This window comes from Podarcis filfolensis (genome assembly GCF_964270895.1).
Source record: "Podarcis filfolensis genome assembly, chromosome: 3".
NCBI classification, from domain to species: Eukaryota; Metazoa; Chordata; class Lepidosauria; order Squamata; family Lacertidae; genus Podarcis; species Podarcis filfolensis.
In genome coordinates, this window is record NC_139606.1 from 100146079 (window position 1) to 100216202 (window position 70124).

General features: G+C 43.4%; 1 long non-coding RNA gene across 1 annotated transcript; it reads left to right on the forward strand.

The window, feature by feature from the left end:
* The first annotated feature begins 27368 nt into the window (after positions 1 to 27368).
* Positions 27369 to 59683, forward strand: LOC310758883. Its single transcript, XR_014546049.1, has 3 exons — positions 27369 to 27448; positions 49337 to 49432; positions 59602 to 59683. It is a non-coding gene; the product is annotated as an uncharacterized lncRNA (long non-coding RNA).
* The last annotated feature ends 10441 nt before the right edge of the window (positions 59684 to 70124 follow it).

Consider the following 70124-nt stretch of genomic DNA (forward strand, 5'->3'; position numbering starts at 1 on the left):
CTTAACAGTGAGTCCGTAAGTGGCTGTGGAGGCCAATTCTGGATCCACACATCCTTCCACAGTGGGGACATAGGTTTCTGGTTGAGAGTTGATCTTGGGTTTGCCAAACATACCTTCCTCTTAGCACTTTTCTCCCTTTTGTTCTGAGTTTGAGCGTCTTCATAGTCCATGACACCTTTGGTAAAGGCTGTTCTTCAATTGGAGCACTTGCTCCAATTGTGTGTAAATCAGTGCACGCTGACCAACCAACGCACAGTCTTCACAAGTAAGGCTCTATTCTGATGGCATGTGTATCACGACAACTGGTAGATTCTTATCTGCTGCAACCTTCATCCGCCTTCGCAGCCACTGTAATATATCACTTGTTATCTTCCGCCTCTTCTGCTGCTGAGGACTTCTTGGATCATTCTTTGTCTAGTTCCTCCCTTTTGACCTTACTGCCTTGGGTGACCTTGCTGGGAGTATGAGACTCCTGACAGCTTCGCTCACAAGGGTCATAGGAATGTGCAAACCCACTCACCATGACAAGGTGATGATCCAGCGAGTGAGATGCAGTGAGTAGTTTTTGGATAACAACTGTGGGCCTTTGGTACAACATGTACAGGGTTGATTATGATGCAGCTTGTCAGTAAAACCTGAACAGCACTTTTTATTGGACTTGGGTAGAAAGGTATATTGCTATACCTTCAAAGGAACCTCCCATTTGAGAGTACTTCGGCCTGAAGCGAAATGAGCGCCGCACTCCATAGTAATCTTTGACTGGACTTAACCATCCAGGGGTCATTTACCTTTACCTTTACCTTTACCTTTTTTTTACCATGTGGCATGAATGGATCTGTGCATAGCAGACTTTTTTTTCAGATGGAAGCCGGACAAAACCTGTTGAATTTTGTAGCTTTTGAGGGCTCCCAACTGTGTGGGGAAATCCTACTCAGTGCATGAGTAGAGGTGCTTCTCACTTTCAGACAAACCCACATGGGTGAGTTCCAGAGCCTGCTACCACATTGATAGTCCTACGCCATGCACATTCATCCCAATCTATAAAATTCTGCTTCTTTCTTTGGGGAAGGTCTCAGTGGGACAGCATTTGCTCTACATGCAGAAGGTCTCAAGACTAATCCCTGGCATCTCCAGGTAGGACTATGGGAGACCACAATATTAAGCCCCGGAAAACAACTGCCAATCAGTATGGACAATACTGAGCTTGATGGACCAGTGGTCTGTTGCAGTATAAGACAGCTTCTTATATTCCACTTTTAAAATATTTCTCTTGATGTTGTGTCTCAAGGGACCAAGGTTGACTATTCAGTTCAAAGGGCTGGTCAACATACGTAGGACAAACTCAAGACTGTGTGATACTATTCATACTATGAAAATAGGCATAGGCTGCCTATATGCCTTACATTTAAAGCACATAACTTTCTCCAAAGAGTCCTGGGAAGTGTAGTTTGTTAAGCGTGCTGGGAATTATAGTTCTGGGAGGTGTAAACTACAATTCCCAGGATTCTTGGATGAGGGAGCCATGTGACTAACAGGTATGGTGTGCATGCTGCCATAATATGGGGAAACGGTGTTGGTATATCATTGGCGCTTTGCCAGGCTCGATGTTCCATTCAGTTCATGTATTGAACAAGCCTAAACTAAGTCAGTGTATGCATAAAGAAAAGGATAGCTGACCTATACAAAAAAAAAAGGAAGAGTATCTTGTCTTCTTTGATCATGAGCATATTTTTAAAGGAAATGTTGGTATCTCCAGGTTTCTGTCCAAGAAGCTTAGAACTGTGAGGTCAAATTGCCTGTGCTCTTTTGAATTACAGATGGTGTGAAAGTTACCAAGTTCCAGGTTCAATTTAATTTGAGAATTGCTTCAAATTGCCAAAAAAAAAATTGCTACAAGAGATCCTGTCGCCGATCTTCACACTCTGGTGTCAATCACAGCTGCGTTTCCTTTGGAATATACAGTCTGCCATTCACTGCTTTTCAAAATTAACTGGCAAAACACTGCTATTATGTCAAACCATTTACCAAAAAATATATACCCATAGGAAGTATCCATTTTACCAGAGTGAATACCATTCCTATATACTTGTCAATCCTTTGGCCAAACAGCCTTTACGCAGTCAGCAAGTTAAGATGTAAACAAAGAAGCCAATCAGGGCCTCTCCAGGTATTCCCTTTTCACAAACAATATACAATGCTTAATTTCCTCGCAGGAAATTATAGCCTCTGCTGAGATTTCAAAATCTGATTAGTTTCAGAGGCCTGGGGTTTTTAAAAACCTGTAATTCAAAATAAAGATATAAACATTACAACCACCACCCCCTGCCCCCAAGTCTAAAGAAACCTGCTTAGTGGATTCCCTCGAGGGGGAAAAGAACGGGACCCTCAAGATTCTTACTGATAAGGTATGAATAACATTCTCATAAAGCTCAAAGATTGCCCAGATAGACACATTTAAAATAATTACAGTGATTAAATAGAGTTGCAAGCGGCTATAGCTCCAGGCAACACCACCGAGGCCTAAAGAGAAAAACAACTTGGGCATATGTTTGTGATTTATGATCTTACGCATGCTTGTACAAGCAACACACCATTCATTGGCAAATAGCCACCTCTGACTTTGCGGTAGCGATGCTTTACGGTTATCAACTCGCTGTGTTGGCTTGACAAGCTGACTTTGCCCTAAAATGAAGGTTTACTCTTCAAAATACAGTTTTCACAATTAGTATTCCCCCCCATCCCAGGGAATATGAATGCAATGGCCTCGATTTTTTTTTCTTTGTATGATTCATTTGATGTCATTCATTCCTTCTCGCTCCTTATTTCTTACACATTATTGAATTATAGGATTATAATCAAATAACTAATTTTTAAAAGGATTTGTGGAGATCCAAGTTATTCCCAGCTACATTTTTGGAAGAAAGCAGTGAAATGAGAGCTAAAATGAAGGAGTTGTCGCCTACACATTTTTTTAGGAGTGGGGACAGGACAAAATGTCAAGCAGTGAAGAGAGAAGAAATATTCAAAATTTTATGAGGATTTGGCGAGACTCACCAGTAGCAGTAGTGGCAACAATTTTTCCTAAAGGGCCACAAATGTCATTACCTTTCTTCACATGGTAGTTGCTGCAACCCCTTGATTATTTTGGTTGCCCTTTTCTGAACCTTTTCCAGCTTGACCCAGGAAAAGAAATTTGCAAAAGTGTGAAATTGCATTCAAAGGTGTGTCTAATAGGAAAACTTTGCACCAACATGTTGATGAATTTTTGAAGGGACTTAAAAATATTACATATGTGAAAATGCAGAGAACTGAACTGAAGGCTGCAAAAGTTGGGGGCTGAGAGAAACCAAAATTGACAGATTTGCACATTCCTAATAGTATCCAAGACTGGTCAACTTATTTTGTTACCTGAGACAGAAAATCCCACAAGGTCTCCTCCTCCTTCCTGACAGTAAAAATACAGCCATAGTGTGAAAGTCCTTCCAGGATGGAATTATTATTATTATTATTACTATTACTATTATTACTATTATATTCATTTCTATACCGCTTTGTTTTTTTAAGAAAAAATCTCAAAGCAGTTTACAACCTACATTGAAACTTCAGATAAAACAATCTGAAATAAAACATTACAGAAGAAAATCAAATATAAAGTATATATTCAAAGTTACATAGTTAACAGGAAACTAAAATATTATCTTAATCATTTCAAACTAAGACACAACAAAGGAGGTCAAGAATACACATATATTGCTACAAAGTTAACAAAGAAATCTTAAACATTTCAGAATTAAACATTGCTAAAGGAAGTCCGCTTTAAAATACACTTTTAGAACAGCATAATCAGCAAGTTAATAAAATATTATCTTAAACATAGAATATACCTGCTCTGTTTCTGCCACTGCTGCCAATGTATGTGTGTATATTATCTTTCAGCTGACGGAGGGCAATTCTGAATAGAAAAATTGACAGAAAGGAAGGGTTAAGCACACCTCTGCTACCTATTCCTCACTCTAAGTTTTCAACTTCCTGCAGCTGCATTTCATTTTTTAAAAAAATCAGGATATTATCACATGCATGTGCCATATAATGTTGTCTTTTGGATTCCGTCCAATCCTATGAAATTTTATTCCAAATAAATCCCTCTTGGGCAGCAATCTTGGGCTGCAATCCTATACATGCTAATCTGGGAGTTAGTCCCATTGAACTCAATGTGGATTGCTTCCATCTAGGAATGCACTGTGCAATAGGACTTATTCCCAACTAAGCATTCCTAGAATTGTACCCACAGTATGATATGTTTTTATAGTGGTACATCATATATTTGATTAGGGTTGCCATACTTCAAAAAGTAAAAACCAGGACACCCTGGAGTTTTTTTAGGAGGACCCCAAGACTGGCAAGGAGAACCCCAAAGTTGTTGAACTTTTTTTTTAAATCAACAAAGCGCCACCTTTCAGAAATCCCCCCCCCCCCGGAAGTCAATTCTGCCTTATAAATTATCCACCTGAAATCTTTTAAACTTTTTTTATCCCTCCTGAGTCATTGGGAGATAAAGAGCAACGAATATAAACACAGCAATGAATTGGGAGGAGGTGTGTTTTATGAAATGATTTGGTGAGTAGTTCGTCCGCTGAAAAGATCAACGATTTGGGAGTTTTCTGTTGCTATGCTTTGCAGTGTAGCACCTTCACTCCTAATTCTAGCAAGCTGAAGCAAACCCAAACGAAAGGTATTTCCCTCCCCTCCTGTCTCCGTGAGAGCAGGTGTTTGGCTCTGAGGGACTTGCGTCTTGATTGTTCTGTGTTGTGGTGGTGTGGGGTGTTAGTGCGTCCCCTAAAGCAAAGCGCACAAACACAAATAGCACTTAGAATGCAGAACCTGTGAGACCCCCTGAAGTCAACTAAACTAGGTGTCCACCCTCTTGATCTGATTTATGACAACAGAGACAGAGTGGAGCAAGCTGAATTCAAGAATGGCTCAAAGGTGGAAAAGGCTTAGCGGAGCTTTTACCAGGCTTGCCTGAGGGGTGTTGTCTTTTTGATAGAACTGATTGGGTGGAAGAAGGAAGATCTTGACGGAGTGAACTGTCACGTAGGCAGGTGGAAGGCCCAGTGACCCTTGGCTCCAATTTTAAAGATCTGGGGGGCAAAGCGGGAGCAACATGAAATTCTCCCTCTCCTCCTAGGCTCCTCCGCTGGTGGAAATGCAGATTAATCTCGCAATAGGCAGAATTAAAGTCTGTGTTTTTTACCTGCTTTTTCAAACTCAAAAGTCTACACGATGGGTGGGCTATTAATATCTGTGAAATGTTTTAATCCATTCTTCAGGCAGGTCATATTTCTGTTACGGAATGTATGTAGGGGGCTGTTAATGCATGCTGCTGAGAAATCCACTTTGAGCCTGTGCAAGGGGAGCATTTAATTTACATTTAAAAAAACGCTTGTGCTTTATGACATCTCCATGAAGCTGTAGGGAGATGTTTTCTGAACATTGCCGGCGATACGCAACATTACTTCTCCTTTTCACCAACAAACTTTGGAGGTGCTGTGGAAATCCTGAATAAGTGTTTGGGTTTCTTTTCAGATACCTGAGTGCAAGCAAGCTTAAACTTAACCCTGATTGAATTGAGGTGTTGCGTTATGTTGGATGTGTAAGACATCTAATGCTGACATTATGCATCTATCCTGGTCCTGTATTAAAACAGCAAAAATTGGGGTTACTGTTATTGAGGAAATTGAAACTGTTATTGGAAATCTCTTACCAAATGACCCCCTAGTTCTTCTTTAGGTAAAGGTAAAGGGACCCCTGACCGTTAGGTCCAGTGGCGGACGACTCTGGGGTTGCGGCACTCATCTCGTTTTGCTGGCCGAGGGAGCCAGCGTACAGCTTCCGGGTCATGTGGCCAGCATGACTAAGCCACTTCTGGCGAGCCAGAGCAGCACACGGAAACGCCATTTACCTTCCCACCGGAGCAGTACCTATTTATCTACTTGCACTTTGTGCTTTCGAACACTGAGTAACAGGAGCTCACCCCGTCATGGGGATTCGAACCGCCGACCTTCTGATCAGCAAGCCCTAGGCTCTGTGGTTTAACCCACAGCACCACCTGCTTCTTTAAAGGTACCCCTGCCCGTTCGGGCCAGTCTTGCCAGACTCTAGGGTTGTGCACTCATCTCACTCTATAGGCCGGGAGCCAGCGCTGTCCGAAGACACTTCCGGGTCATGTGGCCAGCGTGACGAAGCTGCACTGGTGAGCCAGCACCAGTGCCGCACACGGAAACGCCGTTTACCTTCCCGCTATAAAGTGGTACCTATTTATCTACTTGCACTTAGGGGTGCTTTCGAACTGCTAGGTGGGCAGGAGCTGGGACTGAACGATGGGAGCTCACCCCGCCGCAGGGATTCGAACCGCTGACCTTACGATCAGCAAGTCCTAGGCACTGAGGTTTTACCCACAGCGCCACCCGTGTCCCTACCTGCTTCTTTAGGGGTATATAAAAAAAATAGTTCCAACAAGTGATAGGGATATGATTTTTTTATTTGTTTATTAAGTGCTGCTTGGATTACTATTGCCTATAAATCACTGAGCTTGAAAGACAGACTGGTTAAAGTTTGGAACACAGCTACTGTGGCATTTCCTTGCACTCTGGCACTCATTATTGTTTCTCATTGCACCAGAAGCAGTTTAGTCATGCTGGCCACATAACCTGGGAAAGCTGTCTGTGGAGAAACGCCAGCTTCCTTGGCCTGAAAGCGGAGATGAGCGACACAGCCCATAGTCAAATTCAACTGGACTTAACTGTCCAGGGGTCCTTTACCTTTTTACCTGTTGTTGTTTTTAATTACTTTTAAAAGTTAATGACTCCTTAACTTGTTTCTCTTGAGTTTCCTATTTCTCTGAGCATAATTTGGCTTGAAGCAACCACTTGGCACCCACAGAAAGGGAAATGTACCCTTTGACCTCAGGAATCCAAGGCTCAGATTCTCTGGTTTCATGAGGTGTGTGAACCTTCGCACAACTTTGATTGTCAGTGCCCTGGAGAAGGAAGCTCTGCTTTCAGGGAACTTGGCAGGTGCAACCATCTTGCAAAGTTGTTCCCAGTCACCTTTCCTCTCCCTTAAACCCAACTATTCAACCATCAAGCGAGCCTTTGGGGAGTAATTTCCAGACACACAAAAGGCTATGAGGAACTTGCCTTCTCCAAAAGGTCAACAGGCATCAAGTGCTTAACTCCAATTGGTGCTTTCTGAAACCCTTACTCAAAAGCTACGAAAATATCTGAAGACAATGAAACATAGCAATGGTTGGGAAAAACATTTCAATTGCACCGTACATTGCCAAGGGAGGGCAGGGAGTAGCTAATTTTCTTTTCTATTCAGGCCTAATCCTGCACAGATTACAGTGGCATGTGAGCAACTTCAATTCCAACTAATCAAATACCCTGAAGAGTTTCATTTCCAACATCTGATATGACAAAAGGCAAGAGGTTTCGGTCCAATGTCCTCTCCGACGGTATCCCATTTATTTCAGTCATCTTCCTTCTTCTGACAAGTCAAAGAGAAATCTAAGCTTTAGTCAATCAGTTCATTGGGTTGCATTTAATTTACTACAATTATACCCTGCCTTTAGCCCAAGGAGGTCACTTTGGAGGAGCACCACAGGTGGTCTCACATCCAAGCACAGACCAAGCTGAGACCTGCTTAGCAATGTAAGAGCATTTTTGCTGTTGGACCACGTTCTATGACCAGAGAAAAGGATTGTAGCAATGGAAGGAAGCAAAAGACCATGCAGTCAAAAGTTGGCAAAGGACTGCCAACTTTTTTTGCTAGGAAGATCTCAGTCATTCCAGCTACTGCATATGTATCCAGAGCTGCAAACAGGGCAAAAAATAAATAAATCTCCTAGTCTGGCCAGTTTCTTGGTTTGTTCTTTTGGTAGGCAGTTGCCAGAACAACAAATATTCTTTAAAAACTATATGATTTAGATAAGGAGTGGGGAACAACCTAGCGGGATCCTTGCCTCCCCCAGCCCCTATGAGTCAATTTTAACAGGTGGGCTAGCTTGCTTATCTTTCAGTCACCTGGTGATGACTTTCAATCATCAGGGGATGACTTCAAAGGTGCTCTCTCCTGAGCATCTTTGAAGATGTGCGTGTTAAGGAAGCTTTGTCTAAGGTGGAGATGCAATTCAGATGCTGAAGACACACCTCCTTTTGACACCTGTGTTTTTAGGACTCACCCTATTTCTGTGATTGCAAGTTGTTTTATACTTGAGTCTTGCACTTCTTCCCCAAAGTCCTGCCCTGAGTACATCTCTTGGCATCATGGGCAAGCAAGTTGATTTGGCTTCTCTGCAAACCGTTTTTTTAAAGAAAGAAACTACTCTATGATAAAAGGATGATAAGCACATTAAAATATGTATTTGCCTTTATACCAAGCCAGACCATTGGATTCATCTAGCTCAGTACTGTCCACACTGACAGTGGCTCTCCTGGGTTCCAGACATGACATTCTCAGCCCCACCTAACAATGCCAGTGATTGACATTGGGACCTTCTGCATGCAAAGCAGATGCTCTTGTTGCTGAGCCACAGCCTTTCCCCAAAATGAATAATAATAACCAAGAAATGACTAGGGCTGGGCAATAACTGGTTTTCAATATTGCAATATATCACCAGATAAACATTGCAATATATTGATATATCAAAATAGATGAATTAAGGAAGGACTTACGCAGAGGCGAACAGGACAATGTCCTGGCAACTGCTACCACTTAAGGGTCTAAGACTGATAATTAATCACCTCATGGTCACTTTGAGCAGCAGGCAAGCCAAAATGCATTCAAATGAGACTTTTGGTTTGAGACTTGGCTACCAAATGTGGCATTCAGGACAATCCAAAGTATGGTGATGAGTCATAGTGAATACAAATAATCTGGGACTGTCAGACTGCCAGCTGGCCTGCTAGGAGGCAGAAGCAGCAGCCTGGCGGCAGTAGAATCAACAACAGCAATGGCAGAAGCAGCAGCGGCAGTGGCGCAAAGCCTTGCCATGGCAGTGAGCAGCGGCAGCAGAAGCTGTGGCAGCCTGCGAGGCCTTGCTGTGGTGGCAGCAGGAGTGGTGGCCTCCCAGGCCTTGCGGCAGTGGCAAAAGCCGCAATGGCCTGCAAGGCCTTGATATGGTGGTTGCAGTAGTGGTGGCCTGCGAGCCCTTGCAGTGGCAGCAGGAGATGGTGACAGAAGCAGAGGTGGCCTGCAAGGCCTTGCTGAGGCAGGTTGCCACAGCTTCTGCCACCGCTTCCCACTATCGTCACTTCTTGCCACCATGGCAAGGCCTCGCAAGCCCCACCGCCATGAGGCCTCGCAGGCTGCCACTACTATTGCTGCCATCTTGTCGCCGCTGCAAGGCCTTGCAGGGTGCGGCTACTGCCATCACCTCCTGTCACTGCCGCGAGTCCCCACAGGCCTCTGCTGCGAGGACTCACAGACCACCACTGCTTCTGCTGCCAAATCCTGTTGCCATGGCAAGGCCTCACAGGCCAGTGCCGTTACTGCTGCCATTCCCCCCCCCCTTCCACTGCAGGAAGCGGTAGCAGTAACAGCATTGCAACGTTTAGCTGGTGATATAATGAGGTTTAGCTGCTGGTAACATTGCAGTGTTTAGCTGGGAGTTATCGTGATGTTGAAAACCAGATATCGCCTAGCCCTTACACACATTGTGATCCGCGATATATTGCCAGCTACTATGAAACAATTATCACGGTGTGAACTTCAAACCTGTTTTTTACAATGTATCAATATACAGTGTTACCTCTGGTTGCAAACAGGATCCATTCCAGAGGCCTGTTCACAACATGAAAAGAACGCAACCCGCAGCGGTGCGTCTGCGCATGCGTGGTTTGTGCTTCGCCACTTCTGCGCATGTGCGTGACTTAATTTTGTACGTCTGCGCATGCGCGAGCAGCGAAACCCGGAAGTAACCCATTCCGGTACTTCCGGGTCGCCATGGGACGCAACATGAAAAAACGTAACATGAAGCAAACGTAACATGAGGTATGACTGTACCGCCAATCCCTAGCAATGCCTAATAACAGAACGCAGAATGGGAGCAGTTTGGCTATATTCATGAAGGCAGCTGTTATTTGCTTACAATACACAGTTAACTCTCTCACACACCCTGCTCTCTTGCAGGAAACCAGTTTTCTATAAAACAAAACCAGGGAGTGGGAGAGAAGGCCATTGCTTGCAGCCCCGGAAAGCTTATGGCACAAGTAATGTGCTAAATGTAGCATTATTGGTCAGGTCATGCAGGCCAACACTGTACTCGTTTTCCCACAATCTCAGCTCATTAACATCTAGTTCCCCCATTGTGAGGGGTTTTTTTGGCTGAGTTCCACCAGAGAGAAAAAAGAAGAATGTTTATAATATGCAAACTTGACAGTATTTTTTTTTTTTAAAAAAAAAAGCTTTCCCAATAATAGGTCTTGGAAATTGGATGAAAATATGAAGAAGGTTTCATAAATTAAAAGTTGATCATCAGGCAGGGTGAGGGGCAGTTCTACAGTACCTGCTTTTAGGGTCTGTTTAAGTAAATGAACATACTGTATTTGGGTTAGCTCAGCTCAAAGAAGAACATCAAAACACATCTATGTTTTCCACCTTAATGTGGAAAGAAAGATAAATATGACTATATGTGAGAAATGTTAGACAACTCTCTAGTCCTCAGGATTATGGAACCAAACTTCTAAACACGGCAGGCATTTGTTGCAAAGAGGCAAAATCAAGAAGGATCAGTCCGTGAAAATATACTTATTTACTCTAATTCCCTTCCCACTTCACAGTTGTTATTAATCTGTAGCATCCATACATGTAGGTTACTAACTTTATTTCATAGATGGGAGAAAGAAACAGCGATTAGTTACAGAAAAAGAGAAGGGACCAGGATCAAGGCACTACTTGGAAACTTTGCCCTCTGGTCTCCACTATATTTTGGTGTGCTGTGGTTTGAGGAAGTGCCCTAGGTGGATTAAACTTTGCTAGGTTTAATCCCTAGCATCTCCAGATGGGGCTAACTCTGTCTGAAATTGTTAAGTTGTGGCTGACGATATCAGACGACACAGCGATTCTTCAAACAGCTCTTGTTTATTCAGAGGCCAGAACAGAACTGAACTGAAGGGTTCAGTCAGCCTGCTTATATAGAGCTCCAATACAACGTAACTGTAACAATTTCCTAAAACTATCCAATCACTGAACGTCACTTTCGATCCCTTATTTGCATAACTATCTACAGTATCCCCCTGCTGGCCCAGGGTGAGAACTTCAGTACATAACAGAAATCTTGTAGAGTTACTGCCAGTTAGTATGGAGCTTGATGGACCAATGCTCTGACTCAGAACAAGGTTGATTCCCATGTTTCTGTAGAGATGGATGAGGGTATTTAAATGGAAAGACTCAAAATGACTTACTCTGGATTACTGGTACAACAAGGTATGAGGCACAGCCTTGGCAGAAAAGCTGAGTGACTCTGCCTAGCAAGAAGACAGATTTATTTTTATTTTGCTGCAGTCTGGTGAATACGATTGCCAGGTCAGGAACATCCAGACCCTGAGATTTCAGAACCCAACCCTGAGACCTAGATGCAGTCACTGATGATGTCACAGGGGATGGCCCCCAGTGATGTCATTAAGCATGACACATTGAGCAATGGCCACAGTTGCTGAGAGCACATTGTTCAGATTTTAAAAACCCAATTAAATTAAAATAGAAACCTTTACCTACTGGGGGTGTTCCTTAGATGAAGTAAGAGGACCCTTCCTTATCATCTGCTTAGGAAGCCTGGTAAAGAAGGCGTTCTTACTCACCTGGAGATTCAAGCCTCTTCCCTGCCACCTGGGTTGGGGAAAAGCAAACCTGGAGACTTCAGGTCATGGAAAGACATTCCCAAATTCTCCAGCTATGGCTTCCTTCCAATAAAGATGACTAGAGACTCTGGTTTCTTTGTAATATGTCTTTGTAATATGTTGTTTTATGGACCAACATATGTGCAGGCTGAACATTAGATGGGAGAACTTACAGCATTAATGCTCCAACAGATATGGCTCCCTCAGGGTTTTTGTTATTTTATTTTGGGGGGCGGTAGCAAAGCCGTGGCACTGGATTCAGCATGGACAGCAAAACCAGGCCTCTCTCTTTCTAGCCTCAGTCCAAGGCAAGACTAGCTAGTCTTCTTCTTTCACACTTATCCCTAGCCAGAAAAGAAGTGGGAAACTGATTAACTGCTCTGCCAGAGCTGTCAGTTACTGCTGCAGCTTATTCCATTAGGCCGCTCTTGACCAAACCTCAGCCTTACAACCAAGAATCACAGGGCTGTTTTTTCACAACAGTGCTAGATAGTTGGCCATGCATATCTCTAGGGTGGGCACATCTGTATATTTCCTGCCAAGTGGTAAGGAACATTCTATCACTCCTGCTTCTCCATATTTCTGATCAGGTGGCAAGAATCCCCTTAGCATTTGCTAGGACAATATGGACAATCAGCTTACCAGATGCTTTTATGAACTGTTGTAAGATAGCCCTTCTTAAATTATTGAATCTGGCCCACCAAGAGAAGAGCCAAGTCCTGCAAGTTTAGTAGCACAGTCAGTCTTTGATCAATCCAGGAAAGAAGTTTGTTGAAGGGGCAGCAGGAACACTTCAGGATGACTCAAAGTGGGCTCAAGCGAAAATCCCATAAAGATGCGGCTGTGTGTTCTCGACCCAAACAGACACATGAGATTTCACATCAACCTGTTCCCATGGACCCAAAACGGCAGAACAACTGTTGCTCTGGATGTGAGTCATTGTATACTAAGGAAGGTAAAATTCAATCCCCCAGAGAAGGCCACTAACCTTTGGCAGACACTCTGAAATTCAAGTTGGTCCCTTTCTATAACAACTCACACTAAAACAAATTTAGGATAAAATGGATAAAAGGCGCAGAGACTGTGTAATTACTTTTAGCATTTCAATGTCTGCGGCTTCCTGATTAGGACTAGGGGAGAGGGGGGTGGGGACAAAGACCCATGCCAATGTATCTGCAATCATTGCCCTTAATTTAATATTAAACAACGGGCTTGTTAAGTAAAAGTCATTTTCATTATTCCTTGGTTGCTGAAGTCTAATTCGTTTAGGAGGAAAGACCAGGAAAGAGCACTTAAGTTGTAAAGCTGAAGAAAGCCGCTGTTTATGGTGAGTTTTCAATCTCCTTCCTTCAAAGCCCCATGCAATCTCACAACAATAGGGCCATTATGTCTAAAGCTGTCAGGATGTTCTTCTCAACCTCCCCGCCCTCACCCCTGCCCCGCAAATATAATTTGTCAACTGTTAGTTACTTCATACTGAAAATGCCAAAGCAGAAAAGAAAAAAAAAATCCCTTCAAATATAGAAAGCTAGCAGTTTTCAGATGCTAGAACTAGGCATAATGAATGCATGAGGATTGGGGGGGGCAGGGGTGGGGTGGGGAATGGGACTTAATGGTGGGCCTTACCTCTGACCTGACTTATTTGTGTCCCATTGGACAGACCCCAAACATCAGGCTAGGGGACCTTTGACCTTATGTTGTTAGACTGCAACTCCCATTAACTCTAGACAACATGAGCAGTTGTTTGGGGTTTAATTATTATCAATACTTTTTTCTGGGGGGGACGCAGGGGTACGCATACCCCTAAACATTTTGTGAATCTAATGGAAGGAGAAACATTTTTTTTTTAAAAAAAACCAGTTTCTTCTCTAGCACAGTGAATCATCAGTTCCGTTGCTACCCCCAAAGGTGGCCTATAAAATGTTGATTTTCTTGAGTCAAAATGAGACTACCCTAAACATTTTTTTAGGGGGGAAAAGCACTGATTATTATTATTTATTAAATTTGTATACCGCCCTTCATCTGTAGATCTCAGGGTGGTTCACAACATAATAATACAATATAAAAAACCTGCAAGTGCATAATTAAAATAAGAACAAAAACAAACCAATAAAGCAGCTGAACCACCGCTCCCTTTATATATCACAAAGATTCTAAATTTAAGTTTTCAATATATGGTTTTCAATATAGCCTTATTTTGAATGATGTAAAGCAGCCACTCAGATACTGAAGTACCCCAGGCAAGGTCCAGCCAAATACATGTTGTTGCCTGAAGTGTGGAGCAAGATGGCGCCTGCAGCTTTCAATGTACAGAAACTGCTTGACCTGGCAACTGAATCTTACTACAATTCAGGGAGGGAATGAGAACATGTCCTTCACTGTATCTGAGGGCCACAGGCTAGTTGTAGAAGTTCAGGACCGGTCACAGCGCATGCAGAGCTCTGTCCTTCAACTTATCTGGAGGGCCACAGGTTCCTCATATAGTATGCCCATTGGTTCTTCCATGCAAGCAGAGACTACCACTCCTTTGACCACTGAAAAGGGCTCATAGCTTTTGCAGATCCCTACATATTACTGGCCATCAAGCCAGCTGGTCCTATGTTGTTCTGAGGTTCAAAGTCGAAGGTGATGCTAAAGGCGCATTTAACATGTAGATTTTTTATTTTTAATGCAATTAGTGGTGGTTGGGGAAGCTGATCATTATTAGGATGGCAGTGAGAAAAACTGTCTGAGGACAAACGCCGGCTCCCTTGGCCAGTAAAGTGAGATGAGTGCCGCAACCCCAGAGTCGTCGCAACTGGAATGAACTGTCAGGGGTCCTTTACCTTTTTAGGGGGAGAGGGGAAATTCCACCTCCCACACCGACCCACCCTCTGCTGCCGCCACTCGCCAGGCCCTGAGGGAAATCCCTACTCTGCAGATGCAAGGGAGCAAAAGGTTATACAGTGGTACCTCTGGTTACGAACTTAATTCGTTCTGGAGGTCCGTTCTTAACCTGAAACCGTTCTTAACCTGAAGCACCACTTTAGCTAATGGGGCCTCCCATGGCCGGTGCGCCATCAGCACATGATTTCTGTCCTCATCCTGGGCAAAGTTCTTAACCTGAGGTACTACTTCCGGGTTAGCGGAGTCTGTAACCCAAAGTGTTTGTAACCCGAAGTGTTTGTAACCTGAGGTACCACTGTATTCCCAATCCATTTCTGCTCTGATTCCATTAATTAACACACACACACAAACACAAATGGTACAGTATCTGCAGTCCAAACAACAACCCTACTTGTTAACTTGGTAATCTGGTTGTCATGGGCTGTATCAAGCAAAGCCATACTCAAATCCGTTGGAATTAATGGTCTGAAGTTTGCCATGTCCATTATTTTCAGTGGGTTCCCCCTGAGTATGACTGAGGTCACATGCACACCATACATTTAAAGCATATTTAATGCACATAGCTTCCCCCCAAAGGGAACTGTAGTTTGCTATGGGTACTGGAAATAACAGTTCCCAGGATTAATTTGAGGGGAGCCATATGCTTTAAATGTATGGTGACCTCCAGGTATAGGGTGGTCTATTAACAACAACAACAACAACAATATGGTGTGGATTGGTTGTTCATAGAAAGCTTTGTTTCACAAAAGGCAGAATCAACCATTGGCAAATATCATGCACCCAAAGACACTAACGAAGTTTTAAAAAATATTTAAAATCCAGTTTGGAGCTTTAAAAATCCACACCTTTTGCCCACTTTGGGTCCAAGAATGTCCTTAACGACATGAGATTCCTGCATTGCTGGGGATTGGACTAGATCATAGCTGTCAACTTTTCCCTTTTCTTGCGAGGAATCCTATTCGGAATAAATGAATTTCCCTTTAAAAAAGGGAAGAGTTGACAGCTATGGACTAGATGACCCTTGGGGTCTCTTCCAACTCGAGTATTCTATGGAGTACATGGAGTATGAAGATGGAGTACAAGATCCATTGCCCCTCCTGTGGTTTCCATCATCATCAAACCTTTTATTGGCATCACATACAAACATCCAAAGCAAATTGTGGTTTCCAGCAACTAGCAGTCCTTGATTATGACTCATTAATTCTAAGTGAATGGCAACCATTGTAGTCTCTTGCCAACCTATTAACATAACAATGGGCATTTTGCTGACAATGCTTACAAGAAACAACTGTACTCAACAAACACATCCCTCCCTAGCAAGGAGGAGACGTGCAAAAGTGTCCCTTTCACAGACTCTGATGAGTTTGCAGCTGTATAAGCCAGTTCTAGCCACCCAGTAAGTATTCTTAAAATTAGCATTTAATCTGCTTTAAGGCTATGAAAGGTAATTAATGAGATAGACAGGGAGGCATGGCTTAAATCTTTGCCTGACTAAACCCACCAAGCTGAAGAGGACACAAGTCTTGCCTGAGTATCCCTCCATTTGGAAACGTGACTTCTCCATAGATTCTGTAGCAGCAAAGCCCCATTTTCCTCCACAGATTAATCTGGTGCGCTTGAACCAAACTGTTTAATGTTGTAGGAGACAGATTATTTGTACAGACCTGAGTGAGAGAGAGGAAAATAAGAATATAAATGATCATAATAATGAATGTGATACTTAACGGATAAGCTGTTTCAGGACACCAAATCCCTTGCTGATCTAATCGTACAGGTTGTTCTCTTTTTTGTTTTAAAAAAGGGGGTTTGAGCTTTTTAAAGTTCTCCTCCAAGGAGTTGAAGGGACTGGAAACATCAGATGGATCATCTTTAACTTTCCACGCACTGGACTCAGGTAAAGTAGCATTTCAAACAGGAGGTGAGTCCTGCTAGATCAGAGTAAGAATCTACCTTAATGCAGCACCCTGTTTTCTCAGAGGGGCCAGCAGATGCCTCCAGAAAGCCAGCAGGCAGGGCTTGAAGCAAACATGATTTCCATGCCATTGTCTATCCAACAACCACAACCCGCCACCATAACCTAAAAATAAGGATAAGCTCTGCTGTCAAATGCCTTCCGAGAGGTAACAATAGTTAATGGGATTCACTCTCAGAAGATGCAGTGATGGCCATCAACTTCAGATGGCTTTGAAACCAGATTAGACAAATTCATGGAGTTTAAGGCTATCAATGGCAATCTCCCTCCATATACCTCTTGGTGTGAGTCACAAGAGTGCTGTGGCACTAGGTCCTCCCAGAGGGGTTGGCCCATGTGAGAATCCTGGATCCTGTTCAGGGCTCTCCTTATGTTTTTAATGTATTAGTAGTTGTGGCTGGCACAGTGGAGAACATTTGATCCTCCACCTACGAGCTTTCCAGGGGTTTACTCAAGGAACAGATGGTTTGTGTAAACCACAGAGCCTAGGGCTTGCTGATCAGAAGGTCAGCGGTTCGGATCCCCGCGACAGGGTGAGCTCCCGTTGCTCAGTCCCTGCTCCTGCCAACCTAGCAGTTCGAAAGCACGTCAAAGTGCAAGTAGATAAATAGGTACCGCTCCAGTGGGAAGGTAAATGGCGTTTCCATGCACTGCTCTGGTTTGCCAGAAGCAGCTTAGTCATGCTGGCCACATGACCCAGAAGGTTCCCTTGGCCAATAAAGTGAGATGAGTGCCGCAACCCCAGAGTTGTCCGCGACTGGACCTAATGGTCAAGAGTCCCTCTACCTTTAAGCACATATAGCCTTCAATGTGTAAACTAACTGCTATGGGAAGCATTGAGCCTGAGGTCATATGAACATTTTATCTGCAGTGTTTGATTTGAGATGGTTCATTCACACTGCACATTCTCTCTTGATGATGATGATGATATTGATCATCATCATGTTGTTGTTGTTGTTCCTTCACCATAAGGTTTGAGGGCAGGTCACAACCATTTACATTTTAAAAGTGTAAAACAAATTACAATCCCACAAATAGGGTGTGTCCTAAAAGATCTCAGATACAGCCATCAAGTGAAGAACATGGAGGTGTGATCACTTTGTTGGAGAATGGTGTGGTTTTATTACATACGTTAATAAACAAGAGAACAACATCTCTCTTCCATTCCATTATATAAGACTGTGGAAATTGCCTCAGCGGGGAACACCCTCTAAACACCTTTTAAATGCCCTCCCTGCTACTCTTTCTCTCCAATCCAGGTCAAAAATTCTGTATTCAAAAATATCCACAACTAGAATTGATGCTCTGGGGCTGGCAGGAGGCTGGAGGATACATGGGAAAGAGGTGGCCACTGCGGCGATACCATGCACATCAGCTGTTAAGTAGGGAGGTTGAGGACCCTAAACAAAGCCCCTCTATGTCTCCAGTCTTTTCTCCGCATTCACTGAAGTCCTTTTTGGGCTCCACAGAGGGTCTCCTCACAAGCCATGGGGACTCTCCAGCTCTTTCTCTGAATTAAATTATTTTCATGTACACAGTCGTGTGCAAGTTGATCGTGCATGATTGGGGTGTGTGTGCCTGTATTCAGAAGTATTATTCTCTCCAGCTGTGGAAGCAGAGCAGAGCCATCATGGCTAGTGAGAACAGCAGCTACCCCTTGTTTTTAAGATGAGTGGCACATAAGTTAACTACTTTTCCTTGTCCTTAGACATTGAAAAGGTTGGGATGAACTAACAGGAAGATGTTTAAGCACCCCACAAGCAAATCAGGATGAGTGTCCATTGTCACATAACTACCCTGGAAACATATCAGAACGAAAGCTCAATATTAACCACTGCATAAGCTTTGTGCAATGCGACTCAGGGTAAATGCCAAATAAAAATAAGGTTTTTTAAAAGAAAGAAAGAAAGAAAGAAAGAAAGAAAAATACTTGTTCTCTCATTATTCCATTTATTAGCTTTGTTGCCTTCCCATCATTAGCTCAGCCCCAGCTAATCACCCTCTTTGTAAGGCCTTCATCTGGGGGAACAGTCCATTAATGATCAATGCAAAAGAAGGTGTTGGGAGTCAGCTATTTCCCCCCCCCCTTTCATCATTTTATTACTTCCTCTTTTATGTTGCTTTAAGTGCAAAACTCCTCCATAAAGCCAGGAAGAATGCCCCTAATAACTGTACCAGCAAACATTTAACATTAAGTTGACAGGAACAATCCATTTTTAATAACAGCCTGCCTTGGTAACCTTGTATTCTGACCCAAGGTGAAAGGTGAAGATTATATCTCCTTCACCTTCTTCTGAATGCAGCTGCTCCGCACACAGGGATTTAATTGATGGGAGAGACCCAAGCTTTGTAACCCAAGCCCAGCCCCTGCCTGCAGCTCTGAAAACGTGCAATTCAAGGCTCAGTTTCAACTGATAGCTGGTCCCACTCAGCGGATGGCCTGGACAGGAGAATAAAGTCTTTGTCGTTATCTGTCCTCCATCAGGGTATACCTCCCCCCTTCTCTAATGCCTCTCGCATTCAGGGCAGCCTATAATAATGGCCTCACCACAAGAAACATGATGAAGTGAAACGTAACTGAATTGGGAGGGGGGCACACAGAGGAGATTAATGCATGGATAAACAAAGCTGGAGGAGCTGAGCAAAGATACATCTTGTTTTAGCTGAATGGAATATTTGTTGTCATAGCATGTGTATGTGCAAAGGTAGGTAGGTAGGTAGGTAGGTAGGCACAGTTCCTAAACAAAGTAAGTTTTCCTCAGTGCTTCCCCCCCCCCCAACACAGACACCCAGTTTCAGGACTCAAGCAATTCACCATTTGCTCTTCTTCAGTTTTTACTCAGTTAGGATGTGAGATATTGGAGTTGTGCAGTACCAGGGCCATATTCCAGGTATCCCGCTTTGCTCCAAGTGTGGCCTTGCGACTAAATGGGGATGCTGATGGTCGAAGGTTGGGTTTGGTTTGCCATTTTTTAGTCCAGAGCAGAGGCTAATGTTCTTTCCAACTGGTCTGGCCCCTTTAGCCTTGCAGAATGATTTCCAGTCAGCCTGGAAACAATATTGGACTGCAAAGCTGCCGTGTTATGGATTTTCCATGTGTTACTTTATCCCTGTGGGATATGAATCCACCAGAGCAAAACTCAAGCAATGTATTGCAAAATGATCTCGGCTTTACCTCAGACAGCATGCTAATTGACAGAGCACTTCAGCCCTGTAAACCAGTGAACTATCTTTATGTGCTCTCTGTTCAAAAACATCACAGATGACGAGTTCAAATGTTCCTCCATCAGCAGTTCTGGAGGGGAGGTTCTAAAAAAAAATCCGTACTGTCAGTGTAAGTGTCACTGAGAATCTGAAGGCACAGAACTGATAATCAATGTTCTTATGTATTGCTCCTTTCCTCATGGTATATGGAAGATTTTTACTGAACCCACCTTACAGAAATTTCCAGGACAAGTCAGATGCATTTTATTATTCTTTTTACTCCTTTCAGACCAGAAAGCATCCACCTTTTCCAGGATGGCTAAATATTGTGCTGTTACAGGCAAAACTTGCCCAGTACTTATTTTTTATCAAATTGTGCTTTCTGTGCCTGGTGGTCTACAGTATGATGCAGATACTATAAAGTCCATTGTTATGGTTCTCTCATTTGGTTTTGTTTGCTATTATTTTATATATTTGTCAGTTTTTTTCTGAATACTGGCCATTGACCAGGATAAAGAAATTGATTGACTGACATACAGGTATTGCAATAGCTAAAGTATTATAACTATTTAATGAATAATGATTAACAAACAGAGACAGGCTCAACAGGTAAAAGCAGAAATCACCACCTGAAAATGTTATTTGCCCAACAGGGCAAAAGGCTACTGGAATAAAGCAGTCTTCACCAAACAGCAAATGATAGCAAGGGAAGGAGCTGGCCAAACTTCCTGAGGCAAACCATTCCATTACCTGGGTGATAATGTGAACACATTTTGTTCACACACACACACACCCTTAAAATATGGGTGTTTTTTAAAATATGATCTCCCTCCCAAAAATATGCATTGTTGTATCCTTTTATTGGGACGCGGGTGGCGCTGTGGGTTAAACCACAGAGCCTAAGACTTGCTGATCAGAAGGTCGGCAGTTTGAATCCCCGCGACGGGGTGAACTCCCGTTGCTTGGTCCCTGCTCCTGCCAACCTAGCAGTTCGAAGGCACATCAAAGTACAAGTAGATAAATAGGTACCACTCCAGCAGGAAGGTAAACGGCGTTTCTGTGTGCTGCTCTGATTCGCCAGAAACGGCTTAGTCATGCTGGCCACATGACCCGGAAGCTGTACGCCGGCTAACTTGGCCAATAAAGCGAGATGAGCGCTGCAACCCCAGAGTCGGTCACGACTGGACCTAATGGTCAGGGGTTCCTTTACCTTTACCTTTACCTTTACCTTTTATCCTTTTCTTAAAATGAAAAAACCTTATCACAGAATTTTTAGAAGAGCGTAATTTGATTGTAAAGTGTGGCATAGGGAAGTATGTGGGTTACAAATAAAGTTGGTTTGCTTTAAAACAAAGGCCAAACAAAATTCTCCACCATCCCTAAGTGTCATCCCCACATGCACACATCCGAGGGCTGGACAGCTATTTGTGGCATCTACAAATAGCTCAAGAAGAGTTATGGGGCTAAGACATTGCTGCAGGCAAAGCTGACTCCACAGAGAAAAGTGTTGGAGACAAAGAATAAAGGTGACCCAAAAAATATCCTCTCCTTTGCCCTTGCCATTTTTCTCATCGTCCCCATTTTGTTGTGGTTCCACACTTGTAATGGGAACTTCACCCACACAATGTGGTTTTTTAAAAAAACTGAAAGGTAAAGTTACCTTTTGATCCAGAAGTTTGATATGTGCTCAGTGGATATCAAACTGTTCATTTATCTTTTTTAAAAAAGGCCCCAGAAAATAAAACACAATGAAGATTGACTGCTTTATGAAGAAACCATGAAACGTTGGCATGAAACCACATCTCTATAAGAGGATTAACAGAATTCCTTTCTTTTAATCACTGACTAGATGCACTTACTACTTGCTCTCCTTGGCAGGCACTATTATTTTATCAGTATAAAAACCTCCTCAGGAAATCTGATGAAACCAACCCAGAAATGTATAAGCAATTCTCAAGATGCCAGAGCTTTCCTTCCACACCCCTGCCACAAAATGATGGAGCTGTCAAATGGAGCTGACTGCAGGAATATGTTGGATTACACAGCATAATTTCATGGAACTGGAACAAAAATACTCTGTGGCCAAGCTTAGACACTTACCTGTGCCTTGGACCCTGTTTTGATGGTCTTGAGAATGTGTCCTACACATCCTTTCCTGCACCCAGCACAGTGTAACATCTGACCCAACATGCAAGGCTCTTTTTTCTTGAGAAAGGATCGAGTCAATCAAAGCTGAGGTGGAGAACCTTTTTGCAACCTAAGGGCCACATTTCCTTCCCTCCTCCTGAGGGCCATGTGCAGTGGGGTTAGAGGCAACCAAGGACAGAGCTATGAATTTAAGTTTTATCTTTGTACTGTAGGCTAGTTTCTACAAACACATACCCACAGATGCTGGCTCCTAGGGGCCAAGACACTTTGAGCCCCCAATGGTTTTCTTAGGTGGCTGAGGATACCACATTTTTCAGAGGGCAGACGTGGAGCCGGGTGCAGTGCAGCTCAGTGGTTGGCTACTCCTGCTGCTGCCACAACCACTGGCTGTGGGTGGCTTCCCCCATCTTTCGCTTGTGTGGCAGAGTGGGAGGACAGGGGTCACTGGCCCCTCGGGCTCTGCTGCCACCACAATCAGCTCCGCCCCCTGGCTCCATCAACATTGCATGTGTGGCGTCAGGACGTCATGTTGGGCCCCCGCAATGTTTTTGAGAAGTTGGCATACACTCCTCCCTATCCTCCATCCAGGGAATCAAGAGGCATGATCAGAGTCCAAAAACGTGGACCAGTTAGATGAAAACACTCTAAGTATGACAAAAAGGCCAGTGAGGGGTGTGGCCTGGGGAGGCAGGGGGGTGGACTGGTCCAGGGGGCCAGATAGAAAGGCATGGAAGGCTGCATGTAGTCCAGGACCTGAGGCTCTCCACCTCAGCTGCACTTGCCCATTCATGAAGTTTTCACTTCCATTTAGCTTCCCCATAGACACATCAAATGAACAGGTACAGGTGGGGCTCCTGATAGGCTTCACAGCAACCTACGGTACATTCATTCACCACCACCATGTAGAACTCTGCATTTGGAGAGAGCTCTCATCCTCTGTAGTGTACATGCTATGACCCTCTTCAGGCTTTCAAAATGATTATTCAAAATGAGCATGACATGCTCCTTTGCCCTCTCCATGCCTTCCTTTAAATGTCTGAAAAGGTTTGAGATACGTGGTGGAATCGAGGCATCTACCACTCCTCCGCCATGCAAGGTGGATCTCCAAACCAGGTGAGTTTATGAACCAGGACTACTGCTCAGTCGTTCTGAGGTTCCTTCACGGTTCTAACATCCTCCAGATTCAGTCGTCAGCCAAAGCTCTATATGATCTTCTCTCTGTGTCTGTTTTAACATGTACTAAAAAAAAAGACCTCTGTAACCTATCAAAGTAACCTAGTTAAGCTCAAAGAGTTGCTTCTACATCATCAACACTACAGTCAGTGCTTTTTCCTGGGGGGACGCATACCCCTAAACATTTTGTGAATCTAAGTTTGGCCTCATTGAGGGACAGTATTTCAATATGAGTAGGAAAATGAGAGTAGCCCTAAACATTTTTTTAAAGAAAAAAAGCACTGACTACAGTTGTATCCTACCTTTCCTCTAATGAATACAAAATGGTCCAGTAGCACATTAGAGACCAGCTAAGTTTGTTCTGGGTATAAGCTTTCGTGTGCATGCACACTTCTTCAGATACACTGAAACAGAAGTGACCAGACCCTTAGATATAGTGGGAGGGTAGGGTGGGGTTTTTCCCCTCTAATGAGGGGAAAGGATCAAGGAGGCATAAATGGTTCATGCCATATCATCTCATCCTCACCACAATCCTACAATATAGTTTTCAGAGGAGAAATGGGCAGTGAGCTTCATGGTTGAGTGGGGATTTGAACCCTGGTCTCCCAGGTCCTAGTCCCACACTCCTAACAATTGCACCAAGCTGACTCTGGGTAGTCATGATGAAAATTGAAACAGGATTGTCAGACTTTTTTATTTGGCCCCACCCATCATTGCCTTTGGCTCCGCCTACCACTAGCATGCAGCCTCAAGAGAATATACAACTTGCACCCCTGAGCTACAGTTATATTGGTAGGGTTAACAGAAAAAGGTGAGAAAACTCCTTATAGCAGGAATGTCCGGTTTCTGCCAGAATGTTTCCATTCAGGGGGAAATGAGAGTGGGGAGGGCTGGGGGGCTACAGCTAAAAGGAAAGCATTACCTTGAAAAAAATCATGTAACAAAAACACATTTAAATCTCTTAGTATAGCACTTTGCCTCGCTGAAGCTATTGTTTTCACCCAACTGTAGATGGAGGAGATAGGTTTATCCACAGGTCTATTCAGGAATCAACAGAAAGCACTCAGGGTCTTCCTGACACAGGTGTTTAACATCGACAGGTGCATTTACCTGTTAAACTGTGAACCTCTCGAATTACAATGAGTTACATGGTGTCAGGTCACATCTTTACAAAGGTGAAGAAGGCGAGTAAACAGAAGAGATGTACTGAGCATTCACAAAAGATTTGGGCCTTTAACATGAGAAGCTTCAAGAGGTTTTGCTATTGTTTATCAGAGGGGGATGAAGTACTGCAGAATTTTCAGGTGTCCCCATTTGGAATAACAATCCTCTATTAAGGATATGGGTGGTACTCCTTATCAATGTAGAAACTGGAGAGCACTGCTTATGGGCATCCCATAGGCATTTGTTTGGCCACTGTGAGAGAAGGAAGCTGGACTAGGTGGGCCTAAAGCCTGACCTAGCAAGGCTCTCCTTATGTTCTTGCTCATATGCATGATATTGGGCTGCCACTAGTGATGAGCAAATCCAGTTTCTCTGAGTTTCTCATTTTTCCAATCTTAAGTTCAGTTCTTCACATTTCCACATCCGTTTGAGCAGGGCTTTAAAAATAAAATAAAAAGTTCTCGTGGAAAAGTATCAGCTTTATAGTGCAAATTTCACCTAATATACATGTTGGTATACAAATTTGCCTAACAGACAAAGGCCACTTTAATGATAAAGTACCATGAGAAGGGGATGTGGGTGGCGCTGTGGGTTAAACCACAGAGCCTAGGACTTGCCGATCAGAAGGTCGGTGGTTCAAATCCCCGCGATGGGGTGAGCTCCCGTTGCTTGGTCCCTGCTCATGCCCACCTAGCAGTTCAAAAGCACATCAAAGTGCAAGTAGATAAATAGGTACTGCTCTGGTGGGAAGGTAAACGGCGTTTCCGTGTGCTGCTGTGGTTCACCAGAAGCGGCTTAGTCATGCTGGCCACATGACCCGGAAGCTGTATGCCGGCTCCCTCGGCCAATAAAGCGAGATGAGCGCTGCAACCCCAGAGTCGGTCACGACTGGACCTAATGGTCAGGGGTCCCTTTACCTTTACCTTTACCAAGAGAAGGGAGAAACTTCAGTTGCCCTTCAGCAGTTAGAGCCTGGACAAGAGAGTGAGCAACACAGGGTACTTGGTCACAGTCTTCCCCAATATGGTGAGACGTATTGCATCTCTATATAAATTTTAGTAATTCTTTCTAAATGTGCATCTATACATATAAATTGCCATATGCAAATTTTATGTAAAAAAAAGAGGATTGCTTCTTCTCTTGGTATGAAATCCCACAGTGTTGCTTTTCCAATCACTTCACGATCAGAAATGTTGCAGCTGTTGAATGTCTCACTGTTCCTCTCTTCTTGAAAGTCTACATCTTAAATGTGCTCACAACACAGTCACATACACAGTGGTACCTGCAAACTCCGCTAGCACAGTCACGTATACAGTGGTACCTGGGTTAGACTCCGCTAACCCAGAAATAGTACCTTGGGTTAAGAACTTTGCTTCAGGATGAGAACAGAAATAGTGCTCTGGTGGCACAGCGGCAGCAGGAGGCCCCATTAGCTAAAGTGGTGCTTCAGGTTAAGAACAGTTTCAGGTTAAGAACGGACCTCCGGAACAAATTAAGTACTTAACCCGAGGTACCACTGTATGCCACGTGTCTGTTGTTCTTACTCTGGTTTATAGCCACCATTTTAGCAGGACTCCCATGCCTTTAATACCTTTCTGGGAGGGATAAATTAAGCTGCTGATATCCCTCAGTGCATCTCAAGCGGAATTTGAAATTCTAGGAGCATGGAAGTGCTCCTATAGTTAAGGTGAATAGCAAAAAGATTCCGTCCTTGTAAACAAAATTCTGTCTTTTAATTTGTTTAAAACTGTATCTTTGTTAAAAGAAAATTTAAAAATGTGGATTGTTTTGATTTTTGACAGGGGCGAGCAAGAAATCTTAATACTTAACACATCTGCCTGTTGCCTTGCAACTACTGTCAGAACCAAACACATTGCGTGTGTTCCCTCAAATGCTGTCGAAATTCTGAAATCAATGTCAAAAACTGATATCCAACATTCTGAGAAAATCCGCTGCGTGCTCAATACCAGATTCCTAAAAAGGGAATCCTGAGGAGCAAACTCACTTCAGTTTGTGCCACTCGAAATTAAGGATGACTCCTCAGGAAGAGAATGAAGTTAATTGTAGACAATACAACGCATGCAATACGTGCTGCTCATCAAACGTTGTCACAATGTTTAAGAAACAGTGTGTAATTCCATATGGCTACACTGCTTGCTGACAATTTCTTGGCCAGGGAGCTCTAATGATGATTGGAGCAGCCTGCCTCAACCGTCAGGAACAAATAACATGGGAGCAGATGCTACAGCATGTCTGATATGCTGAGAAAATGAGCAGGTGGGATGAAGGTCCGATTGGCTCAGCCTGAAGACCAAAACGAATGAAAAGCAACTCCAGATAGCTTGACGTGTGTAAAGGGCAAGAGGCTATATACTGTTGACATCTCCGCCAGAAGGTCTGACTAGACTGAGTGACGTTACACAGCCGTAGTTGCCATATTGCTCAAATAAACACGTCCTCATTAAAATACTGCTGGTTGTTTTTGGGTTTTGTTTTTTAGGGCAGAGGATGACTGATATGCACACCCAGGTCCACTGTTTAGTTTGGTACTGGAACAAGATAAACATTTGATGTAGTGTATGAGAGGCCTTATTTAGTGCTAAGCCAATAACACAACAGTTGCAGCTCTTTGGCTTGTCATAAGTGGCTATCCATTAAAATCCCATACAATACCCTCCCTGCTCTACAAGGGTCACTTCCTCTTCCCTCTAAATAGAGGCCAAGGATGGGTCATTCTTGGGCAGTTTCCAGAGTCCAAGCACTCTGCCAGGGTCTACCAGCCTGATATCCCCCCATCTTAAAAACAAACACGCACACACAAAAAACAGCTGGGTGTGGGAGCAGGGGTTATATTCTGCTATGATCCCACCTAGCACTCTGGAACTCTCTGGGAGGTTCAAACAGCAACGCCTAGTCTACCAGAACTGGTCAGAACAACACTGAAACCTGCTGCTGTTGCCCCTACTTCCACCATCAGATGCACCCACTAGGCCTCATCAAGGTAGGAAAGGATCTACCACGTCTCTTCTGCAACCCAACTTGGGGCATCCAGTTGCCAACGGTGCCAAAGCTCACACTGAAAAGTTGTTATTTGGTAATGTAAGAGAGGAGCTGGCTGTTGGCTTCCCTGTTGTAAGGAAAGAGGATCCTCTGATTAGGTATAAATATTTGCTGAGATCAAATGGATCTGGACTACCAGTAGACTTGGGGACTGTAACTCAATGGTAGAACACCTGCTTTGAATGCAGAAGTACCCAAGTTCATTCCCCTGCCATGTTTTGCTATCCATTTGCAGGCTTGCCATAAGCATCTGGTTGGCCACTTTAGGATTCTGGAGCAGATGGGCCTTTGACTCTTTTTATGTTCTTTGCTTCTCTAGGCAGGGCTGGGAACATCCCCTGCCCCCCAGCTGAGGAGACCAGCCATCAGTCCATGTCAACAATACTGAGCTGGATGGACCAATGTTCTGATTCAGTATAAGGGGGCTTCCGATATTCCTCTGAGCAATTGTGGGAGGGAAAGCTGCACTCTGCACTTCTTTTGCAGGGTTCAGGGCTGTAACGAAAGCGCATCGGCTAAAATATTTCAATGCTTTTGTGGGGTAGGGTTTACTTTCAGCTAGACCTGTGCCAAACACTCTGCCCTGATTACTCACAAGTTCTTCCCCTGCAAAAGAGGCCTCAACATTTCTGTCTTTTTCTTGGGGCACTTTGAAATTTCTGAAATTGCACTTTGATGTCTGTGGGACAGCCTCCCCAGGTGTCTGCACTTCCTGGTCTGAAAAAGCCCCTGGGAGAAAGTTGCTTCATGACACTTTTCTGTTAGTTTAACTGAAACACAAGAAGCCACAAAGGCTGGCTTCCAAGTGCCTGAGATGAGTGCCGTCACGGATATTTTTCTTCTCTCCTTTTTGAAAAGAGAAGTCCTTTTTCACATTTTTGCTGATTTCTTAAGAAGTAAAAACACTTTAAAACAATCAACTGCCGAAAACATGGTAGGCAGGACCCCCCTTCCCAAACTTACAGGAAGGACAAGCTGGGGGCACCATTGTGTTCACAGGAAATGCAGGCGGTCAGAGTGCATATCTCTGGAGAGATACCCTCTCCTGGACTTTGATTGAATTGTGGGCACCTGGGAAGGCTGCACAGACCAGACAATGGTGAGATGATTTGTAGAATGTGTGTTTAAAAGAGGACATTACTGACTGATACAAATAGAAACTGTTTCCCCCTAGTAGAAGCCTTTGAAACTGGCTGCTTCACAAGAGCTGGGCAAGGGGGATTTCCAGCTGTAAGATAAAGAACTGTGAGACTCTGGGACTGACCTTGAATCTTTTAAGTGTTATGGCAAATGGAAAGGAAAAAACAGACCAATCAACTGCTGAAAAAAAATTAAGGTCTGGGAGGACTTGGCAGCAATCCAGGAGAGACTCAACATCAGGCCCCTCTGCCTCGTCTGCCGCGGCTTCTGCACCAGTACACTCAAAACCAAGAGGAATGTCGACAGAAGAGGCCTTAGCGGTTGCATTAAATAAGACAAACTACTCACTGGAACAGCTTAACAAGAAAGTGGATGCCGCAAATACTAAAATTGACTTAAATACAGAAAGTATAAATAATCTGGGACAAAAGGTGAATACTAATACAGAAACTATCCAGAAATTGATACAGGAATCTACTTTGATATGGCAGACTGCGGAGGAAGCCAGGGAGAAAGCCGTTGCTGCTGAATGTAAAGTAACACAACTGGAGAGAGAGAGAGTCCCAGCCCTACAGAGTCCCAGCCCTACTTGATGATCATAAGTTGACGCTTTCTATGATAGAACTTAAAGAAAAACAGACGAATTTGAGGATCAGAGCCCTACCTGAATTGGAGAAGGAAAGTTTGATAGACTTTCTCACACAGGAATTTGCTGACTTTTGGGACTTGGACTTGGGTCAAGAAGAGTTTAGAATTGTGAGGGCCTTCAGACTTGGAAGAGGAGGGAAAAAAGAGAAGAATAGAATAAGAGACTGCTTGATCACCCTTCGAACTAAAGAGGAGAGAGACAGAATATTGGGTTGGCACTACCAGAAGAACTTAGAAGTATTACAGTCAAGAGTGGAAATTTTTAAAGACGTCCCGAAATATCTTTTGGATCTTAGGCCTAACTACAGAGATTTGGTTGCCCTGCTGAGAAGGAACAAAATCATCTTTAGGTGGGAGTTTCCCCAAGGTCTATCCTTCAATTTCAAAGGAAGGAAAATAAAAATAAGATCAGTAGAAGACAAAGCAAAGTTTTTGTATAAATACGAAGAAGATCTGCAGAAGGGACTTGGAAAAGAGCCAAGAGCATCGGATAGAAGATCACCAGATAGAGGACTAGAGCAAAGAGCATCGGATAGAAGATCACCAAACAGGGGAATATTGGATATATCAGCATTATCTTTTGGATTGGATCCCCCAGTGAACGTTTCACCACCACCACCAACAGAAGAAGAGCAAGCATTGGGTGCAGTTGGAGGAACATCAGCGTAATTACATGATGGCATTGCAGGTTTCAAGCTGGAATGTTAATGGACTAAATTCCCCGGAAAAAAGGCGGAGAGTCTTTCATTTATTGAAAAAAGAACATTTGGACTTGATTTGTTTGCAAGAAACACATGTGATAAGGCTACACAGGAAGATATTGAGCAATAAAAGACTGGGCCAAGAATTTATATCATCAGATAAAGTTAAAAAAAGAGGAGTGGTCCTTTATGCAAAGGAGAGCCTATCACCGAAATTCATATTCAAAGATGACCAAGGAAGATTTGTTGCAATTGAAATTCAATCACAAGGAGAGAAATTCTTGATTGTAGGTATTTATGCACCAAATGAAGGAAAATCGGAGTTTTTTAAGAAGCTACATGAGACTCTGATGGATTACATGGACTATAATATGATCCTGATGGGAGATATGAATGGAGTGGTGTCTACAAATATGGACAAGGCACAGAGACAGGTAGTCACCAAAGATGGTAGACTACCAAAAACCTTTTTTGACATGACTGAAAATATAGACTTAGTTGATATTTGGAGAATGAAGAACCCTCTGGGAAGAGAGGGAACTTTCTTCTCTGAGGCTAAAATGACATGGACAAGAATTGACCAAATCTGGGTAACCAGGGGATTGGCTCCGAAGATCAGCAAAGTGGAGATTTGCCCCAAAACTTGTTCTGACCATAATGCTGTGAAGATGGAAATGAAATTGACACCAATTGGTTCCTTTAGATGGAGGATGAATGATACTTTGTTCAGGAATGAAGAGGTGACCAAGAAGGCCCAAAAAATTCTAAGAGACTATTTCGAGATAAATATGAACACTACAGGAAAAAGGAGTAATTTGGGACGCAAGTAAAGCGGTTATGAGAGGATTCTTAATACAACAGAATGCAATTAAGAAGAGAACTCAGAATGAAAAAAAGGATAAAATCCTGGGGAAAGTAAAGGAAGGAGAGAAGAAACTGAGAGCAAAACCAAAGTCACAGGAGATCCTGAAAGAGATAAAGTTATACCAAGTACAATATATGAAGCTGATGAATCAGGAAATAGAATGGAAGATTAAACAGATGAGGCAAAAGTCATTTGAATCGGCAAATAAGTGTGGAAAATTGTTGGCCTGGCAAATGAAGAAAAGACAAAAACTCAATACTATTACAAATTTGGAAGTGGAAGGAAAGAATATACAGAACCCAGTGGAGATCAGGAAGTGTTTCCAGAGATATTTTAAACAACTTTATACACAGGAGAAGCAGAAAGAAATGGACATTGATCAATTTCTGAAAATAAATGGACTACACAAAATCTCTCAGGAAAAACAGTTAATGTTGAATTATAAAATAACGGATCAGGAGGTGGAAGGGGCCATCCAGAATATGCAATTAGGTAAATCTCCAGGACCAGATGGTTTGACTTCAAGATATTACAGATCTTTGAAAGAATGGTTAATACAACCACTGAAGGAAGTCTGTAATGAAATATTGGAAGGGAGAAGGGCACCAGACTCGTGGAAGGAAGCTTACATTACACTTATACCGAAAACAGAGACTGAAAAGACACAGCTCAAAAACTACCGCCCCATATCGCTGCTTAATGTGGATTACAAAATTTTTGCAGATATTTTGGCTAAAAGATTAAAAAAGGTGTTAGCAGAAGAAATTCATAAAGACCAAGCGGGCTTTCTCCCGGGCAGACATTTGTCTGACAACATGAGGAATATAATTAATATTCTAGAAAAACTACAAGTGAATATCAATACTAAGGCAGTTTTGATATTTGTGGACGCAGAGAAAGCCTTTGACAACATTTCTTGGAGTTTTATGAAGAAGAATCTACAGGGGATGGGGGTAGGCCAAGGTTTTGAAAATGGTATAGGTGCAATTTATTCAGAACAAAAGGCAAAATTAATTGTGACCAATGTAGTGACAGAAGAGTTTAAGATTGAGAAAGGGACACGACAAGGTTGCCCAATTTCTCCATTGCTCTTTATATTGGTCCTTGAGGTTTTGCTAAATATGATTAGAAAGGACCAAGAGGTTAAAGGTATACAAGTGGGAGCTAAACAGTACAAACTGAAAGCATTTGCTGATGATTTAGTATTGACTTTACAGGAGCCAGAATCCAGTACTAAAAGGGTATTGGAACTGATTCAAGAATTCGGACAGGTAGCAGGTTTTAAGTTGAACAAGATGAAAACTAAAGTTTTAGAGAAAAACTTAACTGTGAATGAGAGAGAGAAGTTTCAGAAGGAGACAGGACTAACATTGGTTAAGAAAGGGGTTAACATGACTGCTAAAAATGTGAATTTATTTAAGGACAATTATGAAAAATGTTGGATCGAAGTGAAAAAGGATTTAGAAATATGGACAAATTTGAAGTTATCATTGTTAGGCCAAATTGCTGCGATAAAAATGAATGTGTTGCCAAGGATGTTGTTTTGTTTCAAACATTGCAAATTTTGGACAAGATGGATTGTTTTAAAAAGTGGCAGAAAGATATTTCTAGATTTGTCTGGCAGGGCAAGAAGCCTCGAATAAAATTTAAGATATTAACTGATGCCAAAGAAAGAGGTGGATTTGCCCTGCCAGACCTTAAACTTTATTATGAATCAGCTGCTTTTTGCTGGCTGAGAGAATGGCTGCTTCTTGAAAACACGGACGTGTTGGATTTAGAAGGTTTCAATAATGTATTTGGCTGGCATGCATATTTGTGGTACGATAAGGTAAAAGCACATAAAGGGTTTAAAAATCATATCGTTAGAAAAGCATTGTTTAATGTTTGGATAAGATATAAGGATTTGTTAGAAAAGAAAACCCCAAGATGGTTGTCACCAATGGAAGCGAAGGCACAGAAAAAACTCAATATGGAGGCCAAATGGCCGAAATATTGGGAAATTCTGGAACAAGATGGAGACAGAATAAAACTCCAGAGCTTTGAAAAATTGAAAAACAAAGTGCGAGATTGGCTCCATTATTATCAAATAATGGAGGCATACAATCTGGACAAAAAAGTTGGTTTCCAGGTGGAAAAATCAAAATTGGAAACAGAATTGTTAGATTCAAAACTCAAGAATTTGTCAAGAATGTATAACTTGCTGTTGAAATGGAACACTCAGGATGAAATGGTGAAATCAGCTATGATTAAATGGGCACAAGACGTTGGACATAACATAATGATGGTTGACTGGGAACAGTTATGGACCACAGGTATGAAATTCACGGCATGTAATGCCTTAAGAGAAAATTTAATGAAAATGATTTATAGGTGGTACATGACACCAGTCAAGCTTGCAAAAATTTACCATTTGCCCGATAATAAATGTTGGAAATGTAATGAGACTGAAGGTACATTCTTTCACCTTTGGTGGACATGCCCAAGGATTAAGACATTCTGGGAGATGATTTATAATGAAATGAAAAAGGTATTTAAATATACCTTCGTGAAGAAACCAGAGGCCTTTCTCCTGGGCATGGTCGGCCAATTGGTGCCAAAGAAGGATAGAACTTTCTTTATGTATGCAACAACAGCAGCAAGAATACTTATCGCAAAGTATTAGAAGACACAAGATTTACCCACCCAGGAAGAATGGCAGATGAAGTTGATGGACTATATGGAACTGGCGGAAATGACTGGCAGAATCCGAGACCAGGGAGAAGAGTCGGTGGAAGAAGATTGGAAAAAGTTTAAAAACTATTTACAGAAATACTGTAAAATTAATGAATGTTAGAATAATATGGGAATGAAGTTACATGGCTTTAGTAGAAATGTTATAAGGAATTAAGTATAAATAGATTAACAGAGTGTTAAAGGAAAAAATAAGGTTAGAATATGTTAAGATAATTATAGGACAGAAAACAGAGGAAGATGGAAAGGAATTGCTGAAACAATTAACAGAAGTGGAATACATAAAGGGAGGTGTGAGGAGGTCGCTGAAATAAGTGAATGAAAGATAAGATATTGAAATTGTTTGATGTGTTTTAAATTGTTTTTGTGTTGTTTTGTTTTGTTAGTTTAAGGTGTTAATGTGTTAGTGTTATGTAGTGTATTGTATTGTATTGTAGAATGAAAGATGAAATACCCTTTCTCAATGACCTCAAAAGTAAGGTAAGTGAAACAAAAACTCTGCACACAAGAATTTCAGTGATGTTTTCTCTCCCCTTTGATAACTTTTGAATGCGGTTTCTTTTCTTATAATTGGAGAATTGTCAGCAAAAAAAGAAAGGATAATTTTCCAGCACTTTCAACAAATTTCTCAAGGATTTATGCCAGCTTTTGCCTACAGACATTGTATGCAGTTGACAGAACCCTGTGCTTGTTTGTAGGCCACAAAAGGTGATTCGGGAGGGGCCAGCTTCTTTCAAAGTATACTTTGCTGCACTAGAAAGGAAAACAAAGGCAAACCATACTTTTAAACTAGTAGCTTAAATTGTTATTATGGTTACATCCAAACTGAAAGAAATCCAGTTATCCCTGTTGAGTTCTTAAAAAAAAGAGCAACATAATTATTATTGTCTTATTGCAACAAAACAGATAATTACGCCCTGCAATTCTGCCACTGGTAATTCTACATAATTTGTTCCAAATCTGCCTTTTGACATGTGTAAGAAAAGTGAAGAAGAGGGAGTTGTTTTCAGGGAACGTCCTGGGAACCACTATAAAGTAAATAAATGCTGGTGAATCCCCTGTTCCATACACTTTTGAAATACAGGAAGTAGGCAATATGAAACCGTGTGTGTGTGTGTGTGTGTGTTCAGCAGCCAAAAAAAAAATAAACCCTATAAAGTGCAGAGTTGAGGCTAGATCAATTTAAATGCCAAAAAAGAAAAAAGACTGCAAATGTTTTGCCTTCAGTGGTCACTGCAGCAATGTTAATTCTGCGCTGAAACATATGCCGTTCATTAATTGGACTTCACATGCATGCAAATTTCATAGGTGACTGGATAAAGGAAAGGCAGAAGATCTCAAGAAAGATTTCACTAAAGTTAACTTCTTCTAAAAAGGGACGTGGGTGGCGCTGTGGGTTAAACCACAGAGCCTAGGACTTGCCAATCAGAAGGTCGGCGGTTCGAATCCCCGCGATGGGGTGAGCTCCCATTGCTCAGTCCCTGCTCCTGCCAACCTAGCAGTTCAAAAGCACGTCAAAGTGCAAGTAGATAAACAGGTATCGCTCCAGCAGGAAGGTAAACAGCGTTTCCATGCGCTGCTCTGGTTCGCCAGAAGTGGCTTAGTCATGCTGGCCACATGATCCGGAAGCTGTACTCCGGCTCCCTCAGCCAATAAAGCGAAATGAGCGCCACAATCCCAGAGTCGGCCACGACTGGACCTAATGGTCAGTGGTCCCTTTACCTTTACCTTTAACTTCTTCTAAGAGTCTTTTGCCACAATCTGTGCACGCCGGCATTTAACACAGAGGCACATTCTTTTCTGCACCATGATGCTCACCCCAGCTCTGCTGAGCTGCCTGGAAGAGTCTTCCAGCAAACAACGCCGAGCGACTCTGCCTGGGGCCACTTCGTTGCTGGTTTGGGTTTTCATCAGTATGCAGATGATACGCAGCTCAACCTCTCTTTCAAATCAGAACCAGTGAAGGCAGTGAAGGTCCTGTGTGAGTGTCTAGAAGCGGTAGGAGGATGGATGGCGGCTAACAGATTGAGGTTGAATCCTGACAAGATAGAAGTACTGTTTTGGGGGGACAGGAGGCGGGCACGTGTGGAGGACTCCCTGGTCCTGAATGGGGTAACTGTGCCCCTGAAGGACCAGGTGCGTAGCCTGGGAGTCATTTTGGACTCACAGCTGTCCATGGAGGCGCAGGTCAATTCTGTGTCCAGGGCAGCTGTTTACCAGCTCCATCTGATATGCAGGCTGAGACCCTATCTGCTCACAGACTGTCTCGCCAGAGTGGTGCATGCTCTAGCTATCTCTTGCTTGGATTACTGCAATGCGCTCTACGTGGGGCTACCTTTGGAAGTGACCTGGAAACTACAACTAATCCAGAATGTGGCAGCTGGGAGCGGCCGCCGAGACCACATAAAACCGGTCTTGAAAGATCTACATTGGTTCCCAGCACAATTCAAAGTGTTGGGGCAGACCTTTAAAGCCCTAAATGGCCTCAGTGCAGTATACCTGAAGGAGCGTCTCCTCCCCCATCGTTCTGCCCGGACACTGAGGTCCAGTGCCGAGGGCCTTCTCGTGGTTCCCTCACTGCGAGAAGCCAAGTTACAGGGAACCAGGCAGAGGGCCTTCTTGGTAGTGGCACCCGCCCTGTGGAACGCCCTCCCACCAGATGTCAAAGAGAACAACAACTATCAACTAACAGACTTTTAGAAGATATCTGAAGGCAGCCCTCTTTAAGGAAGCTTTTAATGTTTGACGGACCACTGTATTTTAATACTTCGTTGGAAGCCACCCAGAGTGGCTGGGGAAACCCAGCCAGATGGGTGGAGTATAAACAATAAATTATTATTATTATTATTACATGTGCAATAGCTACATACGTACAACTACAGCTGGATCAAGGCCAGAGATTTCAATGGGAGGGTTGGTTGTGTGCCCAGCCTTTCCCAACTGAGCTGACGCTTACAGCCAGATCCTATGCATATTGACTTGGGAGTATATCCCTTTTTGAAAGAATTAAACGAAATCCCAATAACTGCTAAGAATGTTACCATCATAATCTGTGCCCCTTTTCATTTTTTATTCTCTTCAATTCTCAAAAATATCCATTGTAGCTCATTTTAGCATGCTTCCCATATTTCCACATTTTTCATTCATTGTGCACCATTTTTATTTTCTTTTTGTCCATTTGACATGGACAAAGGAGGGAACCACCATAGTCAGATTTGGAGAATAAGGGATAGTGCCATTTAGTAGCTGATACTTCCAAGGGGCCTTTCATGTCTTTCTTGCTCTTTCTATTATAGATTACTGTATTTTTCCTGTTTTCAGTATAGTTCTCTTGTGCAATACATTTATTCACAGTAAAATACTAAGCAGGCAGAGCCATCCAGCATGACCAAAGGCCAAGGATGATGTGAGTTGAAGTTCACCTTTTAGTTATGGAGAACATTGTCAGGAATGTTCATTCTTGGAATTAGATTCAGTGTTCACTTTATGTGAATATAATTTTAGAAGCTCCATGACAGTTACTTAGCTGGGCAATATTTATGACGGAACTAGCAGTTCAGGTAATTCCAATCCCTTCTTCCCTCCCCCAAACACAACATTAGTAAACTCTTAAATACTCCCCAAAGATTTTCTTCTCTTTTCTTGGCAGGGACATGAAACTCTCATCAGTGTCAGCAAGGGTCGTGGTCATATATCAGGAGCTGAAGAACTCTAAATAAATTAATTGGATTCCTCACATCACTCACCCTCTTCAGTGAATGGGGGCTATTCAGATTCATGCATGTTTTGATTTCAAAGCTAAGCACCCAGTGTCGTTTCATGGAAGATGTAGGATGGATGGGCCACTAGCTTGGATGGTTTTGAAAGGCATTTCAACAAAGTCGTGGTGGATGAGCCTGTCGGTGGTTATTGTGCTGGGAAACACAAGTGGGCAGAAACTGTGATGTTTCTGGTTCCAGCAAACCATACCAAGGATGAGGAATAGTTTTATGGAAGAAGCTGTATTCAGCGGTGCTTCAAATACCCTCTGCTAGAACTGAAAATCAAAGCCTAAGGGACTTTTTGCTCTCCTACTTTTAAGGCTCGCAGGGTTTTTCTAATGAAAGCATGTCAGCTGAGTGTTGCTCTGGCTCTCCCATGATTTTCCAACTTTCCCCCTCATCTGCCTTTGAGCTGCTACCTCCCTCAAACCCCTGTTGTTAAATCTAGACCTATAACTTCCGCTACCTGCTCTCAGTCACTAAACCACCTCTCAGATATTTACTTGTCCTCCTAGCTCCTAACTGTTCCTGACTCAGCTTATTTCGCTACACTAACTCAACCTACCCACAGACTCTATCCCAATTCACTCCCACTCCAACCAACCACCCAACTCCCAACGAACTCCTCCTTTTGCCCCTCCCAGAGCTGGTTTTATAGTCCCTCTGACTCCACCCCCCTGGGTCCTGATTGGGTAACCTGTTTAATTATTTCTCCTCCAGCACTCTCATATGTACGTCACAGTCACCAAGGCATTCATGCTGCCTGCAGTGGGGGCCCCAGCACGAACAACGTCTCTCCCATTTCTGCTAGCATTTGGGGGGCATGAATGGCTGAGTTCCGGGGAGGGGGAAGCCAGGCAATTCATCAAATCTACTGAGCTCCCCTGGGTGTATAAAAGGTAAAGGTACCCCTGCCCGTACGGGCCAGTCGTGTCCGACTCTAAGGTTACGCGCTCATCTCGTTTAAGAGGCCGGGAGCCAGCGCTGTCCGAAGACACTTCCGGGTCACGTGGCCAGCGTGACGAAGCTGCTCTGGCGAGCCAGCACCAGCGCAGCACACGGAAACGCTGTTTACCTTCCCGCTATAAAGCGGTACCTATTTATCTACTTGCACTTAGGGGTGCTTTCGAACTGCTAGGTGGGCAGGAGCTGGGACTGAATGACGGGAGCTCACCCCGCCGCGGGGATTGCAAATGCCCCAGTAGGCCAAGTGCAGATTCCAGGCCTGGTGTCCAGGGTATGGACAGAAGGCATGCTGAAGCTAAGCAGGCCCAGATCTAGCCAGTACCTTGATTGGGTGTCCGTCTTTGGACCACTTGTACACCACCTGGAGTCCGTAATTTATTTTTTAAAAAAGCAGGATATAAACCTAAGAGAATAAATAACTTAAACGCATATTAAATTAACATATACAATCAGTGCAGATTTTTGCACATTCCCTAAGGCAACTGATTTGTGAAGACAGGCTTGCAAAAACACAGGTACAAAGAAAGAGGGAGGGATATGTATGTCTGAGAGAGAAAGCGAGAGAGATTTAAAGATGATTTTGGATGTCATATTGGAACCAAAACCCTCCTTGAACTGGCTGTGGAGCTCTTTTAATCTCAGCTACTTGAGCGTTTTTCTGACCCGCTAGAGCAAATAGCTTCTAAGGTTACCCGAGGATCGGATTTTGTTTTGTTTCTTTTAAGTGGGAGAGCATTACAGGTCTTCTCCATGGTACAGTGATCATTGTTCTGCACAATCGAGGTTCACTGCTGTGAAAGCTAAGCTCCTGTTTCAAATCTACTGTGGTCTGAGAAAGCCACCACTTTAATAATGCCCTGGCTGTGATGCTAGCAAAACATTATCAATTTAGGCCTTAAATTTTGAAGTACCAGGAGGCTATATTGACAGGAGAGGGGAGGGAAGTAGTCCTGTCTGTGATCTTATTTAAACAGTGAGCAACGGACTTGATGCCAAGGCCGGCTTCAGATTTCAGGGGGTATGATGCTGCCAGGGGGCACCCATTCCTCAACTTACCCACCCAATGCAGCAACATCCTTTTCCTCTGCTGTTGCTGCCATTGGGGAGGCAGCAACACAAATGATTGGCTCCTCCAGCTTGACCAGCCATCGTGGAGCTGAGTTTGGCTCTCATTCAAAAGTAGCAGTGCCTGTTGGGATATTCCATTCCACCTTAAGGGACAGGCATGATTGTTGTGTGTCACATGCCTGTTTACACTCCAGCACAGCTTGCTGGGAACTTCCGTTTATGTATAGCTGTTGCTTATGCTGCTTGCTTGGACACAAAGGAGAGAAGACATGTTTTCCTCTTGTCCTGATGTATGCTGAATAAACTGCTTGTACATATGCTCAACACAGCCTCTCCCCGCCACTTCTGTTGCGCAGCGTTATTTACTCTGCTGAGTTGTGTGCTTCAGCTTCTGAAGGCGTCTGAAGCTAGGGTCGCAGTTTCATGCTGATCCAAGGACTGGAGATCGCCTGGCACACCGGCCGGTGGGCTGGGGTCAGCTGGGGGCCTACCAATTGCCCCCGATTCCTTGGCTGCATCCCAACAGTGCTTCCCGCCTACCACTATCTGAATATCATGTTTGACCTGGTTTATCTTTAGTTCAACCTCAAGAGTGCCTAACTCTCAAGTGTATATGAAAGTTATTAATGTCTGATGTTTCATTACGCTTTTATATTTCTTGAAGCTGCCCAGAGTGGATGGGCAGGGTACAAATAAAAAAATCATCATCATCATCTGAGTGAGTTTAACATGGCCTGATAAACTTCATGCAAATATATGCAAATAATTTGTTATATTCATGCAAATATATGTAAATAATTTATTGTATTCATGCAAATGTATGCAAATAATTTATAATGAGTTACTTATATCCAGGTTGATAGCCTAGGAGCAGTTTCCAAAGCAGCTTACTCAAGATTTCCATAATATAATCACATTCCAATGTAGTATCAGGAGTAGAAATAGTTTGGTCCACCTGGTAATGCCAGGAGCATGACCCAATTTAATTGTTCTGCTCCAGGGACAGGGCGTTTTCTATCACCTTGGGGAAGAAGCATAGTTTAGTGATCGAGCATCTGCCTTAGAAGCAAGAGGTCCCAGCTTCAAAGAGACCTGCCTGAAATTATGGAGATTGGCTGCCAATCAGTGTAGACAGTAGGGATGCGGGTGGCACTGTGGCCTAGGACTTGCCGATCAGAAGGTTGCGGTTCGAATCCCCACGATGGGGTGAGCTCCCGTTGCTCGGTCCCTGCTGCCGCCAACCTAGCAGTTCGAAAGCAGGTCAAAGTGCAGGTAGATAAATAGGTACCGCTCCGGCGGGAAGGTAAACGGCGTTTCCGTGCGCTGCTCTGGTTTGCCAGAAGCGGCTTAGTCATGCTGGCCACATGACCCGGAAGCTGTACGCTGGCTCCCTCGGCCAATAAAGCAAGATGAGCGCCACAACCCCAGAGTCGGCCACGACTGGACCTAATGGTCAGGGGTTCCTTTACCTTTACCTTTTACAGTGTAGACAGTAGAGGAGACTTAGAGGAGATGTGACAGCCATTTTCAAATATCTCACATGGAGGACAGAGCAAGCTTGTTTTCTCCTGCTCTGGAGGGTAGGACTTGAACCAGTGGCTTCAATTTACAAGAAAGGAGATTCCGACTAAACATCAGGAAGAACTTTCTGATGGTAAGAGCTGTTCTCAGTGGATTGGTCTCCCTCAGGAAGTTGTGGACTCTCCTTCCATAGAGGTTTTTAAGCAGAGGTTACAGTACCATCTGTTACAGATGCTTTATTTGAGATTTCTGCATTGCAGAGAGTGTGACTAGATGTCCCTTGTGACTCCTTCCAACTCTACAGTTCTATGACTCAGTATAAGGCAACTTCATACATTACTCCCCACATTTGTGGAACTCCCAACCAAGAAATATTAATGCTTGATCCCGTCTTTGTTAGTTTGATATGGCCCTTGAAGAGCTTTTCATTATCTCAGACCAGGCTTCCCCAAACTGGTTCTTTCCAGATGTTTCGGACCCCAACTCCCATCAGCCCCAATGGTAAGGAAGGATGTATGGCATTATTGGGATCTCAAAGGGGGAAATGACGTCTGGGGAGAGACGTCTGGGGAGATTTTCCGAAAGGCGGCACTTTGTCCTGGATCTTAGGCAAAAAAAAAAAAAGCCCAGCAAGTCTCAGATTTTTCAAAAAAAAAGCTCGGCATCGGTGTCTTCTTTTTTTTAAGGGCAACCCTAAAGGATGGGAATTGTAGTCCAAAACATCTGGATAGCACCAAGCTACCATCAATTGAATCCTGGTGGGGGTTTTTCACTTTTGTGATACATTTCTATTTTGTTTTTTTAGCCTTTGTTGTTTTAATCATATCACTGCTGCTGTTAGGATCATCGTTGTATGAATTGCTGCTGTTTCAATGAATTGTTTTTCTCTATCAGATTTTTCTTTTCTTGGCTTGTTATTTTAACATTGATGCCCTGCGATTGTTATTTCTTCAATTTTTGTTTGTTGTTCTGGTTCCACACCCTTTTATACATTGCATGATGTTTAAATCTGCAAGCCATTGTGCATTCAGGTTGCTGCTGTTTCTAAGAAGGTGGAATAGAATTTATTTTGCAATGGTCTTAGTTTCTTCTATTGTTAGCCCCGAGAGTATGATATTGCAAGAGTATCGTGCAAGTGTGTAAACAGATAAAGATGCTCACTCTTTTGCATGAGGGATTCCAGTGCATAATGGAAATGGAGGGTTCTGCAATTAAAGTTTATTCAAGCGCTCTTTCACCCTGGTACAACAAAGCCGATTATGGTTTTTTAAAAAATAAAAAATTACAGGCTTATTGCAGTTATAACAATGATGGGGCAATACACTGAAAAGCATGGGATGAATGAATGATTGGCAAGAAGATGCATGAACAGCCCACAAACAAACAGAGATGAATGTTTACTGCCATACAACCTCCACCAGACCACATAATAGTCTAACCTCCCTGCCGGCTTTCTGCAAGGGTGAAAGTTCAATAAACAGGTTGTCCGGAGGACTCTAAATGAATGAAAATGAAAGGCAAAGGGGCAGACCAGCCTATTTCCTCCCCAGTTCAGCTGGCACCCTTGGTCCCTCTCTGCAAAGGTAACAGGAGAAGAGAGCCTTGGTGTTATTTCCATTTTAGCCCGCTAAATTGGGTTTCCCCTTTTTGAAATGCCCGCCTGCCCACAAAGCAACACAAATTCCACACAATGAGATAAGACACTGTGAAACCATTCAGCAAGTCGCTGGGGTCCGTGTGCCAATGGCAAAGTGTAGCTGAACAATGGCTTGCTAAACAGCAGCACAGTATTAATTGCTAATTATTTCACCAGCCTGTCTGAAATGCAACTCCCCTCCCCAGCCTCCTAAATCAATTTTTAATCCATTTAAACAGCCAAGGAATGCTCAATCACAAAACATGTAATTACAGGGGATTATATCACACCTCCAGCATTTTGGCAACGGGACTCGGTGGCAAAAGATAAAAAAAAAAGAAAAAGAAAGAAAGAAGGTAGCACCAGATTGTTTTATTCATGAATTTTTCTACTTAACAGCAAAATTGCTAGTTATCGCTACAATGCATTCTTTGTTCAGACTTTTGGCTCCCATTCTTCAGGTTTAGAAATAAGACTTTAAAGTAAATAGAGACATACAAAAAGGACCCCCGCCCGTACCCTACTCATATCAGCACCATGATAGGGAAGCAAGTAAAGCTAATATTAATTCTGAAAAGGAATTGCAAACATTAGTAAAGTAAATTCCCCCGGGATATGGCATGGTAGATAGCAATGCTACCTGTATTGCTATCATAGCATTTCCCCCCATGAATATAGTTTTTTAATGATGCGGTCTTTGCATAGAATTGAATGAGGTTTTTAAATATATTAAAGAATGAAACCAAGGGATGTAAGATTTATGGCTGATTTCTGCAACCTGTTACATTTTGGACTACAACTCCCATCATCCCCAGCCAGCAGTCTAAAACACCTGGAGGTGATAAGGTTGGAGAAGGCTGATTTAGGGAGTGGAGGTGTCCTGGGGTAATTGTGTTTGGTGTGGACCTCAACTTCCGAATTCATGGCCCCACTTGAAATAATGGGGTGCATAGGGTGCATAGAACCAGAGACCAAATTGCAAACATGCGCTGGATTATGGAGAAAGCTAGAGAGTTCCAGAAAGACATCTACTTCTGCTTCATTGACTATGCAAAAGCCTTTGACTGTGTCGACCACAGCAAACTATGGCAAGTTCTTAAAGAAATGGGAGTGCCTGATCACCTCATCTGTCTCCTGAGAAATCTCTATGTGGGACAAGAAGCTACAGTTAGAACTGGATATGGAACAACTGATTGGTTCAAAATTGGGAAAGGCGTACGACAAGGCTGTATTTTGTCTCCCTGCTTATTTAATTTATACGCAGAATACATCATGCGAAAGGCTGGGCTGGATGAATCCCAAGCTGGAATTAAGATTGCCGGAAGAAATATCAACAACCTCAGATATGCAGATGACACAACCTTGATGGCAGAAAGTGAGGAGGAATTAAAGAACCTTTTAATGAGGGTGAAAGAGGAGAGTGCAAAATATGGTCTGAAGCTCAACATCAAAAAAACGAAGATCATGGCCACTGGTCCCATCACCTCCTGGCAAATAGAAGGGGAAGAAATGGAGGCAGTGAGAGATTTTACTTTCTTGGGCTCCATGATCACTGCAGATGGTGACAGCAGCCACGAAATTAAAAGACGCCTGCTTCTTGGGAGAAGGGCAATGACAGGCCTAGACAGCATCTTGAGAAGTAGAGACGTCACCTTGCCAACAAAGGTCCGTATAGTTAAAGCCATGGTTTTCCCAGTAGTGATGTATGGAAGTGAGAGCTGGACCATAAAGAAGGCTGATCGCCGAAGAATTGATGCTTTTGAATTATGGTGCTGGAGAAGACTCTTGAGAGTCCCATGGACTGCAAGAAGATCAAATGCATCCATTCTTAATGAAATCAGCCCTGAGTGCTCACTGGAAGGACAGATCGTGAAGCTGAGGCTCCAGTACTTTGGCCACCTCATGAGAAGAGAAGACTCCCTGGAGAAGACACTGATGCTGGGAAAGATGGAGGGCACAAGGAAAAGGGGGCGACAGAGGATGAGATGGTTGGATAGTGTTTTCGAGGTTACCAGCATGAGTTTGACTAAACTGCGGGAGGTAGTGGAGGACAGAGGTGCCTGGCGTGCTCTGGTCCATGGGGTCACGAAGAGTCGGACACGACTAAACGACTAAACAACAACAACATAGGGTGTTGGGGGAGGAGTAGTCAGCATGCAACAGCGGCTACAGCCCGGGAAACAGCTTTGACTGGTCGACTAAACCAGGTGAGGTCAAGGGAGTACGGAGCTTCCCCTGCCTGCAAAGACAGACTCTGGTAGATTGAGCAGACTAGACCCATAGTGGTGTTGGGAATTCCATTCCTCCCATGCTGCAGATGTGTGGGATTGTTACATGTCACATATCTGTGTTCAATTCTAGCACTGATTGTTGGAGTCTTGTGAGCGGAAATTGAGATACAGTGGTACCTTGGGTTACAGACGCTTCAGGTTACAGATGCTTCAGGTTACAGACTCTGCTAACCCAGAAGTAGTACCTCGGGTTAAGAACTTTGTTTCAGAATGAGAACAGAAATCGTGTGGCGGCAGCGCTGCAGCAGCAGGAGGAGGCCCCATTAGCTAAAGTGGTACCTCAGGTTAAGAACAGTTTCAGGTTAAGAACAGACCCACAGAATGAATTAAGTTCTTAACCTGAGGCACCACGGTACGCTGTTCCGTTCTGTATAGCTATTGCTTTTGCAGTTCCTTCTCCGAGGAAGAAAGACAGAGAGAGAAGCCATGTTTTCTTTGTTCTGTTACATTTGATTTTGTGCGCAATAATTTAAGCTTAGATGTTACACATCAAGACTCAGCTTCTGTTTGGACTCTGCTAGTCGTGTGCTCACATCCTTGGATATGAAGAAGAAGAGTTTGGATTTGATATCCCGCTTTATCACTACCCGAAGGAGTCTCAAAGCGGCTAACAATCTCCTTTCCCTTCCTCCCCCACAACAAACACTCTGTGAGGTGAGTGAGGCTGAGAGACTTCAAAGAAGTGTGACTAGCCCAAGGTCACCCAGCAGCTGCATGTGGAGGAGCAGAGAAGCAAACCTGGTTCGAGATTACGAGTCTACCACTCTTAACCACTACACCACACTGGCTCTGAGTCATATCAACGTGACGGGACACCGGAGTGATGAATCCCGGGCGATGCTGCGTTGGGGTGGAAAGGCACCGGCCTCGGCGTTATCACCCAACAAGTGAGTCCAATGGTCAAGAGGGCACATGCTGTAGAGGGAAGTGAGGGGCAGATGGGGCTTGTCAACATGGGAAAGTAGCACATCTAGAAGAAGGAAAACTCCTAAACCTTCACTGCCTTGCTGGATATCTTCAGGAGAAGAAAAGGCTAAAGGGTAAACCCTACACAAATCTGTAGTCCCTAAGATGGCTGGATGGCACCTCTTACAGTTCCTTCTAGCAACTCCTGCAGCCAAGCTGGTGCCAAACGTCCTGCTCTGCTTTCCTTCAACCACATCAGTGTGGCCGAGAAGGAGGTTTTGTCATCTGGGAATCCCAGAACACACTTCCCAGGCTTGTCATTTCAGTGCTGCTAATGCAGCAGTTTGACTCCTCCCCAAGGCTTACCCCATTGTCTCTCGAGACAGACAGATGCCAACAATTTGCAAGCAGTGAATTTGGGGGAGACTTTTCAGCACAAAAAAGATGGAGACTTTGTGTAAGATGTTTGGACAGCATTATTTTTCAGATCTTTTAGGTGGGAATTTTCTTGGCAGTTGCTGTCTAGTGGCCACCATCCCCCCCAAAAAAGAGTTGGGGTGCAGGGAGAGTTGGGGCAAGAAAGAGCTCTCCAGCTGCGTTGGACAGCCACTCCCCCAGCTGGTGACACCCCAAAAGATACTTTTTTTAAAAAAAAGGAAGAAGACTCACAGCCTACTCAAATGTTAACCTCCCTCAATCCCTTAGAAATGGTCTTCCTTTCCAAATTGCCTCCAGGTTTCCTTGTAATTCCCCCCCCATTCAAACCTTCTCTGTTGCTGCACCCAGATTTTGAACTCCCTAGCATCTAGTCCAGCAACCTGTTCTCACAGTCAAAGAGAAGCACAAATTGGGAGAGCCCTGTGACACTCAGGTCCTCCTTCTCTGGTTCCTATAAGCATCCAGTTGGCCACTGTACTATAAGAATAGGATGCTGGAAAACCCAGCAAGGCTCTATTTATGATCTTGTGCTTCATGGTTTCCTTGACTTGAAGAAGAGTAAAAACACAGACTTTCTCTTTTCTTTTGTGGCATTTGAAATGCTGATTTTAGGTCTGGTTCCAGAAAACACTGGAAAGATTCTTGATCATATACGCCGTGCAGGAAAAGAAAAGGGGCCAAAGTGGTCAATAATTGGCATAAGAGATAGGAATTATTAAACACACATATACTTGTTTTTAAAAACAATTGGTGCAGACAGATATCTTTGCAAGCCACAGAGTGGCTTCCAGATTTATAACAGATAATATTATGTAATATATAGCTTTCCAGGCTGCTACAGGAACACTAATCAAATAAACCATATAGGCTCCATTCCTATATCCACTTACTTTGGAGTAAGCCACATTGAACTCAGTGTGTCTTACTTCTTAGTAGACGTGTGCAGGATTGTGTTGTAAAACATACTTTTTGCCAGTGAACAGTATCTCTGTGTGTGTATTCAAGCAAGAAAAAAAATGTTTTTCTTGGCTAATCGCAGCTACTTATGTTTAGGGGAAATGATAATTTAATGCATTCATGGGAGTTGTAGCCTGGCCTTCTCCCTCATTCCGAGTTACAGGAAATGTTCTTACTGAATGGGATTCTGAATACCAAGGAGTCAAAATGAAAGGCAGATATTGAAATGTTGTGATCTGATTTATACAACCACAACCATGCAAAAGAGAACTATAACCCAAAAACTTGGTGCATGCAACTGCTTGATCTAGTTATGTATACCAATACAGATTAACCCATTGCCTTTAAATAAAACTCATCAACTTGGGGGTTCTTTAGCTGCGATTCCTGCATTCTGTGCATTCTGCTCAGTGAACATAGGAATATAGGAACATGCCTTGTACAGAGTCGAACCATTGGATGATCCAGTTCAGCTTTGCCTACACTGACTGGCAGCAGCTCCCCAGGTTACAGGCAGGGAATCTTTTCCAACCCTACCTGGATTGAACCCAGGGCTTTCTGCATGCAAACAGTGCTGTACCACTGAGCTATGGCCCAATGGTGCTTCTTCTCATGTACGGTGGTTATAGGATTGTATCTCAGTCTTGGAAACTGGTCCAATGAAAACTGCCATCACCTAGCCTAATAGCACAACTCCCAGGGCCACAGAAAGGCTCATGAGTGCCAAGACCTGTCCTGGGCCCTCCAAGCGGAGGGATTAGAGAGTGATTGGCCATAGCTGTGAGCCTCCAGTTGGATTTCCCACAATGCCGTGGGTGGCACTGTGCTTGGCACTTCAAGGCATTGGGGGGAATAAATTGGCAGGTCTCGGTCCCCTTTGAAATGCTCTTGCTACCACCTGCACCAGGTAAGCCCAAAGGAGAGAGCATCAACATCAGAGGAGGGCACTGGAAGAAACTTTTTAATAAAATATTAATGTTAGGACTCAGCTACATTATTATAAATTATATTATTATAAATTATAAATGTGTTATAACACTGTGACACCAGATGGAGCTGTAGAGTTCTGTCTTACGGCAACATGTTTACAATGCGTTTTCCTGAAACATGTTTGTTTGTTTTTCATGTGTCTAGATCCAGCCTAAGTCTTGCTGGTACAGTGGTACCTCGGGTTACATACGCTTCAGGTTACATACGCTTCAGGTTACACACTCCGCTAACCCAGAAATAGTGCTTCAGGTTAAGAACTTTGCTTCAGGATAAGAACAGAAATTGTGCTCCGGTGGAGCAGTGGCAGCAGGAGGCCCCATTAGCTAAAGTGGTGCTTCAGGTTAAGAACAGTTTCAGGTTAAGAACGGACCTCCGGAACGAATTAAGTACTTAACCCGAGGTACCACTGTACTTCCCAACTTGTTGTTATTGTTTAGTCGTGTCCGACTCTTCGTGACCCCCTGGACCAGAGCACGCCAGGCACTCCTATCTTCCACTGCCTTCCGCAGTTTGGTCAAACTCATACTTCCCAACTGGTGCCCTTCAAAACCAGCCTAACTTTTACATGAATAAATGAAGAAAATGCAGGCTTTCCTAGACAGAAAGAGGTGCTAGCCTGAGGTTAAGCCTGAAGAAAACTGACTTGCAATGTTCCCATGCTTAACCCTATTGAAATCAGTGTGGCTTTCCTGAGTTCAGTCTTGGCTGGGCCATGTTGTGTATTCTTCAAATGCAACCTCAGCAGCAAGCAGATTCATCTCATTGGTATTCACATCAATATATAAAGAATGAGAAATTCTCTCTTTTCTTTTTCTTCTTCTGACATCACTCATGTACCCAGGTGCTAAAGTCTCCCCTCCACCTGTTTTTGCAACTTACTGACACACTCCTTTCATTCAGGAACATGAGCATGCTACCTACCTGCCACCTGATCCCTTAACACCCTTTGATGTCCTTCTGCCCTGCGCCCGAGGTCGAAGTCGACAGCGGACATGCCTTTGGTATGAATGATTTAAGGCAACAGGTGAAAGTCTTTACATGCGAATACTTACAACGGCCTTTCAAGGTCTCGGTATCAGTTACGATCATATTCCCCAAGTGGTCCCTTGCGTATTCCCAATTGTGTTGCTGTTTATACAACTTGCTGCCCTGCCACATTTCATGGCTTTTTATTTTTTTAATTTTATTTTTTTAATGAATTGTGCATGCAGATCCTCTGCGTCTTGCCTGGGGGAGCATCTCTCAAGCAGTCATCCTTCATTAAGGGGAGCTGCCATTCACTGTTGAGACAACAGCAGATCACGGATGTAAGTTTCCTGTTAACTTCTTTGAGTCCCACCTTCTCTCTGCATCCACCGATTCTAAACTTCTGAGGGAGTCAGCCAAAAACGGCTGTAGTTTTGCTGATGCTGTATGTTTGAGAGTTTGGTGCTCTTTCTGGGTTTTTGCTTTTACAGCTTGGATTTTAACGATGCTTTAAGACCATTTTCGATTGCGTCTGAATTAAATTTTATGCGAGCAGCTCTGAAGGTTCATTTGAGGTCTGATAGGACAGGATATAAATGTAAAACATATAGCTCCCTTGTCCCTTTTATTCTCCTCTCCCTTTGTTTCCACTCTACCTTGACAGCTCTTACTTTTATGAGGTATAAAATAAGATAACCTGCCCCACCTTTGTGGTCTCTAGGTGATTTGAACTTCGGCTTCCATCATCCCTTACAATTGGCCATGCTGTCTGGGGCCGATGGGAATTAGGGCCCAAAACATCAGGAAAGTACCAATTTGGGGGAGACTGGCCTGGGGTTTAAAACAAAAAACAACAATACCTTCTTCTCTTGATGCTGAAAGGACATAAGAGGAGGAGCTAGGTAAGTCTCCCTGAGAAGGATGTTCCCCCAAAAAGGTACCACAGGTGAACAGGCCAACTGAGTAACCCACCTAACTTGGGATGCTCACAATGCTACTGCAGATACGGTACATGTGGGAAAAGATCATTTCACTTTTAATTTGTATACCGCTTTTCTATATTACTATACACAAGTCAGTTTATAGCAACAAAATGCACAACAAAGAACTGCACCTTATAAAACATAACTTTAAAACGGAACAACTTATATCTGATAAAGAGAGAAAGCACACACACACACACACACACACACACACACACACACACATTTCCTCAGGGAATGGGGCAAAAGTTGAGTCCAGCATAATTAATCTGTGCCTTGAAAAGTACACAGAGCTGAAAACAGGAAGTGGGAAGAATGCCACTCTTCCAACTTCCTCCTTCAGCATTTCTCCAACATTTCTGCGATGAAAACAGGGACGTCCCATTCCATAATGATAATTTTACTATTTATATCCCACACATCTCACTGGGTTGCCTCAGCCACTCTGAGCAGCTTCCAACGTATAAAAAAATTAACAAAACATTAAACATTTTTTAAAAAACCTTCCCTATACAGGATTGCCTTCAGACGGCTTCGAGGTTGGATACCCTCCAACATTTCTCCAATGAAAATAGGGACATCCTGTGACATTCTGAGACCAAATCAGAAAACGGGACGGCATCTCTAAATCAAGGACGTCCCTGGAAAACAGGGACACTTGGGAGGGTCTGTACTTTTCAAGGGAGAAAAAGATAACCGCCCTCATCACCTTGTGACTAAGAGGGCAATGAATGTGAGGGGAGGCTGCACAGGCAGCAGGGGACGACCTCAGGAGTGCCACATTGACATTCCCAGACATTAGCAATGTCACAACTCTCAGCCAACGCCATGTAAATTAATGAGAGAGCAACTAACACTCAACGTTACATATGCGAATGGCCGTGTTCTGTGGGAGAAGCTCAAAGTAATGCATGTTTTCAACAGTTTTCAATTCGCTCAATAAATTTGTCATTTCACAAACCAAGCATGCACTAGGGAGGTGCCAGCAATCATTTCCTAAAACTATCAGACAATATCTATAAGTTTAGCAGGTAGGTGCCTTTATTAGGAACGCCTTTTCTAAACAGCAGCAACACCAGGTATTTGAAGAGCACTCAGCAGCTGATTTCAAAGCACTACATTACCAGGAACTGCTCTTTCCTTTCTCGAGTTTTTCCTTTGGCATAGTATCATAGCAAGCTGCACAACTCAGCCTTTCAGAGAATCCTTTTTGAATTCCATCCTTATGCCCTGTAGCCTCCTCACATTCCTGTAAGGCAGTTTAATATTCATTTAATCATGCTAGAACACCACATGCGGCACTCTGCGATGGCTGTACAGACGCTAATTAAGCCGAGCTGTGCAAACAATCAAGCAATTTAAAATCAAAACAAATCCCCCTGTTTCATCCAAACAATTGATGGGGGCAAAATCAATGAAAACACTCTCGGCACATGCAGAGTGCAGAAATCATCCCATGATATATTGATGCAATTACTATAATAAATGTCACATTTACAATCGCAAGTGGTCAGGAACCTCAAGCACTGGAAAATAGTAATTCGCTGGGTAAGTGGAAGTATGTTTGGTATGTTCACATAACACTTTTTTCTCTTAAAAGTAATAGCACGGCAAATTTTAGTTTGGGACATCAGCTTGTAACTTTGGGAATCATTTGGGAGCCAAGCTTTTAATTACAGTGTTAACCTCTCTCCCAGAAGTGAGAGGTTTCGGTGATCTTACCCAGGCTCAATTTCCTTTAGAAGATAGCCAGTGGAAGTTTATTGGCATTTTTAAATATTGGTGTTTATTTAGAAACATACGGGTTGAGTATAGATGAACACCCAGCATTGAAGACTGGCAGCCAGCCCAAAGTTTGGTGCTTTCACATCTGATATCTAGGAGGGCAGCCAGTACACTGAGACTCTTGATGAGCCAGCTCATCTCTCTGGCCCCCACCTGTCTGCTTTTTTCAATCCCATAAGAATGCTTTTGGTTGGCTCCAGAGTTCCTGGGGCTAGAACCCCACTCAGGAGATGCTCCTACAGGGGGTAGGCCATAGCTCGGTGGTAGAGCATCAATCCCTGGTATATCCAAGTGGGGCAGGAAGAGACCTCTGCAGTTCTAGAGAGCCACTGCCTGTCTGTGCAGATGTATCAATGGTCTTACTCCCATCCTTTTCCATTAGTGAGTGATCCTGTTGGACCAAAAGACCTTCTGTGAATGCAAGGACATCAGCAGGATTCTATCCAATATGTTAATCTGTGATGTGGTAGCTTGGACATCAGTGACTCGGTATTGTGCAATTTTAAAATTTCCATTCCTATAGCAGGCATGTCCAACAGGCAGATTGTGATCTGTGGTAGATCACTGGTAGATCACACTGGCTCCCCCCAAAGAAGCTCAACATTTTTGCTCTTCACTCTCCTACCTCTTCTCTAAAAAAAAGCTCAAAAGCTCAACAACTTTGACCTGAACCGCAAAAAAGGGGGTAGATCACTGCCAGTCTTTGTGAGTAGATCACAGTCCCTTGGGAGTTGGCCACCCTTGCCGTAGAGCATGAAACTCTAAATCTCAAGGTCATGGGTTTGAGCCCCAGTTTAGGCAAAAGATTCCTGCACTGCAGGGGATTGGACTCGATGATCCCTGTGGTCCCTTCCAACACTACAATTTGATCATTCTATGTGCCCTTTGCAGACTTTCATTCGCACATTCGACAAATGCACCTGGCTCCCCTCACAACCTGTGTGTTCATGGAATGAGCATCACCCTAATGAACATCTCAAAATAGCTGTGATTGTCATTCAGGGAGTGAGGGGGCAGGATCAGACAAAATGAGATTTCAAGAAGTAATGTCTAGAATAACATTTCATTTAGACTACTCCCACTAAGGTTAGGATCCCCAAAGTTGTAGCTGTGTCTGCCATGGCACCCCAGATAACCCCCTGGTACCGGTTGAGACCCCTTGCACCTTCTTAATATTTTTGAGGAGTGGCGGCTCTATTTTATTTTATTTTACCATGGTCAGTTTCTGGCTGGATGAAAAGAGAAGGGCAGGTCTCCAACCCATCCCACCCTTTCCCATCCCATTCCCAGAATGCCTTTGGCGTGCATATAAGCCCAGAGACAGGAGAAGAAAATACCAGGGAGGGACAGTTTGAGGCATGGACTTTTGTCTTGCCCCTTCTTCAGAAAAAAAATAAATAAATGGGGCCATTTTACTGCTACATTTTGGGGAAATTATGGGAGTGACCTGAGAGAAGTGATTTGGTGTGTGCTTATGTTTGTTTGGGGGGTATTCTGTATGCATTTTTTAGACTGCCTGTCTCTCTTTTTGCTTCCCCACCCCCACCCCCCAGGTGTCTGTCTTTTCAGGGGGTGACTGCTCTTTGTGGTGTTTTTAATGTGGGTAGCCTGACGTTTTAGTTTTACGGAGGTATATTGCCTATAGTGTTGTTGTTGCTGCATGTGTTTATGAGCATCCACTTCCACTGCTGGGCATTTTCTGGTGCCCTCCAACATTCGGATTTCTAGATATGCTCCAAGGGCCCAAAAGGTTGGGGTCACCTGCAACATTGAAGGTGGCTTTTGCAGTAATTGCACAGAGAAGGCTCTGTTTGCCATCACTTAAGGAGTGTGTAACGTTTGCGTACTCCAAATCGGGATATACAATTTACTTTACCTTAAATATAGCGTTTTCACAGAAACCCTGCATTCTCTAGAAACTCTATCCATCTAAATTGCTGTATTTAGTGTGGCTAAATAAGTCCAGGCCAAATTTAGTGCCTGTCCACAAACAGTCCCTGCCAGCTGAATTGTAAGGGTCATTTTGGAAGGTAGTAATGACTAGTGGCACTTGTGCCATTTTATCTGGGAAACTAAATAGATTTTAGAAAACACATTGAATATGAAGCTTTAGATGTGTCAGGAAAGTTGACTTTGGATTCATGCGGGACTTTTCCTTTCAGCAAGACTTACAACCTCGAGCATCCGTAGCAGGAAAACGATCCTGTCAACTTCTGTGAGACCTCTGAGCAGCGGAAGGCCCCATTTGCTAAAGTGGTAGCTCAGGTTAAGAACAGTTTCAGGTTAAGAACGGACCTCCAGAACGAATTACCGTAAGTTCTTAACCCGAGGTACATCTGTATATTTACAAGGAGGTCGAAACATGGGCTTCCTTAATGCTCCAGTGGGATTATATGGCATTAATGGACATTGGTTCCATTTTGCTTGAAACAAAATGGCTGCTGATCCTTTCGGAAAGCAAATGCAATTCACAAGGAAGCCGTAACAAGAAAAGTGCCATCTAGCATTATTGTTGACAGCTAGGCAGGTTGGGGGAGGGTGCTGGGGGTGGAGGGCAACAGGCAGTAAGGACACACAAACCAATAACTCAGCTTAATGGTATTTGCAAAACCTGGGCCAAACAGCAAACATTGCTTTTGACAGCCTGTTGGTTCTGTATTGTTCCAAAGCCTGGTACCTTGGTTACGAAATACCTCCAACTCCCCCCCCCCCCATGATCAAAAAGGCTTACTGTGGCATGTTGGATGCGGAGAAAGAGAAACAATGGGTAACTAATGAGGAGAGGGGTACTTAGTAAGTTCTGTGGAAAGAAAATGGCTCCATGGCAGCTTTATTCATTCAGACAAATGCTTACAGGTCCCCTGCCAAAATGGATTCCCGAGACTACAAGAGAAACAACTAAGGCACATTGGTTTCTGTTATCTCTGTTTGGACATTTGTCTGTCTTCACCAGATCTTTGAAAGCTTGTTTACAAGGAAGACAGGTTGCCCCAAAGCAGAAGGGATGAATCTGTTGACGGATAGGATGCAGTCTGGGGTTTTTTTTTTCTTTCCTTTTTTTAATTGGAAGCTGATGTTCACTGGAATGATCCTGTAAGGTTTGCTGTGGAACAATACGACCACCACCAGCGGCTTATATTTCAGCAGGGTTAAAGCAAGGGGTCTTTGAAACTTGGAGTGGCGTGGAATTCTTCATTTTAATGCAGAGATTGCATCTGATTCGATACATTTTTTTATTCTTATTTTTAAAGGTTCCTTGTCCTAGCAAACTGAATTCTGATAGGCTTTTGGGAGGGGGTTGTTTTTGTTTTATTCCCTTTGCAAAAAGAATGCTTTTCAAATGCAATCATACAGAATATGTCTACTGAGACCAATGAATATTAGTCACAGTTAAGACAGCAACCATTGCAAATTCTATAGGAAATGAACACTATTTTGTCATGGCAGGATTTTATTTTTTTTATGCTAGTCCAGATAAATAAATAAATAAAACCCCAATTTCCTCTGTCTTTATTTAAAACTTCAACCAGATACAAAACTCAGGAAAGAATAAATATAATGCCTACATTTATGCTCAGTATGCTCAGGTAAAGGGACCCCTGACAGTTAGGTCCAGTCGCAGAAAACTCTGGGGTTTCAGTGCTCACCTCGCTTTACTGGCCAAGGGAGCCGGCATTTGTCCACCAACAGCTTCCGGGTCATGTGGCCAGCATGACTAAGCCGCTTCTGGCGAACCAGAGCAGCGCACGGAAACGCCGTTTACCTTCCCGCCGGAGCGGTACCTATTTATCTACTTGCACTTTGACGTGCTTTCGAACTGCTAGGTTGGCAGGAGCAGGGACCAAGCAACGGGAGCTCATCCCGTCGCGGGGATTCAAACCGCCGACCCTCTGATTGGCAAGTCCTAGGCTCTGTGGTATAGCATGTTTAATAATAATAATAAATGAACCAGCATAATCTACAAACTGCTTGCAGGGGTGCTATGGATACAACGCTTGCTTGGCACTACATAGCCTAGGTAGGCTTTGAAAATATTCATCCAAAGGAAACATAAAGGTGGCTCAGACTAAATGGGTTGGATTCAGACTTATTTATACTTAGAGTAGACCCACTGATTAGTGTATTTCAACCAGTTTAATCTGGATCCAAACCTATCGACTTAGATGTCATGAACCAATAAATAAGGTAAAAGGGGGACACCTGACCATTAGGTCCAGTCATGACCGACTCTGGGGTTGCGGCGCTCAACTCACTTTATTGGCCAAGGGAGCCGGCGTACAGCTTCCGGGTCATGTGGCCAACATGACTAAGCTGCTTCTGGCGAACCAGAGCAGCGCACGGAAACGCCATTTACCTTCCCGCCAGAGCGGTACCTATCTATTTACTTGCACTTTGACGTGCTTTCGAACTGCTAGGTTGGCAGGAGCAGGGACCAAGCAACGTCGTGGGGATTCGAACCGCCGACCTTCTGATCGGCAAGTCCTAGGCTCTGTGGTTTAACCCATAGCACCACTCGCGTCCCGAACCAATAAATACATGGTGGTAAATAAACCACTGAGCCTCTTGGACTTGCCAATCAGAAGGTCAGCAGTTCAAATCCCCACGACGGGGTGAGCTCCCATTGCTCGGTCCCAGCTCCTGCCAACCTAGCAGTTCTAAAGCACACACAAAAAAAGTGCAAGTAGATAAATAGGTTCCGCTCCGGCCTGAAGGTAAATGGCGTTTCTGTGCGCTGCTCTGGTTTCGGTGTCCCGTTGCGCCAGAAGCGGCTTAGTCATGCTGACCACATGACCCGGAAAAACTGTCTGTGGACAAACGCCGGCTCCCTCGGCCTGTAAAGTGAGATGAGCGCTGCAACCCCAGAGTCGTAAGTGACTGGACTTAACTGTCAGGGGTCCTTTACCTTTTTTAAAAATAACTATTTCCTAACTAGCCCAAAACAATATTGGGTTGTATTCCTTTAAGTTTTATTGAGAGTGGACCTGCTGAAATGAATGAACTTAGGCTGCCATGGGCAATAAATTCAACGGGTGTACTCTGAGTATGACAAACATTGGCTGCAACCCATTATTCATTTCATTTGCAGTTGTGCGATTTGTAAAGCTGTCACCAGATTAAAATAAATAGTTGATTAACTATATGAGTGTCAGTCAATGAGCCAATAAATTTTGCATAAATTCACATATGAGTTAAAATTATTATTCTTATTATTTATTGAATTTATATACCGCCCTATACTGGGGGGCCTCAGGGCGGTTCACAGAATAATAGCCCCAAAGCAAGAAACACCATACTTTAGACTTTAAAAAGAAATTAAATATAATCTCAGATCTTTCCACTCTGTTCCAGCTCTCTCTGTTGGGACCCACAGCCTGGAACATGACTCTTTCATTCTCCCACAGGTCCCAATGTCCATGTCTTCACTGTCCTTCCTCTGCCTCCCACTTTCATTCCACTCTGCTCACCTTCCAGACACACCTACTGCCACTCCCATTCCTCACACGGGGTTCTGACTGAATGTTGTCAGTTCAACAGTGTGTGAACGCACAAGGTCAAACACTCATGTCCTCCTCTTCTCACATGCTTGACATCAAAGAAGGGTTCCCATGATTTGATCCCAGTTTGTAATCCTGGTTTGTATGGAGCTGAAGTCAGTTTGTCAAAACGTTTCAAAGTCAGGGCGAAACTGTGCTTTATTAACAAACCAGGAAGTTTATTGGGCACATGAGAAAAGGAGGGAAGGAGATGAAGAGGAGAGGATGTTTGAGTTTATTGCTCATCCCCACTTCCACACCCACTCAGGGTTCCTCTTCACTTGGATCAGGCCGCGCTAAACATGTGGCAAGGCAGCATGGCTTGCGAACGCATTCCCATTGCCTTCACACATTCACTGAATGCTTATAAGAGGGTCATCTGTACATATGTTCATCCTTTTAGCTAACAGCTTGCAGGTACGCCTAGCCTAGCTTCTTTGCGGTCCATTGTTCTGTGAGTCCAAATCATTTATGGATTTTATTTTATTTTTAGTCACAGAAAACGAGGGGAATGATTAACTCTGACTTGCATGATAAAATGGTGATGCGCCCAAATATGACAGGCCTTAAACAATAGTTTTCATAGCTCGCTTTGCGTTCTTAGCTATTTCATAAGCCAAATGTTGACAAATAGGCAACTAAGGCCACGGCGGAGGGCTGCCAACCAAATGGGCCCTGACATAAGTAAGAACAAATGGTGTATTATTTTCCAAATGGCTTATACCAGGACAATAAAAATTGTTGCATATGATTCTCATATTTGCTGCTTTCTGTTAGGTTATGCAATTCCCCCCTCCTCTTTTCTGACAATAGAGATGCCCAAAGCTGCTTTACACCAAACCAATCCATTGGTCCATCTGCCTTCTTATTGTCTACATCAAGGATGGAGAAATATTTTTAGCCCAAGGACAAAATTTCCGCATGAATGACTTTCCAGGGCCCACACACCAGTGGTGGGCTGGACCAGATGCAAAAAGGACAATTGGAAACAATATGCAGGTCCTAATCAAGTACTGAGGAGTCTTAGTGGTTGTTCTGCTGTTCACACAGCTGGAGAGAAAAGTTAACTTCTCCAGGAATTTCCAATTTGTACTTAGTTTTTTTTTTTAATATTTTCATGCACCCAACTGGTGTCCTCCAGATGTGGATGGCCTTCCAGTTCCCTCCAGCCCCAGCAAACATGCCCAATTGTCAGAAATCTGCTCCAGAAGGTTGAGAGACCCTCCAGATCAGATTTGGAGGGGATAGTACAAGAGGAGAGGAACATGGACCAATGGAGCCCCGCTTTGTGCAACATTGGATGCAACCTTATAAAAGGCAAGCACGCTGATAAATTGTTTCTGGTTCATCACAAGGGTGCCTCAATATGTTTTGCAGCTCTCACCGCATGGTACTATAATCTTTGGATCAGGCCCCAAGGAGGAAGCTCGACACAGAAGGATCAGTGTACGTTCTCAGATTACTGACTGAATGGGGTCACAGTATGCATGGGTACTTAGCAAAGAAGCCACAGCATTTCCACTGGCTGCGACTTCCAAACAGAACACAACTTGCACACTGTGCCGCGGACTCTGGAGCAAAACACCCTGTGACCACTTTAAATGCAGAGGTGTCTTTTTGCGTGAGGAAAAGGGAAAGTGTGGGCACAAACTACTCTGGACTTCAAAGAGTCAGCTTTGACTGAAGCAGAGACGGCAAGGCCCGGCGGTTAGGTCCCTGACTGCATATCAACAACAGTACCATAAATCACATTTACTTCCAAACCTAATACCTAGCATTTAGAGTCAAGAGACATTTAGAGAGCTGCCTTCAAGACATTGCATAATTTATTGTTCCCTGATTTATTCTCCATATGACAAGTAAAAAAGTTGAAGTATTGTCGGTAGCTATTTTGATTTCTCTTCAGATCCATTTGACATCTGTTATCCAAGTAATGTTATCTTGGTGGATAACAAGATTTGCTCCGATTTCTTGCATCGTTTCCCCCCCCCCTTTATTTTTTAGGGAATGACAATTAAATAGAATTAAATTGCAGCGTTCTGCTGTACATTTAAATGTAAACAGGGCAGGTCTGCAGTATAAAGATGTATTACTGATGAGGTACACAAAGCTCTGTAACAGAAACTAGTTTTGATCTACTGTTTATAGTAGAGGAGTGAGATGTCTACCAAATGAGGGCAACGTCTGAAATGTGTTTGCCATTTACAGCTTGAACTTTCAAACATGCGAAGAGGAGGGAGAGAATTGGCCCCTTTGCTGCTGATGACACAGTCATTCCTAATTTTATAGCGAGAATGCATTTTCCTTGCTATTGTTCATAAGGTGAGCAAAACCAATTCAGAACATTTTCTAAATTCAAGATGGCACCCTCTACCTCCATTCCACATGCAAAAGCCAACCAGACTCACTGTTGACTCTTACTTCATCACTGCACTGCACTGCACTGCACTTCATCACTGCATACCCCCCAATATTCCTCAGATGAAAACAGGGCCATTCTATTCTATATCAGTATCACTGCTGGGGGCTGAGGGCTTTTAAAAAATATATATTTTAAGATATTTATTAAAGTGTTTATGATACGGACAAGTACCCCTGCCGAAGTCCAGCTAGCTCCAGCGCCCACCCTTGACCCCCATAACCTTCTTGCCCCACCACCCTTCAAACTCCAGTCCCCCACAGACCTGTCTGCACCCTGCCAGCTACACCCTTCGCCACCACCCCTAGGGCCTGCTTCTCCAGCTGCCACCTTCTCTTGAAGCCTGACTTGGCTCATTTTCTCCTTCTTGTTCTTATTTGGCACAACCAACTGGCTGGGGGCCTGCCAGGCTGGAGAGTCGCAGCCTCCCAATGTGAGAATGGTAACCCTGTTGCCTAATTCCCTCTTCCTTCTCCTCTTCTTCCTGCTACTCCTGCTGCTGCTATGCCCATAGCTGTCAACTTTTCCCTTTTCTTGCGAGGAATACTATTCAGAATAAGGGAATTTCCCTTAAAAAAAAGGAAAATGTTGACAGCTATGGCTATGCCACTGGCCGGCCAGCCCACCAGCCTGCCTGCCTGGCTCCCTCAGACCCAGCACAAGACTCTTCCCTCAGTCAGCAATTATCTCTTCTCCCTGCAGTGTGCAGCCATTTCCGGTTACCATACCTTAACAAAGATGGAAATTCAAGGGTTTTCGTGATGCTCCCAGCATTTTCGGGGCAGTTGGAGACTATGTCACTGCACTAGTTTAGGGGACACAGGGTAGGCTATATTAGAGCTTTGTGGGGGGGCAAAGTTGTTGAGAGAAGTTTTTTGAGTTACAGTGGTACCTCGGGTTAAGAACTTAATTCGTTCTGGAGGTCCGTTCTTAACCTGAAACTGTTCTTAACCTGAGGTACCACTTTAGCTAATGGGGCCTCCTGCTGCCACCACGCCGCCACCGCATGATTTCTGTTCTCATCCTGAAGCAAAGTTCTTAACCCGAGGTACTATTTACAGGTCTGTAACCTGACGTGTCTGTAACCTGAAGCGTCTGTAACCTGAAGTGTCTGTAACCCAAGGTACCGCTCTAGAATCATAGAATCATAGAGTTGGAAGAGACCACAAGGGCCATCGAGTCCAACCCCCTGCCAAGCAGGAAACACCATCAGAGCACTCCTGACATATGGTTGTCAAACCTCTGCTTATAGACCTCCAAAGAAGGAGACTCCACCACACTCCTTGGCAGCAAATTCCACTGTCGAACAGCTCTTACTGTCAGGAAGTTCTTCCTAATGTTTAGGTTTATTTTTAAGGAAATTCACCAAAACCTGCACTTAGAGTAATTTCTGCCCAGACACTGTTTCCGACAGCAGAATCCCGGCAATGTCCGGGAATATCCAAACATATGGCAACCCTAGGCGATATGGCACTCTCTGCTCTGTCTTACAACTCCTCCCCACTGCAGCCATCTCTGTCTAATGGTGGGGCCAGCCCTTGAGGTAAGACATGGGGGGAGGCTTCTCTCAAGGTGAGAGATCCCCCAAAATGTTTACTACATTCCCCTTCTTAACAGGTTGTTTTCTTGCCTGCACTGATGAAGGGATTCCGGAGCCGAGATAGGACAGGGCCATCCTTCAGGTGGAAGATGCCTGTAACCTTGTTACAGTAATTCTGATAGGAGAAACTCTTTGGGTAGCCTTATTTTCAATTGATTGTCAAATCTCTTTTAAAAACCTATCCTGTTCTTGCACTGGCAGCATTCTTACAGATGCATGGCTGGATACAGTTAGCAACAGACTTATTTCAGTACAATAATCAGTGACTAAGAACTTGACTGGTTGTTTGCAGTTTTACAGCCTTCCACAGTTTTTAAACTGGGCCAACCTTGAAGATACAATCTTTTCCCCTTTGGCTTTATTTCATTTTCCAAGCATTAAAAACTGCTTTTCTGCACTCCCCAAGGTTTCTCTTTTGCCAAGTCATGCTGCACTATTCAGCTTTTTTAAAACAGTATTTTACTTTTTAAAAATAAGGGTCCCATCAAAAAACACCACTATGGTACCCCAGTTATGGAGTTTCTTCCCAGTAGAGATACAATTGTCGCCTCATGGTATTGTTATCCAGACAGCAATTGAAGATTTCTATTATTATTATTATTATTATTATTATTATTATTATTATTATTATTTCTTCTTCTTCAGGCCTTTGGAGATTACTGAGCTGGCTGCTGGTTTTTCCCTGTTGAACTATTTACTGCTCTTTACTGCTCAGCCGATGGTTTCGTGATTATATGCCATATTTTATTTTAAATTCTGGGGGTCTTGGAGTTGAAGAATGTTTTTAAAATGCAATGCATTAAATAAATAAAACTTAAGGCGTACAGGATCCATCTATGACCCTCTCTCCTTGCTCTCAGTGTTCAGAATACTGGAACCAAAAGGATTTGGTCCCTGTACAATGTCCATTTTTATTGGAACTGTTGTGAAAAAGCAGTTAATCATATTTGACATATGGGTGGTTTTTTTCTTCACATCTCAGAAAAATTCTGTTCAGAGACAAATGGGGGGATTGTTGGCTGCCTTTTAGTATCACTCAAAAGAAATCCAAGTGCAAAGGTGTGATTCATAATCAGTGAGAAGGCACCATGAGGTATGGAGGGGAAATACTTTTTTAAAAAGTTTGAGGAGAAAGATTTGACAGAAGAACAAAAGGTCCTTCAGACACTACACAGAAGAGAAGGGTGGAAAGAAAAAGGTCACAGACAGGAGCCAAAGTTAGGCGGACAAGCAGGTTCAGGAAGATACTCAGATGAGGGAAAATAGGCTTCAGTTTCATAATACTGAAAGCCTCGAGGAATAGCAAAGATTAGGGTCTCTCCCTTTTTCTTTTTCTGGTTAAGATTTTATCACCTTTGAAACGCGGTGGGAACCAGAGTAGGTGTTTCCCCAATTGCTCTTCAACTTGAAAATAGCAAGTCAGAACCAGACAAAAGCATGGGTTTCAAATGCCTGACAAGGCCCTCAGAAATTATCCTGTTTTAAAAAAACATAACACAAATGTTCTTGACGATAACCAAGAGTAGATTTTCTAGGGAAATGACCAACTGGTGTTTACAATACCACACTGTGTTCCCATAGCTTCAGCAAATGCACAATAGATTTTATTTCAAGCATGTTTGACAGGCTAAGGTTTCAGGAAGCCCTGTTTTCCAAACTTAATGATGATGAGGAGATTATTTACAGTGGGGTATAAATAAAAATAAAATATTAAGCTGATTCAATGAATGTGTGTTCTTCTGTCTTTCACAACTACAGCTCTGTATTTGCAGTGGGAGAAGGTAGGGAAAATATTTACATATGTTTTCCCTTAGAGGTCCTCAGAACTAGGTCTACTGTTTTTAAAAAAACTTCAGCATCATGATTGACAGAGTGCTTGCTTGATGGAAAAAACAATAAGGCCTTTTCAGTTGTTATATGAATTAATAGATGGAAGGGAATGAGATTGTGTACTTTCAGTGTAATCTAAATTGTCACTGGGTATACAACTGCATGAATAATCCTCTTCACACAAATTGGAACCCTGAAAATTCAGGAATTGTTGAAGGGGTACATGATCCTGCCTCCCACTGCATTCTGTTCAGATAATTTACAAACAGAGCTCTTCCCCACCTCGAGAACACTGAGGTGTCAGGATGAAATTGTTGTGCATGTTCAGGGCGCAGATGTGTGCTGCAAATTCAGTCATGGTGCACCACTCCTGAACCGTCTTCCCATGAAACCACCAATGTGTTTTCAAGCCTTAGGAGTGAGGTTATTTCCCCCTGCCTTGAGTATGTCAAGATGCCCTTAGAACAGGCATAGGCAAACTCGGCCCTCCAGATGTTTTGGGACTACAACTCCCATCATCTGGCCACTGGTCCCTGTTAGCTAGGGGTGATGGGAGTTGTAGTCCCAAAACATCTGGAGGGCCAAGTTTGCCTATGCTTGTCTTATAAACTCCAGAAACTTTTGGCACTGCCGACAAGGAGGGAGAGAGAAAGAGAGCAACAGCTTGCATATAATATTTATAATGTATAGATGTTATTTTTGGAAACAAATGTCATTACAAATAACTCTCTCCAAAATGGGGAATATCCAACCAGAGATTGGTGTGCCTACTCAGTCTGCTGCTCAGATGCTAACTTTGGATGGGGAACTTCAGGGCCTGAGATGTCATTTTTATAATATAATAATAATGTTTTATGGTTCTTTCTCTTTAAACCAGACTTGGGCCAGTCTGTTTCAGACAGAGGACTGTCCTCCAAGACTGCCCTTCATACAAAGGATTCCTTCAAGTACAGTAGAAGACTGTTTTCTGTAAAGTAAGGCATGTGACCAACCATGTTTCCATTCTTTATGGATAAAATTTTGCTCTGCATCCCTTGTAAGAGCAAATATGTAGAAGACTAGAAAGAGTGGCCACTTGCACAGATAGAGCCTCATTTAATTAAGCCCGTGCAAGTGACCACTGAATCACCTCGCTGGGATTTTTGAGCATGGGAGAACATCATGCAGTTGATGGAGCAGCAGCAATAATAGAACTCCGAACAACAATGTGATCCATTTGCCTAAGCCCTGGGAGAGAGGAAGGAAGCCAATTTATTATAGCCACTTGCTTTATACTGTGTCAGTTCATGTGAATGTTTCATTTGCTTTTTCACATGAACTGCCACAGCATGGGTTAAATAGAGAGCTCCGTAGCCATGGTGTTAAGGATTCTCATTAGCATCATTTTGGGAGTCATTAGGGCAAAACAAATCCCTGTGAATAAAGTGCAGTTACACCAAAGATCCTTTTGGTCTATTGTCTGCACCGAGCTCTCTTGTTCCTGTCGCTTCTGCTTGGAGTATTTTAAGTCAAGCTTTTTTTTAAAGCTGCAAATGAAATTTACCAAAGCACTCTCCAAACTCAGCAGGAGAACACCGTGCATACATAGATGTGTTGCTAGTCAATGGGCTTCATCCAGGTACTCTCAAGCACAGCTGGATGTGGACTTTATATCCCTATTCAGCATTCTTGGGTGCATGCAGGGTCTCATCCAGAAGAAGAAGCAGCTTGTCCCTGTGTGCAGATGGGTCTTGCTGGATAAGTGAGATGATGATGATGATGATGATGATGATATAATACCACCCTTCATCTGCAGATTTCAGGGCGGTTCACAACATAAAATTATGAAAGCAAGAACTCAAAGCCTTTGTTGTTCCTTACTCTCTTACAGTCACATTTTAGATAAGATTGGATCCAGGGTTAGTCAAACTCATGGAATTAAGTTAAAATGCAGTTCTACAGCTCAAGACTAAACCTCAATGAGAAATTCTGAGCAAACTTGCATAGGACAGCACTGTTAGTCATCTAAATTTATGGCTAAAAAGTCGCATTGAAATAAACTGCAATGAAACATACAGTATGGATAGCTCAGTTGGTGAGAGCATGGTGCTGAAAAAACCGAGGTTGCAGGTTCAGTCCCTGTATGATATTCCTGCATATTCCTGCACTGCAGGGGGTTTGACAAGATGATCCTCAGGGTCCCTTCAAACTCTACAATTCTAGGGAATGTATAGCCCTCCAAATGTTCTTAGACTCAAAATCCCATCACCCCTTCGCTATCATAACCAATGGTCAGGGATGATGGGAGATGGAGTTCATCAGCATATACTAGGCCAACCAACAATACTGTAATGGCAATACTAAATAGTAAAAAAGGTAAAGGTAAAGGACCCCTGACAGTTAAGTCCAGTCACGAACAACTCTGGGGTTATGGCACTCATCTTGCTTTACCGGCCAAGGGAGCCAACGTTTGTCCGCAGACAGTTTTTCTGGGTCATGTGGCCAGCATGACTAAGCCGCTTCTGGTGAAACCAGAGCAGCGCACAGAAACGCCGTTTCTTCTTCTTTGACGATCACTTGTAGCTGAGTAAGATTGTCTTCCATTAGCACGGTTTTAACAATGAGTCCCTATTTATCTACTTGCACTTTGAGGTGCTTTCAAACTGCTAGGTTGACAGGAACTGGAACAGAGCAATGGGAGCTCACCCCGTCACAGGGATTCAAACCGCCGACCTTCCGATCAGCAAGTCCTAGGCTCAGTGGTTTAGACCACAGCGCCACCCACGTCCCATTTTTTTAAAATAGTAAGCCATGGCTTATTTTTCCAAACACCCTAAAATCTACACTCGATTTTAGCAGCAAGCAAATATAAATGTCAGGGCAACAGGTAGAAGCCTCTCTAGAAGACATATTTTAAGTATTTTAGTCCCAAGCTGATGTCAAGTTTGCCTGTACTGACTCTGGCTGGGAAGAAGAAATATGAAGAGAAGCAGGTTTTGGGGATCAAAAGCGTCATGCTGGACATCTCCCCCACCTCCACAGAGCACCTTTTTGCTCATGCAGGACCACATGCAAATGAGCCATCCCATGTGCAGAGGCCGGTTTGTTCCCATGAACTAATCCTCACTGCTGCACAGGGACACCGGCGTTTTTCGCAGAATAACAGCCTACAGTTACATAAACAGCCGCTGGAATTTATGCACTGCTGCTTCTTTGATGTGCAAAAGGCGTTCTGCTGCCAAGCGACACCAAAAGCCATGCAAGTCTGACCAAAACGGATTCTGAGTTTGCTGCTGGCAACCAAGATACCCATCAAACATGCAATCACTTCTGTGGGATTGTTAGTTAAATCCCAAAGCTAATTGCCACATGTGAGGGGGTGAGAGAATATTGTTTTTTCCTCTGAGCTGAATCAGAAACAGGAAAGTTTCACCCAAGAATATGGTTGAAAAGGAAAAGGAGAAGACAGGGTGGAGGAGGAATGTATGAACTTGTATTCTATATTCAACTCTTGTCAGCTTTGTCATCCTGACGGCGTAACACAATATCCCACGAAAGTGGTCCATTTCCCCTTGCTCTGGTACTTGCATGCATATTTTGTATAGGTTTAGTGACTATAGAGGAGGAAAATGAAGCAAAGCACACACACAATTACACAGCAACAGGAAACTCCATATACAATCCAGGCTTCCCCCTCCAAAGAATAATGGGAACTGTAGTTATTGGAAGACCCTGATTGCCCTCACAGACAGTTCCTCTTCCCAGGGAATTCAGTGAATTGTAGCTCTGTGAGGGGAACAGCTCTCAACATCCTTAATGAACTATAGTTCCCAGAGTACTTTGGGGGAAGCCATGACTGTTTAAAGTGGCATGACACTGCTTTGAAGACAGGATTCAACAAACAAGTCCCATCACCAGAAGCTCTGTGCAAGGACTTCTGCTTGTGCAATGGGCTTTCCATCTTCTTCCTCCTGTCTGTCCCCTACACACACCCAAAACTGGCTTAGAGGGGCTGGGAGAAGTACTGGAACAGGGCACAGGGGGATGGGACAGATTATCATTCTGCCCGTCAAGCCGAAATGCTTGCCATGATGGAATGATTGCCTTAGCACAATGTGGAATCCCTCCTTTTATGTATAGTGCAGATGGAGCTCAAGTCCCATGCCACCTAATGACTAAACCATATACTACTAGTCATACAAAACCCAACACAAAAAGTGCCCAGGATAGAATGTCCTTCAAAGCACATGCCAATATTTAGTAGTAGTAGTAGTAGTAGTAGTAGTAGTAGTAGTAGTAGCAGCAGCAATTTTCCTTTCTCAAAAAGAGCCCAACAGACACTGAGGTCCAGCTCCGAGGGCCTTCCGGCGGTTCCCTCATTGCGAGAGGTGAGGTTGCAGGGAACCAGGCAGAAGACCTTCTTGGTAATGGCGCCCGCCCTGTGGAATGCCCTCCCACCAGATGTCAAGGAAATAAAAAACTATCTGACTTTTAGAAGACATCTGAAGGCAGCCCTGTTTAGGGAAGTTTTTAATGTTTGATGTATTGTTGTTGTTGTTGTTAATTCTGTTGGGAGCCACCCAGAGTGAGTGGGGTATTAATAATAATAATAATAATAATAATAATAATTAACAACAACAGTTTATATGAACAAAACACCCTGACATACTAGGGAGGAAATGGTAACAGATCAATGAAAATACATTGCTGGTGAGGAATATGAGGTTGAGACAGAAAAAACTGCCTATGTCCCCTTTCCGAATCCTAAGAGAGAGTATTCAGCTCAGCACAGGCGTTCACATTTTTCATCACCAGCAAACTTTAATTGCAACAACAATCTGGCTGCATTATCACCTCAGGATGTTGGAACAGTACAGGAAGCCGGCCTGACCAGGCCAAACAGCAGGGAGATGCGACCTGTTTCATTCAGGGTTGATCCTACCATTAGACAAACTGAAGCAGCTCCCTCAGGCAGCTGATTTTTGGGAGTCAGGAAATGGCAACAAAGTGTTAGTTATTTCGTTTGAAAATACAATAATAATTCTGTCAGGGAGAAGGGCTTGTGGAATTTTGTACCTCAGGTGCCAAAATAATCTGTTTGGCTTTGGTCTCTGTGTGTCTTGATTGGGGTATTTGCTGCTCCATCTCAGCCAGCAAAATGTCTTGGACTGGTCTTGGTCAGGTTGCAATAAGGGACAGGAACAGGGGTGCGAACTTGAATAAAATATGGGGGGGGCAGGTAAGCCCTGACCTGCATAATCAATCTCATGATGCAACATACACACACTATTTGAATGGCAATGCCCATTCGGGAGAACCCAGCACCCTCTAAAATTTTATTGGAGGAACCAAAGGGATCTCAGCCCCTTGGAGTTGGCTTCCATGGGCAGAAGGATAGATTAAGGCAGATATAGGTGTCCGAATGGTACAGCAAAAGTTCTTAAATTAGGAACTCTAGCTGGGGAATGGCTCAGAGATGTGGATTCCACTTTAGGCAGCAAAATGTTTTCAGACAACACTGACAGAAAAGCTTCGTTCACTGTGGCTTAGCACAGAGAAGCAAGCATGCTGGTCCAGGGGGAGAAAACTGTGGCAATTTTGCTCCTTCTGCTGCTGCACTGCTGGGAGTGAACATGGCTCAGTTTTTTATTGTTATTAATGGTTTTTAACACAATTTATTACAGGGAAGAAAACAAGAAAGAAGATGAAACCCATCAGCTCACATCAAAAATACGATTAGCATCAGTTGGTATTGGCATCTGCTTGTCTTGGGAGACAATGGAGGAGTGCAACTTTGGGGGTGAAGTCAAACAAACAGAGCCTGTTGAGGCGGGAGAGACCAACAAGGAGAGACATGTTTTGTTGCTGCTGGGGCAGATGGAGACATCTGGTTCTGCTGCTGCAGATGCACATGGTGTTTCTTCTCTCTGCACTCTTCCCAGTCCTCTGGTCACTGCTGTATGGATACACAACCTGGGTGTCTATCTCTGGACACTATGGTTGTCTGCAGTGGATTCCCACATGGTGGGGTTAATGTTGCCAGCCTTCATGTCACATTTGCAGGCATCTTTGTAATGCATTGATGCTGAAATCCAGCATCACCTGAGCTCTGCGAGTGCAGATTTCTCATGATTGAGGTGCAGAGTGTTTGAGGACCGGGACATTCACAGGGAAACCAAAATGCTTGTTTACCAAGCTATTGTACTACCAACCATACTTGTGAAACATGGACCACTTATAAACGCCATCTCCAGCTCCTCAAAAGATTCCATCAATGATGTCTCCGAAAAAAATCGCACATCACTTGGGAAGACAGGCGAACTAATATCAGTGTACTGGAAGAAGCAAAGATCACCAGTGTTGAAGCAATTATTCTTCAACATCAACTTTGTTAGACTGGTCATGTTGTGTGGATGCCTGATTATCGTTTTCCAAAACAACTACTCTATTTTGAACTTTCAAATGGAAAGTGTAATGCTGGTGGTCAACAAAAGAGGTTTAAAGACTCTCTCAAGGCAAATCCTTAAAAATGCAATATAAACACCGACAACTGGGAAACAGCTCTGCTCTTCCTCTTGCCCTCAAGGCAGAGGCTACTTGTGATTCCAGTAAGAGAAGCCTATATACCATGAACCTTGATCTTTACACCCGTTCATCCGTTTTTTCAACCTTTACTGTAATCACTGCAGAATTTCACCACCTGGGCTTTAAGCCTGATGAATGAAAGGTCAGGCCATTTTAGGTTTGGGGGTGTGATTGTTTTTCCAGTCTTTTTTTCATTCTGTGATGCCGTCAGTCTTTGTGAAACATTTTAAACATAAGGAAACTGAAACTGCTGTCGTTTTCATCCATTGGTCTGAGATTTTAGCTGGTTTTGCTCCTTTTTCTTTTCTCCAGAAATAC